The 72,089-nt window shown below is 34.9% G+C and overlaps 2 protein-coding genes across 2 annotated transcripts; both read right to left on the bottom strand.

Annotated features, from left to right (window-relative positions):
* Positions 1-45,343: 45,343 nt before the first annotated feature.
* Positions 45,344-46,371, bottom strand: LOC146746026 (uncharacterized). Its single transcript, XM_085498902.1, has 2 exons — positions 46,307-46,371; positions 45,344-45,696 (listed from the first exon to the last, which is right to left on the bottom strand). Exons 1-2 carry the CDS (start codon positions 46,368-46,370, stop codon positions 45,344-45,346), a joined length of 417 nt encoding a protein of 138 aa, XP_085355028.1. The 5' UTR covers position 46,371.
* A 9,494-nt stretch (positions 46,372-55,865) lies between these two features.
* LOC146746027 (uncharacterized) lies at positions 55,866-59,998 on the bottom strand. The gene is made up of 3 exons (XM_085499308.1): positions 59,779-59,998; positions 58,573-58,848; positions 55,866-58,426 (listed from the first exon to the last, which is right to left on the bottom strand). The coding sequence occupies exons 1-3, from the start codon at positions 59,987-59,989 to the stop codon at positions 56,277-56,279; spliced, it is 2,637 nt and encodes an 878-aa protein (XP_085355434.1). The 5' UTR covers positions 59,990-59,998; the 3' UTR covers positions 55,866-56,276.
* Between the last annotated feature and the right edge of the window lie 12,091 nt (positions 59,999-72,089).

Consider the following 72,089-nt stretch of genomic DNA (forward strand, 5'->3'; position numbering starts at 1 on the left):
ATGTAATGAACATGGAAATATAGATAGCATGTAATGAACTTTGAAATATGGATAACATGTAATGAACTTGGAAATAACAATATAATGTAATGAACTTGGAAATATAGATAGCATGTAATGAACTTGGAAATATAAATAGCATATAATTAAATTTGGAAATATAAATATTATGAATTGAACTTGGAAATATAAATAGCCTGTAATGAACTTGGAAATATAAATAGCATGTAATGGACATGAAAATATAGATAGCATGTAATGAACTTGGAAATATAGATAGCATGTAACGAACTTGAAAATATAAATAGCATGTAATGAACTTGAAAATATAAATAGCATGAATTAAACTTGAAAATATAAATAGCATGAATTGAACTTGGAAATATAAATAGCATGTTATGAACTTGGAAATACAAATAGCATGTAATGAACTTGGAAATATAAATAGCATGTAATGAACTTGAAAATATAAATAGCATGTAATGAACTTGGGAATATAAATAGCATGTAATGAACTTGAAAATATAAATATCATGAATTGAACTTGGAAATATAAATAGCATGTTATGAACTTGGAAATATAAATAGCATGTAATGAACTCGAAAATATAAATAGCATGAATTGAACCTGGAAATATAAATAGCATGTAATGTACTTGGAAATATAAATAGCATATAACAAACTTGGAAATATAAATAGCATGTAATAAACTTGGAAATATAAATAGCATGTAATGAACTTGGAACTATAATTAGCATGGGAAACCAACCTTTAATTTAGACAGATGCTCCATTCCATTTGCAATGTCAACCATAAAATATAACAGACTGCTTTGATTAATATCCTTTAATCCAGACTCGTTACGTTTAGAATGAAGATAGCATTTCAGATCTGACGACTGTAACTCCATTATTATATATTTTGGAACTGTGTATAAACAAGATATTAATAAACAATTACTGTGATTCACCTTATTTTATTTCCCTGACGATATGATGTGTCGCCCACTCACCTTTGTCTGTGCAGCATCCAAGTAATTTTACAATATTAGTATGATTTGATATATACTGCATTATTCCAATTTCTTTGGAGACCTCTTTCTCAATTTGATTGTTCGAAGGATCTACAACACAGAACATATTACATGAACTTTAAAACCTGCAAATCACACTGTATTTTATAATTCACATGACATAATAGTCAAACACGATAATTGCAATATACGATGGTTAAATAAGACCCATATAGATATGTCGTCATACAAATAGAGACACATATAGCATAAACTATCGAACATGTATTCATGAGAGACATAATATTACTCACCAATATTTTTCTTAATCACAACATCTGACTGACCACCTGTTCCACTCCAAGCAACACATTTTGCCAATTCATAGAATTGACCAGCAGATACTATACATTTCATGTTTATATCATGTCTCGGAAATTCTAATATTTTTTGTCCTGCTTTCATGTAAATATTTTCTTTTCCGTCGTGGTTAAGGGAGGCGTACACATTGTCATCGTTAGTAGGCTAATACAAACGTAAACAATAAAATTTAATACAATCCATGTCGGTGATACAACACATTGATCTATGTCTGGTTTGCTGGTAAAATTATCTATAGTAAGATTGAATAAATAAATAAATAAACGAAAAATAATATTAATTGTACCTTTTTTGATAATTCTGGCCTAACATTCTCGTAAGTAGCTGAAACATGGAAGTTTTTTGAGGTTGGTAATTGAACTGCGCAAACATATTCGGAACATATATTTCAACACTGTGTCCAACCATTCAATTAATCAGACAGGTAAATCAAAACCATAAATCAAGTTGCGATTTGTTTCTGACATATATAGGGCAATCTAAATTCGTTCATACATTAAAAATGATTGACTACGATAGGCAGTAATATTGAAAAAGAAAGATTGACCGTTAGTTTCACATTGATAGTATCACAATGCAATATCACAGCCTCGTCAACCATTAAGTGTTCTATGAACTTTGAACAAAAACACGTGTGTTCACTGCATGCACCTCGTGGGACAACTAGTTTAACAAAATCAGCAGCAATATCCTCTGTATATATCCCACACTACTTATAGATCGTTTGACAATATTAATGCAGATATTAATGAAGATAGTCATGTAATCTCTTGATTTTTAATTTACCTGTTGATGTTCTCTCTGGCAATTCATGGTCCTGTCGTTCTTCTAATGTCGTGTCTGACAAATAGTACAGTGACGATGTTAACACAACAGTACATGCACAGTCATTCTTTTCAACCACATTTGCGCAACCAAAATGTAATGTATGTTCAAATCCAGACGAAGACAACTTTCAGTGATAGTTTGCTAAATGTTTTTTTTTATCTATAACATATCTAAAACATGTGTGTGGAACATATGATTAAAGACAAAGTGCGTTTATTGTCAAACGTATTCTCTACATTTCGATATAATATAATTCTAATACATCGCTGTGTTATTGCTTAGTTTAATAAATACAGGAATGAATATTTGAATATATTTATTTTTTATTGTAATGTGTTACCTTTGTTTTGTTTACCCCTTCTTCTCATGAATATTACACCCGCTGCAGTGGCCAATGAAATTACGGCAACTATTCCAACCAAAGGGCCAATGTAAACACCAGGATTGGTTGGAACTTTTTCAGGTGAGTACTCATTGCTGATTGGTGCTGCTATTGGAAGAATGACAGAAACGATATTAATTTACTTGAGGTTATTGCAAACCATAGAAAACAATGCTTTTATATTGCTGGTTATCTAGCAGTAGCAGTATGAAAGAATGAAAGAGTGCGGGTCATGACATGTGTCTCTGTACGCTGTATTGATTACGTACATCATAGTATTGTACACTCTGTATATAATGTTATTTATTTCCAACATTTTTTTTCAGATACAAACTATCGAATATTGGCAATACCATTCGCAATCCTAGCATACTCATGCATTGGTCGAAAAAATATATTCATACATGACTTTCAAAAAAAGTGTTTTAATACATAACAATACAATTTGGGAAAACTACTTTTACACATTTCTCGTAATAACCATATTCAGGGGAAATATATATTCCATATACAGTAGAATGAGGGGTATTACTGCAAAGATGAGGAAACTGGTGATAGTAAAATCAAAGTAATTTATTTTGTTATATAGTTTGTTTGTCTTACAATTGAATTGTGGATTGTACATTTTGACAATGTATGCTTGCCTGTCACGAATATATACTTGCTAAAAAGGTTGGAAATTAAATATTTTCAACTTTCCTTACCTGATGTTATAAACGTGATCGTTTTGCTTGGTTCACTTAAGGCTATCACATTTTCAGCTGTTACATATATTTCATATTCAGTAGTTGAATTCAATCCATCGATGTGATAAGGTGGCATCTCAACTTTATTTGATCTGATGAAAACATTGACATATATATGTCTGTATGACACATAAAACCATTGTGATGATCCACCATTATATCCTATATCCCATGTAATATTGACAGAGTCCCATGATATACCAGTGGTTCTTACATTGGTGGGTGAATGTGGTTCTCCTGTAAACAAATATAGATAAACTTATATACAGCAGAACACAAGCTCCATGTAGTGCTGATCTGCATTTGTGTATGACATTTTTCATATGCCAGTTGACAATCAAAGAAAGCTTAGAAAGAACTCCCGTGTTACTTTCACATTTTAATTTTACCCTAAAAACTATCAGGTTTGTGCAGTGTCCTATGACATCTATGTACCAAGTTTCATTGAAATGTGATGATTACAACTTGAAATATCAAAAGCTGAAAAATAATTTATTATGCAAATTAGGTAATTAATATGTACTGATATTACCCTAAAAACTATCAGGTTTGTGCAGTGTTCTATGACATCTATGTACTAAGTTTTATTGAATTGTGATGATTAGTACTTGAGATATCAGCGGAAAAGCTGAAAATTGATTAATCATTATATAAATTAGGTAATTAATATTGCACAGATTTTTACCCAAAACTTACCAAATCTCCGCATTAGTTTGGAGCATCTATGTACCAAGTTTCATCAAAATCTAATGAGTGGTTCTTTAAATATCAGTGGAACAGTCATAGAACAGCTAAAAATCAGCTAATTATCATGCAAATTAGGTAATTAATATGCATGGATTTTTACCAACACCTAATCAAATCTGCGCATTGGCCCAGAGCATCTATGCACCACGTTTCATCAAAAATCAATGTATGGTTCTTGAGATATCAGTGGAACAGACGGACACACATATACACACACACATAATAGCTGCCATTCAGTGATCTTGGATCGAATCGTCAAGATGTACGAGTGGCTGTGCTGGAACAGGGAACTATGGTTACCGTAATAATATTATACTTACTTCTACCAGCCAGTGTAATATTATAGTTATCACTACCAATAATATTACTAGCATGACATGTATATACACCATGGTCTAATTCAGGTATCACGTTTAGTATATACAGTGTGCTTTGTATTGTTCTATTAACTGTATATGGTTCATGTTTTATCACAACTCTGCTCGTATCACTCATAAGTTCCACTTTACTACCGTAAGTCCATGTATACCACTTTATATCTGGTATTGGATATCCCATAGATTCACACACAATGGTAGCATTCTGACCTTGATCTGCTGAACTTTCATCCAAAGTGTCATTGAAAATTGCAGCAGAGTCTGTGGAATATGAATAAATATGAAAACTAAACATATGCACATTTTTGCATGACATGACTCCCAATAATTAATGTAAATTGACTGTTATCTTATTATGCTGCAATATGCATATATACCGTAGCTGTATTACATTTCATCACAATGGGCAAAGCAAGATATTTGGTAGGGAATAGTCAACAATTAATAACCAAATAAACAAAAGTTAAGTCAAACAGGAAAACAAAATTTTTAATTTATCAAATACTTGCATTGCATTTTTGGTGCACATGAACTTCTATTGAGGTATTTGTTCTATCCTTGTCACTACTGTCAATTTAGAAATGAGAAGTCAAAATAAAAATTGGTCATCTAAAAAAAACCGACATGCACATAACTTATTTCATACTATTCACTTATACTTACATTGCACAATAACATTAACAAATACAGTTTGTGGATTATTCTGGACATCATGGTTGCTTTCACATTTTAATTTTTTTCCAAAATCTCCCCTATTTGGTATCATTGATAATTCACTGACTGTGTCTTTTCTACCATCACTATCCCATAATATTCTACTGTTGACATTGCTGGTAATTATATCATCATCTATGTACCACAGTATACTGGCAGCAGGATGGGCTTTAGTAGTTCTACAGGTGATGGCAAATGGTTTTCCAGATGTCATGGTAACATCACTGTTGTTAGGGTGACCATCAAAATATAAACTGTCTGGAGATACTGTAAAGTATAATAAGAACATGTTATTCCATGGTATATGAAGTCCTCACATTCAACACATGTATTTATTAGTATAGTTATATTTGCTATACATAGATGTCTATGCAAGTAGATACAGCTATATCATGAATGGCAATCCACAATAACATTATATCTAAACCAATCTGTGTGTAACCCGATCACTTTTCTATTCTTGGTAGCAAAACATCTAGGCGTTTTCATCGCCTGGCAACCACAACTGATGAAAACAAAGGTCAACAAATGTACTTTTGGCTAGTTGTTGAACTCTCCTGCCTGAACCTGATTAACCCTACATGTGTAATATACATGTATATATAAAATGTCCCATAGTTGAGTTTGTGCTGTTTTCTCTACTTAAGCTGTTTTCCTTATTCAGTGTTTTACAGTAGCTCACACAGAGCAAATAGAAATACATGGTACAGTGGTGAGCATTATAGAACATTCTGTGATGTACCTCCACCCACAAAAATAGACTTCCTGTTGTACAATAAAGAAAACTAAAAATTGCCTATTCTATTGTTTAAAGGGGAGCCGATACTATAAATAATGGTCAAGATGGCCACCGTATTAGTATGCTAATCCGAACCAAGCAGCTAACATTGTGGCGGGAGCTCCGTGAAATATGCCATTTACGATGTTTGGAGATCAAGCTGTGGTTCCAAATATCCACGGGGGCATGAATATGTACGCTAGAGATTACACTCGTCTGGTTGGGCTTTTGATGTATAAATGTTGTTATTTTCGGTCGAAATGTGCCACGACCAGTTAAAATCACGAGTTTAAAATGGTGGCTAATGTATGCAAAATTCCTGTCAATCACAGTTTGAGTAAACGAAAATGTAAATCTCCTAGATGTTTATTCAATATACAAAGCTTGTTGGTTTACAAACAGCATTATCGTTACGTAGTTTGTGTATGTCTAACCACCTCCATGGTCTAACCATCGGTAACACTGGGACATGACGATGTAAGACAGTAACCAATGTCAATAACATTGGGTTACAGGCTTTCGGATATCCATTGCAATAAATTAAATGTAGAAGTAGAAATCATACGCGTGGTTTAAATTTCGCGGTGAGTCCAAAAGCGCGAAAATAAAACCACGCAAAAATTTCCTGTTGGAATGTAAAACACAAGACCCAAGTCAAAACAACACTCACTCCTGACCCACAATCTTACGAATTTTACCGTAGTCATTGACACCTATTCAAGAGTACAACGTTTATGGTGGTTAGCGTGAATGGGTAAAGCTTCGATTCGGCAATAAGCTGTTATCATCGTAAAACTAGTCTTCAAATGGTCAGTTTATCATCGAAAACAGCTAATGTTTTGATTTAAAAAAAAAAAAAAAACGTGCCGTCTTCCCACCAAAACCAGAGGTAAAAGATCGAGCTGGAACATTAGCAAATCTCCTCCGTGTTGGTAATTTGAACACGTTGGCATCATCGAGTATTTTGACTGGCTGATTAGCGATTTGACCTATAAAGTGTCGAGCATTTGCATGCGACCGGAATCGATGAAACTAAATTGAAATTTATTTGCATTTCAGAACAATTCAATGAGTTTACTTTTTGTACTTTATTAATAATCACCGCCAAGTAATAATAATAATTGTGAAACGTAGCATGATCGGATTGCGCTACCGTGATTATTTGCTAATAAGCAATGCAGTGTTTTTTTTTAGGAATGCCAGAACGATGTTGGTTACTACTATGTGGACATTTTTCTTTTGATCGTACAGCAAAGACTTGTGTTTTCTAAGGGATGAAACTTTTTGCATAACTTTCTAGACAGTCTGGAAAAAGGAAGGGGTACAGTGAATAAGTGTCAGACTGCAATGAGCTGCAAATGGTAGTTGTGTAATACTGGTAGGCGTGTAGGAAATAACTGTTCTGTTAGAGGTTCCAAGTTTCGGATATCAACAAGACATTGGCCTGACTGCTTCGTATGGTGTTGCCCTTTGTTTTATTTTTCGCGAAATACTTCGACAGCTCAAAACCGCGAAATCAGATGCTTCCACAACACACACCACAGAATACAAGAAGTAAATACGCCATGCTTGAAAAGCATGAACAACGAGGTCTTGGCATAAGAAAATAAATCAGTTTTTGTTTCTGTATTTGACTGTCGGACGAAACGGCACCCAGACAACACGTCACAGGCAGGTCCAATTCATATCTTTTACAATAGATCGTTTTCGTTCATGCGTCGCATATATGTCCAGAAAATGTAATCGAGTGTATGTGTGTATTTATATTCTATTTTTGGATTCTTATTTATAATAAATACAACGCTGCAGATTAGTCGTTAACATTGAGTCTACGGTAAAATTGTTTTGACAGAACGCTCTTCTCCCTCTCATCGCTCATTTGATTTTGACTGTAAAGTCAACCGATGTTCACTCACCAGATCACAAGAACTCAAATCTCACACGAGATACAAGCCGGTACCACCCGTGCACATTTTGATTTTCCACACGAGTGGCCTGTGATGTCGCGGCGACTTTTCTTTACTAATGATTTTGATATTTTATCACGGGAATTTCCGTGTAATAACCTGTACTTATAATATACAGTAAACTTTTTCATTGTCGCCTCTACCAATTAGTCAATATTATATGGAAATTTCAGGGCTATAGTAAATACACGTTCTGTTTACCGATTTGTGACGGAAATATGAAAATAGTATGTATACAGAATTTGCACAGGAAGTTTTGTTCTCAGGTTTACTGATCAGTACCGCCAATAGACCGACGCAACGGAAACAGGCAAATAAACTTGAGTCGGCGTATTTTCTTCGCGACCGTTTAGCAACACTCTGGCCATGTGTATCCGGTGGACTGCCGCCTTTTCTTGTTGGCCATCATCAACTTGAATTAGTTCCGCGTCATATTTTTCCGACGATGTATAAATTACCGAGCGCGCGATGTTTCAAATCATGGCACATGAAGACTGTTCTCAGAAATTCAATTGCTATGTTCTATTTAAACAAGCAAATTGTAATCCGTTCTTAGGATGTTTATATAGGTTGTTGTTTTGTGGGATTAGCGGTACAGGGGAAAAGTTAAGCATTCATTTACTCAGTGGACAGAGGCGGAGTTAATTACCATGAGCACTTGGTGCAATCCAAGGGATTGAGCGCGGTTCCCCTTTAAATATGATTCATAAAAGTTGGTTTTCAAAAACATAAAAATGCAATATAATTATATATTACTGATACAGCATATAACTGGTGCAACATTTGCATTTGGCATAATTCATGTAGTTAATAAAAGGATTGGTACATACTGAGAAACCAGACATCAACTCAATGTGCAGACCAGCAAAACATTTATGATGGTGTAATGGAAGATAATGAGCACAGTATTTATCATATTATATCTAATTTTTCAAGTATATTCTAATAAGCATACTCCTCAGCAAAACTAGTACATCCCTATAACATGCCATCAACAATATGTTATGCACCAAAATAGTACCTGTTTATTTATATTTATTCAATTCAATTATTCAATCTCCAATACTTTGCAGCACAATAAAACAACCATAAACATGGTGGTAGCTTTAATGGAAGATGTGATTATATTACAGGGGAAACAGATTACAAGGCGGCAGCATATATTTGGTTATATTTAGTACACTAAACAGATTACAAAATTGAATGAAATTAAAAATAAAATATTCATTTGTTACATCATAGGAAAATCCTCAATTCACTTTGCAGTAATAACATCACCTGAAAGCTTAGATATGGGTGAATAATGTCTTACATATGCCGTACCAATGTTTATCTAAGAGTAATAACTAATAAGTATCGTTATTGTGCTTCTTTGACTATTACAATTGTTTAAAAGACTGTTTTTTAACACTTTCAATTATGCGAATGACTTGTAATTTGCAAAGGACAGTCGTAACACTGTAGACAAGATCATATGCAGATTTTCTTTATGACTAAATGAATGCATGCTTTAACAAATATGTCACTATGTACACTAGTCTAATAACACATATACATACATCTAATACTGTATAATCTTATGAGAGTACTTTAGTATTACTGAGTTAAATGTAATCATAATATATTTGCTTACCCCACACATCAAGTAAAAGTTCTTTAATAACAGGTTGTCTTTTAGCAATAGTTGCATCATTTGTAGCTTTACATGTCAACGTTGTATTCTGATGATCTAGATAAGTTGGTGTGAATGTCGTGGTACTTGTTGTATCTTTCAGATCACTATCTTGTATATTATCTGATATTGTCTCAATGTCATCTGGATTATCATTATCAACAGTCCACTGTATGTCAGATGCAGGACGTGCTCCCATAGCAACACAAGTTAATGAAGTCATGTGACCAGAATTAACTATGACAACACCAGATGACTCTTCTGAAATGGCAACACTGTTAGGAGATACTGAAATAGAAATAACAAAAATAACGAATATTTAATTGATAGTTTTACTATGATATAACCACAATGGTGTAAATTCTATAGCAAATGTTGTACTAAATAATCTGCTGTCTCCACTATATTATATCATTGTTTACTTGTACATCTAGTTTAATATTTGAGGTAACTGGTTGTATATTTACTGAATTACTTCCTTCACATGTAATAGTTTTACTATGATATGACCACAATGATGTAAATTCTATAGTAGATGTTGTATCAAATAATCTATTATCTACACTATATTATATCATTGTTTACTTACCTTGTACATCTAGTTTAATATTTGTGATAACTGGTTGTATATTTGCTGAATTACTTCCTTCACATGTAATAGTTTTACTATGATATGACCACAATGGTGTAAATTATATAGTAGATGTTGTATCAAATAATCTATTATCTACACTATATTATATCATTGTTTACTTACCTTGTACATCTAGTTTAATATTTGTGATAACTGGTTGTATATTTGCTGAATTACTTCCTTCACATGAAATAGTTTTACCATGATATGACTACAATGGTGTAAATTCTATAGTAGATGTTGTATCAAATAATCTATTATCTACACTATATTATATCATTGTTTACTTACCTTGTACATCTAGTTTAATATTTGTGATAACTGGTTGTATATTTGCTGAATTACTTCCTTCACATGTAATAGTTTTACCATGATATGACTACAATGGTGTAAATTCTATAGTAGATGTTGTATCAAATAATCTATTATCTACACTATATTATATCATTGTTTACTTACCTTGTACATCTAGTTTAATATTTGTGATAACTGGTTGTATATTTGCTGAATTACTTCCTTCACATGTAATAGTTTTACCATGATATGACTACAATGGTGTAAATTCTATAGTAGATGTTGTATCAAATAATCTGTTATCTACACTATATTATATCATTGTTTACTTACCTTGTACATCTAGTTTAATATTTGTGATAACTGGTTGTATATTTGCTGAATTACTTCCTTCACATGTAATAGTTTTACCATGATATGACTACAATGGTGTAAATTCTATAGTAGATGTTGTATCAAATAATCTATTATCTACACTATATTATATCATTGTTTACTTACCTTGTACATCTAGTTTAATATTTGTGATAACTAGTTGTATATTTGTTGAATTACTTCCTTCACATGTAATAGTTCTACCATGATATGACTACAATGGTATAAATTCTATAGTAGATGTTGTATCAAATAATATATTATCTACACAATATTATATCATTGTTTACTTACCTGGTACATCTAGTTTAATATTTGTGATAACTGGTTGTATATTAGCTGAATTGTTTCCTTCACATGTAATAGTTTTACTATGATATGACTACAATGGTGTAAATTCTATAGTAGATGTTGTATCAAATAATCTATTATCTACACTATATTATATCATTGTTTACTTACCTTGTACATTGTTTAATATTTGTGATAACTAGTTGTATATTTGTTGAATTACTTCCTTCACATGTAATAGTTTTACCATGATATGACTACAATGGTGTAAATTCTATAGTAGATGTTGTATCAAATAATCTATTATCTACACAATATTATATCATTGTTTACTTACCTGGTACATCTAGTTTAATATTTGTGATAACTGGTTGTATATTTGCTGAATTGTTTCCTTCACATGTAATAGTTTTACTATGATATGACCACTATGATGTAAATTCTATAGTAGATGTTGTATCAAATAATCTATTATCTACACTATATTATATCATTGTTTACTTACCTTGTACATCTAGTTTAATATTTGTGATAACTGGTTGTATATTTGCTGAATTACTTCCTTCACATGTAATAGTTTTACCATGATATGACTACAATGGTGTAAATTCTATAGTAGATGTTGTATCAAATAATCTATTATCTACACTATATTATATCATTGTTTACTTACCTTGTACATCTAGTTTAATATTTGTGATAACTGGTTGTATATTTGCTGAATTACTTCCTTCACATGTAATAGTTTTACCATGATATGACTACAATGGTGTAAATTCTATAGTAGATGTTGTATCAAATAATCTATTATCTATACTATATTATATCATTGTTTACTTACCTTGTACATCTAGTTTAATATTTGTGATAACTGGTTGTATATTTGCTGAATTACTTCCTTCACATGTAATAGTTTTACCATGATATGACTACAATGGTGTAAATTCTATAGTAGATGTTGTATCAAATAATCTATTATCTACACTATATTATATCATTGTTTACTTGCCTTGTACATCTAGTTTAATATTTGTGATAACTGGTTGTATATTTGTTGAATTACTTCCTTCACATGTAATAGTTTTACCATGATATGACTACAATGGTGTAAATTCTATAGTAGATGTTGTATCAAATAATCTATTATCTACACAATATTATATCATTGTTTACTTACTTGGTACATCTAGTTTAATATTTGTGATAACTGGTTGTATATTTGCTGAATTGTTTCCTTCACATGCAATAGTTTTACTATGATATGACCACAATGGTGTAAATTCTATAGTAGATGTTGTATCAAATAATCTATTATCTACACTATATTATATTATTGTTTACTTACATTGTACATCTAGTTTAATATTTGTGATAACTGGTTGTATATTTGCTGAATTACTTCCTTCACATGACCACAATGGTGTAAATTCTATAGTAGATGTTGTATCAAATAATCTATTACCTACTCTATATTATATCATTGTTTACTTACCTTGTACATCTAGTTCAATGTGTGTGATAACTGATTGTATATTTGCTGAATTACTTCCTTCACATGTAATAGTTTTACTATGATATGACCACAATGGTGTAAATTCTATAGTAGATGTTGTATCAAATAATCTATTATCTACACTATATTATATCAATGTTTACTTACCTTGTACATCTAGTTTAATATTTGTGATAACTGATTGTATATTTGCTGAATTCCTTCCTTCACATGTAATAGTTTTACTATGATATGACCACAATGGTGTAAATTCTATAGTAGATGTTGTATCAAATAATCTACTGTCTCCACTGTTTGGACTGTCAGAGTTCAATGACTGTACAACAGGTATATTCTGAGTGTCCCAGTCTATATTGGAAGCTGCGGGTTTGGATCCAATGGTTTCACACGTCAGTATATGTGATAAACCATCTGTAACTATGACGTCATCACCTGATGTATATCCACCAGTATTAACATCATCTGATATTATAATTGTATTGACAGCAACTGTAGAAAAAATAATATAATTGAAAGATATGATGTAAATAAATTTTCGTGAATGAGAGTAATGCAAATTGCAAGAATATTTTCATTAAATTTGTTAGAAAACAATTCATGATTTTTTGTGTTCATAATTTATTTTAAATAAGCAGTTAACCATCACCAAGTGAACTTTATTAAGCATCCAGCCTATTATTGTATTACATTATAAGATATGTTTTTACACTGCCTTATGGTTGCCGCACTGCACCACGCATGTGCAACATTTGTGTTGATAAAAATTTATTTTCCAACAATCCGATGTGTTCTCCTAATGAAAATCACACAAGTTTGCACTTGCACTATATACCCCGGTAACTACTGGTGGTGACGCTTTCAAAACATTACAATCACCCAAAAAATTAGCTAGTAGCAACTTGGTAATGTCTCAGTTTGTACTTGTTGGTCTGCACAACAGTTAAAGTCACCATCTTTGTTCATATGAGTCCCATATCTCATGCATGTGTGGCTAACAATATATGTTGCTGGAATACAACGGATGACGAAAACAAAATTCTTGGAATTTGGTGTCAAGAAATTTCATTGTGATGGGTTCTCTAAAGCTGTGTTGATGAGTTAAACCCCCTGCCTATATCAATTTCTATATGTTAAACCAATATGTGTTATTGTATTACTGCTGCTACAAGAAAACTGAGATATTAAATATTTGTTATGGTAATTAGTGTTCCTACAATGCTCTTGCCATACTACAACTATGGTGCATTATTTTGTTGTTGCCATGGTAAGTATAATTGTTATCATCTTGTTGAAATTTCATGGAGGTAAACCAATGGACCCTACACACCAAGTATCAAAGTAATTGAGCTGGTACTTTACAAGAAAAAGTCAAAAATAGTTTGTTTGTTTTTTTACCAAAAATTACATTATTCGTTCAAATTAGAAAATTGAAGATGTCTTCACAAAATGAACAAATCTGACAGAGGTTCACCCATGGTACCTACATACAAAGTATCAATGCAATTAAGCTAGTATTTTTCAAGAAGTTGGAATAGTATTTTTACCAAAAATGACAAAAATATTTGCTAAAAATAGAGATTTGAAGATATAGTCACAAATTTAACAAATCTGACAGAGGTCCATTCAAGATATCTACATACAAAGTATCAAAGCAATTGTGCTGGTAGTATTCAAAATTTAATTGTTGATTGACAGAAACAACAATTATCACTGGAGACAAAATGACTTTCTGGTGAAATATGGTCAGGAACATGAACAACAGTGGTAACCCAAAAATTTAATTATCAAACATTTTAGGCACTTATTTAATTGTATTCCTAGTATGATGCCTGTTCATTGTGATACGGCCTATTGCATACATAGATATCCCATCCTCATACTCAATGTGCTATTTTCTGATTTGATTGGTCGATGAACGTAAATCAGAATTGTGACATTATCAACAAAGATGTCAAAACATTGCTCATTTAATGACTTGCCAATAGTTATTTTAAATAATTTTTTGAACATGGTAAATTTTAATGTTTCGGTTGTATACCAGTTATTTCAGAAAATCGTCAAGATGTGTTTGTTGTAGTTGTTGACCATCAAGTAATGAAACCTGGTTGTTTGATAAATGATACAGATCTTGCCTTTGACTGTTTTCCCACATACCCTAATCATTTTACACCTTATTCTGCACCCCCCAAAAAAATGATGTAATAGTCCGCTCTAGCCAGCATGGTGATTGAAAAATGTAATTTGCATAACTTTATGAAAGTGGATACTATGTTGAACAAAAAAAATCAGTTTTCTGAGGTGATCCCACCTATCTCTTACTTTCCCCGAATTTACATGTGGCTCTCGGCTTACAAGGGGGGAATACGGTAAATATAAACAAGTGTTCATATAACACTTAGACTTTGGCAATTTAAAACTTCATTCTGATTAATATATCAAAGTTTGAAGATGATTTGATAATAATTGCTAAAAACTAGAGACATGCAGTCATTTCCCCCTTCATTAACATTTCTGGGAAAGCCAAAAACAAAGGAGAACATTGGTAACGCACCCACAATACACACAGTCTTCATAAATTGTTGTAAGATGTTGTAAAAAATGGTGCAGTAAGGTGCTTTTTTTTATTTTTTCAATATTTGGGCAGAACCCAGAAAAAATTTTTTTGTACTAACCCAGATGTTGGCCAGAAAAAAAATGTTTTGGCCCTAGTTTAAACTTGTTTTAATCAGCTACCAATACAGAATCCAATTACAATATGGTTGAGGTATGGTTTACAAATACTGGACATTATGTAACATTTTCATCATGCTATTAGGATGGAGCATATCAATAATCTACTCACCATTCACGTCAAGTTTAACCCTCGTCACTACAGCATTTCCAATAGCATCATTATTAGCTTCACATTTGACGTATTGTAGATGGTAACTCCACTGTGGTGTAAATGTCAATATACTGAATACATCAAATAATTCACTATCTTCTGAATTAGGAGTTGGTGATGTCATCGTAGTTGACTGTAATGTATTACCAATATACCACTCTATAGTTGGGGCAGGTTTTGCCGTAGCTGTACAAGTCAGGGTAGAAGACTTTCCAGCATTTACAGTAAAGTCGTCATTATGGTTATACCCATCTATTACTGGCGATGATGGTGGAACTGATTAAAAAAATATTTAAACATTTTAATGTACATGTATGAACCAATTAAATTTGTAGAATCAAATAAAAAATATTGTGAAGGTTTCCACAAGCTAATTACAGCTCATACAATTTCAAAACGTTTTTCAACAGAATTTTTGGATCTGTTTTAGCAAGAATACTTCACTATTAAAATTATTCTTTGGCATCAAATTCAAGATTATCATGAAATCAAATTATTGGCATTACCAAATCCAATCTGCATAATCTACACAGGCAAGTGTTATCAGCAATTTGGAAACTTTAACAATATTATACACTTACATAAGGACTGTAGTTAGACTTGCATACAGTATGTAGTTTATTTTTTTGTTTTTTCAATAAAATGAATTATGGAAATGTATAAATGGCGAAAGCCGAGTTACAACTAAAGTCGGGTTACTGCAAAATAAATGTCACATTTGTACTGCAGTGTGTATGTGTGGTAAATATATAGGCCTCACATTTAATATCTTTATCCTGGTCACTATTCAATACTGGTATGTGCTAAATGTACTTGTAGTGTCATATAAACCATTACTTACTTAATACATCCAAGATCACATCTGTACTGTAGTGTGTATGTGTAGAAAATACATAGGCTTCACATTTAAGATCTTTATCTTGGTCACTATTCCATACTGGTATGTACTGTAATGTACTTTTGGTGTCAAATAAACCATTACTTACCTAATACATCCAATGTCACATCTGTACTGTAGTGTGCATGTGTGGTAAATACATAGGCTTCACATTTAATATCTTTATCTTGGTCATTATTCCATACTGGTATGTACTGTAATGTACTTGTAGTGTCGTATACACCATTACTTACCTAATACATCCAATGTCACATATGTACTGTAGTGTGTATGTGTGGTAAATACATAGGCTTCACATTTAATATCTTTATCTTGGTCATTATTCCATACTGGTATGTACTGTAATGTACTTGTAGTGTCGTATAAACCATTACTTACCTAATACATCCAATGTCACATATGTACTGTAGTGTGTATGTGTGGTAAATACATAGGCTTCACATTTAATATCTTTATCTTGGTCATTATTCCATACTGGTATGTACTGTAATGTACTTGTAGTGTCGTATAAACCATTACTTACCTAATACATCCAATGTCACATACGTACTGTAGTGTGTATGTGTGGTAAATACATAGGCTTCACATTTAATATCTTTATCTTGGTCACTATTCCATACTGGTATATACTGTAATGTACTTGTAGTGTCATATAAACCATTACTCTGTGTGTCACTTGTTGTTATACCAGTAGGTATCTGTGTACTACCAATAAACCATTCTATAGTCGCTGCTGGGTTAGTTCCTGAAGTAGTGCAGATAAACGTGGTCACGACATTTCTAGTCACCATTGCTGTGTCACCATGGTTAAAGTTGGTGAGCACTGGTCGACTGAATATCGGTACTGACAAAATAAAAAAGAAATTACTTAATTGCATGTCGGCCCGTGCTGATAGAAATATGACTACATGTTGACAGTATAACTTATGTAAATGCTATGCGATCTTGTTTATTTAGAAAATTGTGTTCTTCACATATATTCGCCTACGCATTCTTATTATTACGATCCGTAGTGTACAATACTGTTTAGCCATTCGTTCGTAACTTGCTTACTAATTAAATGTATAAATGCGAATAAGTACATATATACAATAAGTGCATGTATAATAAAACCACGGACACTGTTTTATTTAAATTAAAGTTATTATGCTTGTAGTACACATTCAAATCAGGATTCAGTGTTAATTTCAAAGACAAGTTTTTCTTCCTATGACAAGATAATGAAGTATGTGTCATGCAAATGGTTAAAAGGGATCCATTATAAGCAAATTGTAAACACCTTTATTTAAAGCCATCATTAAACCATTAAACAGTCACAACTAACGGCGGATTGGTTGTAACTGAAGAACAAATACAAATAATAAAATTCGAGACTGATCATGTGGCTTGATTTACCACGCTTAAACAATGTTTCAAAATACATATGTGCTTACAACCAATAAGTTTATAAAAGTACAATACAATACAACACGTACACCTTGTCATGGTGGCCCATTGTCAAGTGTCATCAGCGACAGACCCATGATGACATACAATTTGACATTCCCAACACGGTCCTTCAAGATAAACGTTTTTTCGAGGCAACTATTCCCAAAGAACACGTTGTACTGCGTAGTTGTATATATTTAATAGCTTACGTTGTAATTTGTGTGGCAATATGGCATGGATGTGGACGGGCGCAATAATTGGCTATACCATATTGAGCCAACTATTTAAATGAATATCTCCAAGACCTATAATAGTAGGAATGTGCAAACTTCTATTCCAATCAATGTAACTTGAATTGTTGAAAAATACTAATATAGTGTAGCAGTACGCTTGAGAAGAAAGAACACGAATGGGTGGTTATAATAGCGAATTGACGTGCACATACCAAAAAACATGCTTATGAGTAAGTGTGCTAATGAATATGCCCAAGATTTTCAACCTGAACGAATATTATATTATAGCATTATCAATACCAGTTGATTATATTACGTCATTGCAGCAGATTATTCGCGATAATGTATCCCATCATTGAGCATCAAGGCCCTGTGCCATGGATTTGAAGAGAACGTTGTTTTCGAAAATGAATAAAGGAGAAACTATTGACAAGGAAGAGAAATTGTTGGACGATCACCACAATGCTATTCCACACCACACACCAGTCACCCATTCACTCGCAATGTAAATGAATTAAATACAATAATATTTGATGGATTAAAACTAGTTTCTTTCTTAGTTTCGTAGTTGCCATACAAGATTGTGATCTTGAAAATCCAGAAAGACATTTCAAATTATTCAGATTCACGGGCCAGTGAAACCGTTTCGTTCACTGTGGATATTTTGCGAAATTGTCCGCTTTTAATGGCAGCAAATTCACTTCCCGACAACCCATAATGGACTCAAGCACACTTTGTGCTCTATATATGTACTCGGCTCACGCACAAAGTGAGCTTTCGCCCATTATGAGTTGGCGGGTCGTTCATTATTGTTTATATAATGGCGGGTGTTTAAATGATTCTTACAAATGTAGGCAATAATTGATATTGCTGATTCACACGCCGCGTCGCATTTATGCATTCGAGTGACGTCTGTATAGAACGTGGTACTGATCGACCAATGAGAACGCGTCGTCATATCATATGGTATTAGAAATGCAATTATTATATTAATCGGTTGATTTGTGCAAGCCGGTCTAACATACTTAATAAACGGTTTTCTAACATTGTGCCTATATTGTATTTTCGGTTAAAATAGAAGCCTAGGATTTTTTCCAGAATTAGAAAACAACCATGCTAAACTGTTTATTGGCTTCTACAGTGATCTACAGTTTATGTCACAAAACTGATTAATATCATTAATGATATTTCTCAAATATACTCCCAGGTAGAGCACCGTTTTTTTAATTTATACCGTTATCGTGTTTTATTCAAAATAATGCCGTAGTGGACATAGTAGACGACGATGTGGTTAAAAACACTTTTAAGATATACATAAAGTTTATAATAAAGAATTATTCACCTATTATTCTGAGATTTCCACATGTGTTTGACATACTGTTGGAGTCTGCAGTTCCAATCCCACAAAAATAACATCCTTCGTCGTTGATATCTACATTGGGTATCTTTAAATCATAGTGGTTTGTTCCAGTAGTATCCACACTCCAGTCAACGTGTTTTGTAGAATCGTGACCAAGGCCTTCATATGGATCTACATCGTTATATAAACCAAATATACCATCAGCGTCATCCACTTTAGACCACTTCCCCACGTTACCAGCAAAGTCTGTGATGACGCAATCCAGAGTAGCATCTTCTCCTAGTAAAATATCAACATCTGTCGGTCCAACAACATCAAAACTACAACCTGGAAAAAAATAAAAGAACACTAACAATCTCGTCATCACTTATGTCAAACGTATATGTGGTTACTGCCAATGACAACATTGTTTTATCCAAGCAATAAATATTAACATGTACATTATGACAGCGTGCAAATTTGTTTTTACAGTGAAGTTAAGAAAATTTAATCCACCCTGTTGAAACATGCGTTTTATTTTTTATCAAATAAATCTAGCATACATCTACCACAACTGATATCTAATATGATGTTAGCGATCTCATTAGTTGTTATATGCACACTTAACAAATGACGTCATTTTTAGTTTTGATATATTGTGATAAATATTTATGTTTTTCAGTTGGCATATACATATCAGGTATAATATACCATACAAATCAATGAATACATTAGCTTTATTATTTCCATTGTTGTATGTGTAAGGATACTGGGACGACAAACATCATTACATGTTTAACCTTTTGTAGATAAAACCCGCCCACATTTATTGTGTCTGACAGAACGAGTGACTTTGCTTCTTCACTGAAAGCGTCGATAATTTTACATCTTCGAAAGGGCAAAATGAAAACAAATACTATCATGTATGGATTTAGCTATGTTTAGTATTAGGTATAGTTATGGAAGGTCAGCTACCTTAAATGTGACCTGCCTTACTTCCTCGTACATTTCGCATCACACAATTGTATTTCTTAACTAATCCGAATTGTTTGAAAGTTCGTAATTATACGATTTGTATATACTCACACATTGTAACTCCAATAATCAAAACACAATAACCATTTACCAATACACGGTTTGTAGTCAACATACTGCCGATATGGACTTCCTTTTGTCTGACCTTTCAAAGTCACGTGATAAAATCAAAGGTCACCTGTTTACAACTATATCACTACGTGTATTTATATATCGATATATGATGTATTGTGTAATCGTTATAATTCGTTGTCACGCTTCGAAACAAATTTTTGGCTTTTTGTAAAATACTTTGCTGAGAAAATACAAAATAATAAAAAAAGTGTTTAGTGTATAATAACATTATAAGATAACTGACCATTCAATAAGCTTCTTGTTCGACGAATTTAACGAACAAATTATGCAATGTTACCGTGTTATTGTATTCTGTTTGACCTCTTAACCTCTTCAGCTTAGCTTAACAACGTAGGTACACAAATAAAACTTTAATCAAGATATTAATAATCAGGCAAAAATAAAATAGGAATAATGAAAACTCAAACAATTGCCGTCTTTCCCAATCAATTAAAGTGACTATGAAATGCTTGCTACCTATGTCCAAAATAACATATTGATATGTGAATACTACCATAGTTATCTGTGCATAAAATAAATATTTTAAAAAGGAGTTTACTACTTACTAGTTTACTACCAGTTGATTTATTTCACATTGAGGCTCCTCGTTATCCCTTGTTTGCATAGTATTCCCTGGTGACGTCACAAGGGGAGCATTGCTGCACAACGTATTCATGGTAGTCGGACTGTGACATGGTTCGTGGTTCAAATTTATTGTCTATTGAGTTTTAAATAGTCTAAGTAGAATTTCCCCTGTTTTTTACATTAAATTTGCGACATGCCATCATGATGGCTTACAAGGATATATTTTGAATTTGTTCTGTTTGATACACACAATCATATATGACAAGAGAAATAGAAGAAAAGGCGTGTACAATTAAGTTTTTAATTAGTGTTGATTCAGAAGTAATTGTCTGGTTATGATCACTCAGTGACCTCGGTACCTCTATACATATACTATTACATGCTTTTAATAGACCCGAAACAAATCTACCAAAACGTCGACTTAAATCAATTTACCAATGGCATAATCACAATTACAGTTGTTTAGTGGTGATAATATGTATCACTATCGGTATCGGTATCATATTTGGATGCATTCAATGATCTTTTTCTTATTATCGTTGCTTCTAACAAAACACGACTACCGGTTGTATGGGCGCACACTGCAAACTGGGTACAAATTTATGTGCGGCATTTGTTTGAGTTTATTTCGTTATTGGAACATTGAAAAACGCATTCACGGTAGACGGAAATTCCTTCGATTCGTTCGAGAGGTTTCTTGTAATCTGATTTCAATCTCATCCGCCAGCGAACACAAATTGGTTAGCGGCGATCGTATGTTAGTTATCACTTATTGGAATACTGACTTTGCATAGGTGTGCAGTATAATTATCAATACCAGTGGATTTCATGACATCATTCCTTCTAATTATTCGCGTTAATGTTTCCCATTATTGAGCATCAAGGCCCCGTACCAGAATAAAGAATTAAGAAGCTATTTAAAAAGAAGAGTAATTGTTAGATAGTATTTGATACTAAAATCAAATGATTCATTGTCAATAACAACAGAATTCAATAAGGAAATTTTGTGACGAAAATCGTCTGCTCTGTGCACTAAAGTGCGTTCGGTAGCGTTGTTCCATCTAGTACGCGCGCTTCTAGAATGTACGACTGATGCCAAATCCCAGGCCATTTGGAGCATTTGTTCTGCTAATAACATCTACCTTGTTGGTTTGAAAACACTAATAGGATGGGGTAAAGATTCGACTATGTACATGCACCTGGGGTACGCATCCCGCCTCCCACGTACTCTTGTACAAACGATCAATTCGCACCGAGGCGGCGTACCATTCGTTTCCCTCAGGCGACCATTACAATACTACTAACACTAACAAATTTACGCGTAGATAACTTATTTGTTAACTTCCGTGCTCGAAGTGCACGATGAGTGATATTGCAGTTAGTGTGTGTGTACGGGTTGGTGTGGGTTTCTGTCTGATATCTCAAAAAACATATGCAATAATTAGTTATCCGATCGGGCCGAGTGTGACATATTTCTGTTTGCACTTTTAAACCCACCATTGCAATTGGAAAATGTTTATTTTCATTCGCGAAACCACTGACTTGCTTTTGCGATTTGTGAGCATGGAGGGCGCTGTTCTTGCAAGTATATAAGATGGCAGAAGATCATAAGAGATCACGAGACAGTAACACTTTCACCTGAGAACTGGGAATCCAGGTACATAAATATAGGTTTCACAAGTTGTTTTTTTTAAATCAAAGCAGCAGCCACTATGCTAACTTATATATATATATATATTTTACAAATAGATGACTGTAAATTCGAACGAGGGTTGCACGAGTATTTTCATGTCGTACGATGATGCGTTCTGTCGTACGAGTCCGTTGTACCACCCTAAAACTATTGGAAGACCTGTCTTGCCCCCCTTTGCAACGTTGTACGATTTTTTATTCATCCCCAATATAAGCTCGAGAACTCGGCGGCGGCTGGTGGATCTTGGCCCCCTTCCTGCAGCATTTCAGCATCCTCAGTCTGGGCTTCACCAAATTAATCACCCTCATCACCAGCTATGACAGAAGCAGTAGCTTTCTCCTCGGCCACGGGTATAGGCTGGGGCCCTTCCTCCTCATCAGGCTGATTTTTCCTCTTTTTCCTTGACTTCTTTGGGGCCATGCCGATGCTTGTATTTTGGTTGTGTCTTGTTCACTGTAGCAGCGTCTCGTCAGGCATCATCGGTTGTAATGAAGAAAGTCGCATCGCGTGTCGTATTTATAGGCCAACACCTCGCGCGACAGGTGGTGCGGTGTGTCGCACAATGGGTCGTAGCCTTGTACGATCGGTTGTAGTAGTCGTACAACGGGTCGCTAGGTCGCGCGACATATGGCGCTACAAAACGCATATGTCGTGCGACTTGCTCGCATCATCGTTCAACCGTTGCAGCCGTTGTACGACTGTTGCACCCGGAAACATGAAAATAATCGCACGATTACGTCTCACAACTATTGTATCCTGGTGCAGTGGTCGTTCATCTCTCGTACAATTTTATATATTGCTTGCGACTCAAAGACAACACTTCTACAACAGGACGGAAAAAATATTTTCGAAAAAAAAAATATCGCACGAGTGAGGCGCCAATTGTGAAAGGGGTTTTAATGACACCAATCAATTATCCAACTACAGCATATTGTAAAATAATGACTACATATACATATAAAGAAATAACATTTCATTATTGCCGTAATTAGTTAAAAAAACATGTGTAGATAATAATTGCGATGAGAATTGATAAAAAGTAAATTATAACAAATTATTTGGAAAAATAAGTAGTAACACTGCAAAATTAAAACACGACACAATATAGGATTTCACTGTTTTATATACAATTAATAATAACAATGATTGATTTGTATTGTGTGACATTTTTCCGAAATGAATTTACGCATAGTTATTAAGTATTTATTTGTGCAGTATATATTACCGTCAATCTAATATTTACACAACTAATTACCGGTTAAGAAACGGGCACTTTGAAACAAGCATATATGTAGTTTTTTCTTTAATTATATATCAACCAATTATATTTTGATTATTTATATGCAATTCAGAGAAACAATTATTCATGCTTGTCATGACAGACATTAGTCGCATTTCAGTGGAGCAAAGTTGTTGTTTCTAAGTTAATGTCCAATTAAAGGAAACCGAAAACCTGACTAAATGAATACGATTCATCAATGTTATTTACACATTGTATTGCCTATGAGGTGAATAAGCAAAAAACATGTTAACTTTTCAGGTGATATATTTGCTAAAATATTATTGTATTCATATCTATAGTATTATTATGAGATGCACGACTAATAGCGTATCGACAAGTGGATTTTTCAGTTCATTCAAAGTTGTGTTCTACAATAAGCATATGCTTTGCATATGAACCGGTTACCGCACAACTACTCCAATGAATATAACCACACAGACCAGCACAACTTTACACATTGTCTCAGGGGCATGGGTAACAGTTTTCACGTTTCACAAATGAATAGTGCTTTGTTATAAAAAAAATGTAATGCACCAACGGAAAATATTGTATTAATCGGGTTTTTATTTTGGTTGCTGTCATTGTGTAATATGAGGTTATTACAAGGATACTGTATGCACGAAGACAATGCAGTGGAGGTCGATTCTACCGTGTACTGTCTGAGCGCATATTTTGCAGTATCCTCATAATAACCTAATTATTATACATCATGGTAATGCCAAAATTCTGAGGGCAGCCGTGTTTGTTTTTATTATTAGAGGACGGTTACGGGCGTAATCGTTCCATATATGGAATTCGCGTTTTCTAATATGATACGATAAAAATACCCCGTAAAATACCGCAAAAGTACGACACGCTGCACCAATAGCGTTACGGTGACAGATTCATAATAATAATTGGTATTTGGTAAACTACATTGATTTGGTGGCAACAAGTTAATCGTCTAAGTCTTTTCCTATGAAAAGAAAAAAAACGAAATTATTTTAATGAAGATGTATTTATGACTGTACTAATATGACCCATATCATGAAACCTAATTTATGACTTATTAGCCGCAACACATATATGATACACGTAGTTCTATAATATTACAATTGCTATCAATCATTTTAACATGCTTATATTGCATATTTGTAATAAACAAAATATTAATTACTTCTCCAATGAAGGTGGTTCTTAGTATGATGCAGTAATTGGTGATTGACGATTTAGAACAATCATGAATTGCTAAAGATATTTAAAGAAATTGTTTTTTGTTTTCAAATTGCCATATTACCTTGACCCCAACTGGCATCTGATATGTTGAATCTAGTTCTCGTGTATCTGGAGAGAGTGACATGTAGTTATTATCTTCTCCATGCGCCTGAAATAATAAAGACTGAGTAATATGATTGAATGTTTTTTTTCCAACACGAATATTCGACATACATATTGTTTGAATGACAAAAGTTCCCTTATCTTATCGATATTATCAACAAATAACAATTATTTGGTAAAACTTTTTTGATTGAATATTAAAATAAAATAATATAGATCAAAACATTTAATTATGAATTATATGAAATGTTTTTATGGCAACAACAAACATTATTTAAACACGTCATTTACTTATACAACATACGCGTAAGTGTAAGCGAGACATCGTATCTATGTACTCATTAAAGTTACAAAAAATATTCCAATGTTATGGTTTGCCGAAATAATGGTTGTACTTTTAAAATAAGTATCACATTACAGACTTGTATTGGAGGTACTCATTCGATACCAGTAGATAATTATAGTAGCATAATTCATTATAGTCGATTAGCATAGATCACAACTACGATCAATGACTATTATTTACCCTAATTGGCATTGGCATTTCATAGGTGTCTTCCATTTTTCCTGTCACAGGGGAAACTGTTGTATAGAATCGATCATCTTCAGAATGCTTGAAATAAAATTAAAGAAAATTGTATTAAATAAATATAACACAGATGGAAATCATAGCTAAACTTTACCAAATTGGGACCTTCGAAGTTATCAACTTACCTGTTTTGTTCCGTCTTTGTTTGCACGTTTATATAAAACAAGTAAAACAACAATGACAACTCCAGAACATATCAGCATGGTAACCAGTATTCCACTAATAATACCAATATTACTTGTTTTACAGACAGGTTCTGAATGAAATAAACACACGATAATATAAACATGCAATTCCCCTTATTTGTCTCCAATTTTGCTATCTGTGCGACATTAAATGCGAAAGAAATATGTTAGAATACAAGCATAATCAATTCACATGTAGTGTAGTGTAGTGTAGTGTAGTGTAGTGTAGTGTAGTGTAGTGTAGTGTAGTGTAGTGTAGTGTAGTGTAGTGTAGTGTAGTGTAGTGTAGTGTAGTGTAGTGTAGTGTAGTGTAGTGTAGTGCAGTGTAGTGTAGTGTAGTGTAGTGTGGTGTGGTGTGGTGTGGTGTGGTGTGGTGTGTTGTCTTGTGTTGTCGTGTGATGTGATGTGATGTGATGAGACGTGATGTGATGTAGTGCAATGTAGTGTATTGTAGTATAGTGTTGATGACAATCTAATGTATTGTAAATTGAGTTGTAATATTTGGCATAAGACAATGTTTAATATATACCTTGAGATAAACTGTTTGGTTCAAACCTACGATTTTCACATTTACCATTAATTTCACAATATGTCACAATGTACGTAACGCTTGTATCATCTACTTTATACATTAATATATCTCTATCAATGCATTCTTGTACAATAACCAGCATTCCATCTGCGTCTTTCGTTTCAATCTTCACACATTGGTATTTAATATTTTCATGTCGTGACCAGGCTAGTGTATTAGTCCCAGCGTCAGTTGTAACAGTTGGTTTAACTATATAATTGAATGGGGGGATAGAATATGTAAATATAAGTATTTGTGACTATACATTGAAAGTAGAGTTTGCGTCTGAAAACTTACGGAAAATTACGAATAAAGGCGATTGGATGTAAATATGCGTAACTTAACTTACAATACGTATAAAACGGTTGTATACTTGAAAACTCTCCCATTCCGTTGTTGTTTTTTGCCTTTGCTCTTATTTCGTATGCTGTAGATGGTTCTAGCTGCAGTAAATAGATAGTCATGTTGCGTGTTCCCATTCCATCTGACGGCCACGGCACAAACACAGTATCCAGTGGTGAACGATATTCGACAAAGTACAGAACGTTTTCTGGATCTCCACCATGACTTCCGGGTAGTATTTGGAGTGTCAACGAATCATAGTAACGATCTATAATGTTTATACCAACAGGTGCTGCCGGTGTGTCTAATATATATGAAATATACAATATCAAATAATATAATGTAAGTAATGTATATTATATCTGAGTTGTATTTATATATTCTCGGATAAATCTATGCTGTGCTCACCTGACTGTAGCAGCTCAACGTGGAGTATAACCGATCCTACGTCATTAGTTGCTCTTACATTATATATACCAAAATGATTGTGATTTACTAAAGTGATCGTGATCATCTTTCATCCATGCACCAAATGTTACTGGTAGAGGATATGCATCCACAGATAGGACCATGGACACCGAGTCACCAACTTTGCAATAATATACATTGTCACTAACAGCAGTTGGTAAATCTGTCATATATTACAAATAATAATAGTAAACCGTGTGCAAAATGAATGGTATTGGATTTTGTTATTTTAGTATTTTGAACATAATCATAATTATGGTTTATCTATCAATAGGTATCATTATTTTAGGATTAATATGTCCATAACATTAGTAAATGTGGCACGACTTCAATATATAATTTAAATAAGTCTTTCGTTGTACTATAAATACTCACATTGTACAATCATATTGACAATTACTGTTTGTGGATTATTCTGGATATCATGATTACTTTCACATTTTAATTTCTTTCCAAAGTCAATTTTATTTGGAATCATTGATAATTCACTGACTGTGTCTTTTCTACCATCACTATCCCATAATATTCTACTGTTAACATTGCTGGTAATTTTATCATCATCTATATACCACTGTATGCTGGCAGAAGGATGGGCTTTGGTAGTTCTACAGCAGATGTCAAATGATTCTCCCGCTGTCATGGTAACATTAATGCTGTCAGGGTAACCAACAAAATATAAACTGTTTGGAGATACTGTAAAATGTATAAAGAGTAAAGTATAAAGAGAACAAGTCTTGTACAACGATATCAAGGCATGTGAAAGAACATATGAGGTGATGGCCAGAATGGTAGTTCTAATCTAGTTCTTGGCTCCTGGGCCATACTCAATTGTTATAGAAAGTGTTGTGAACAGTGATGCACACACAATATTACTGAAATAATAACAATAATAATGTGATAACATTAGTAGACATGCTAATATTTGATATATAATAAATGTTAAATTTTAAAGCTTTTTTTGTCGATGTAGTTGATAGATCATTCAAATTCAAAGTATAAATGTCAAACTTTACTTTGTTTACGTTAATTTAATTTGTGGAGTGACAGGTTTCATAGGTTTCTGATCTTGTGTGATATGAGTGAGATATTGGTGAGCCATAATGATACAATAAATGTGTATGGTGGCTATTTTGCAAATCATATTCAAAAATACATGTGTTGAACTAGCAAATTGTAAGTATACCAAGTTGTTGGGAATTCAGAAAAGGAAATCAACCTTACAAACCTTTTTATTGTAATTTCAAAATTGCTAACAGTGTCGCCCAAAATGTTTATACAATACGCAATATGTGGAATGATAAATGAGTAAAGTATTTGCATGTAAAGTAACTGATTTTAGTAAATAATGATGTAAGTAAGTGATAATCACTACAGATGTACTGTTTTTTTATCGACATTACTTATGTAGGGTTTCCAATCTATTGTCAAGTGTGACCGCTAGATACACAGCAAACGACACGAGTACTATTGACAGGTCATTTTTGCAAATGATATTCATCTTTTAGTAGCGCGCCCTCTAGAATTTTGCTTTTTAAATCATGGAATTCATGATATCAATATTAATGGTTACTTTATTTGATTTACACCAGATGGCGACTTTCATTAATTCAATATTAATGACAGTACTATTGACAGGTCATTTATGCAAATGTTATTCATCTTTCAGTGGCGCGCCTTTTAGAATTTTGCTTTTCACCATTCAGCAATGATGAAATTCAAATATCAATATTAATGGTTACTTTATTTGATTTACACCAGATGGCGACTTTCATCAATTCAATTTTAATGACATCGATACAATTAGAACGGAATAAAATAAATTCGTTAATATAAATCATCAACATGAGTGGGCCTAAATTGGAAGCCAGTGGTACATCACATGGGATGATTTCATCATCAGAGTCGCAGCTTTTTGTACTGATATATTGTTGCCGACTTTTCGATAGGTTTGGTACCAGCTCAAGGTTGATCCTCTTATCTCATAGCGCTTTACTATAGACAGCAGAATATCATTGTTAATGGTGTCAAAAGCTTTTCTTAAGTCAATAAAAACACTAAATTCGACAAGTCCAACGTCGATTCTTTTGATGAATTTACAGATCAAGTAGAGCAATTAACAATTCGCGAAAGAACTGTAAAGTCATCGCTGATACTTGAGGTTTGTGATATTATTTCCCTACCAATTTTTCAGAAATTTGGCAAATAATTTTTGAAGTAGTGTTGTCCATGCTGTGTATGTGTAGGGCATATTCTTGCTGCCTTACAAATGCTGCGTTGGAACATGGTGAAGACCGTGTTTAGTACATTACTATTGCAGAAGCAGACGATATTGCAGGCGATATGAAAGATAACACCAATCATAATTCTCGTTGTATATAATAACCTATGGTTTCACGAATTCAATGTGTGGTGTTGTATGTGCAAGATTGACCAGTTTGCGTCCCAGTCCTTATTTGTCTTTGTATATATAATACTGTGCTATTTTAGAGTTTTTTTAGTCAAATTATCCCTGTTTTTTCCACACAAGTGGTGATTGAATTCTCGATTATTATTCGGTGTTTGGGGGTTAATATTAGAGCCTGGTAGAATCATCACACTAACCTGACCTCGTATTCTTTTAGCTAAGAATATGTTACTATGTATATGTCTAGTTTTACATACTTCGCATATACTTTGAGAGTACATCTTTAATGTCAGTCAATTCAATACAGTCATATATATATATATTTATAAATCCTTACCCCACACATCAAGAATAAGTTCTTTAATAACAGGTTGTCATTTAGCAATAGTTGCATCATTTGTAGCTTTACATGTCAACGTTGTATTCTGATGGTCTAGATAAGTTGGTGTGAATGTCATGGTACTTGTTGTATCTTTCAGATCACTATCTTGTATATTATCTGATATTGCCTCAATGTCATCTGGATTATCATTATCAACAGTCCACTGTATATCAGATGCAGGACGTGCTCCCATAGCAACACAGGTTAATGTACTCAAGTGACCAGAAGTAACTATGACAACACCAGATGACTCTTCCGAAACGGTAACACTGTTAGGAGATACTGAAATAGAAATTACCAAAAGACATCAATATTTAATGTAATAGTTTTACTATGATATGATCACAATATTGTAAATCCATTAGTAGATGTTGTATCAAATTATTTATTATCTACACTATATTATATCATTGTTTACTTACCTTGTATATCTAGTTTAATATTTGTGATAACTGGTTGTATATTTGCTGAATTACTTCCTTCACATGTAATAGTTTTACTATGATATGACCACAATGGTGTAAATTCTATAGTAGATGATGTATCAAATAATCTATTACATACACTATATTATATCATTGTTTACTTACCTTGTATATCTAGTTTAATATTTGTGATAACTGGTTGTATATTTGCTGAATTACTTCCTTCACATGTAATAGTTTCACTATGATATGACCACAATATTGTAAATCCAATAGTAGATGCTGTATCAAATTATTTATTATCTACACTATATTATATCATTGATTACTTACCTTGTACATCTAGTTTAATATTTGTGATAACTAGTTGTATATTTGCTGAATTACTTCCTTCACATGTAATAGTTTTACTATGATATGACCACAATGGTGTAAATTGTTTAGTTGATGTTGTATCAAATAATCTATTATCTACACTATATTATATCATTGATTACTTACCTTGTACATCTAGTTTAATATTAGTGATAACTGGTTGTATATTTGCTGAATTACTTCCTTCACATGTAATAGTTTTACTATGATATGATCACAATGGTATAAATTCTATAGTAGATGTATCAAATAATCTATTATCTACATTATATTATATCATTGTTTACTTACCTTGTACATGTAGTTTACTATTTGTGATAACTGGTTGTATATTTGCTGAATTACGTCCTTCTAATGTAATAGTTTTACTATGATATGATCACAATGGTACAAATGCTATAGTAGATGTATCAAATAATCTATTATCTACACTATATTATATCATTGATTACTTACCTTGTACATCTAGTTTAATATTTGTGATAACTGGCTGTATATTTGCTGAATTACGTCCTTCTCATGTAATAGTTTTACTATGATATGAACACAATGGTGTAAATTCTATAGTTGATGTTGTATCAAATAATCTATTATCTACACACTATATTATATCATTGATTACTTACCTTGTACATCTAGTTTAATATTTGTGATAACTGGTTGTATATTTGCTGAATTACTTCCTTCACATGTAATAGTTTTACTATGATATGACCACAATGGTGTAAATTCTATAGTAGATGTTGTATCAAATAATTTACTGTCTCCACTGTTTGGACTGTCAGAGTTCAATGACTGTACAACAGGTATATTCTGAGTGTCCCAGTCTATATTGGAAGCTGCAGGTTTGGATCCAATGGTTTCACACGTCAGTATATGTGATATACCATCTGTAACTATGACGTCATCACCTGATGTATATCCACCTGTATTGCTATCATCTGATATTATAGTTGTATTGACACCAACTATAGAAAAAAATAATTGAAAGATAAAATATAACTGAATTTTATGAATGTGAGCAAAGTGAGTACAATTATTTTTGATACAAAATTATCATGATTTGTGTCAATTATATATTTATGTGAGTACAGGTCGAGTGAAGCACAACAAACAAATCTTGAGACGAATTCAAAGAACGATTTTCCAGTGCGTACCACTTTACAAACTTTTAACATATTCAAGAATTGATAGTGGAGCACGATTTGTTGAAAATTTCAGTAAGAGGAAACGTGTTAATGGTGACGACAGACAGACAGACAAGTTATCCCCATAACTTGCAACCTTCATAACGTAAGTTAATATATAAATACAAAAACACATTACGTTCCGGGTGCGACCACAAAAACGGCTTGTGGAACTGCATTGTAATGTTTCAGATTTGTGATTGTAGAGTGCGAACGATAATATAAATCTCTTACATCTCAGTGCTAACACTTAGACGTGTGTAGTATTTCTAAAATTCAGCAGAATTGAGAACACCGTAGTCGACATATTTTTCAATAGTAGTGAAATTGTAACTATAACGTATGAATGAATGATCGATCATGTTACCCATTGATTTACTTGATAACTGTTCCGAACAAAAAAAGATGTAAGAGAGTTAAAAAGAGCGTGAGGCCTTGGATTGATTGAAACTCAGTTTGACGCATGCGTTAACCAAACATTGGTTTCACCGATACGGTATCGGTGACTATTCGTCGAGTTATAGTTTTAGTTATTATCATGGCAATGTTAAATCTTCAACGACAAGGCGACAAAGATTCAATGTGTGACACCGTGCCAAAGCTATGCACGGACAATGCGTCATATGGTGAGTCAGCTGTGTCTGTGTACAGCTAATATTAGTGCACACTTGACGTGCGTTATCGACGTACTATAGTGAATTCGATCCAAATCTATTCGAGTGAGTAAGACCGGAAAGCCAAAAGGCCGTTTTTACTACCTTTTAAATGTATTTTGACAAAACTCCAATCGAGAGTCCTATTTGCAACTGAAAAATAATCACAGCTGTAATGAGTTTAGGCATATAGTGTAGGGGAAGAAACAACAATTTGCCCGCCATGATATAAAATTACCACTTTAGTCTCCCCAATATTTGAAGATGTTCATGATATAATGCAGCTAATTACCAGCATGATAATGAGTCTCCCTGAAAGATTTCATGCAAACACACGACTCAAAAATATTATTGAAAATCCCCCAGTACTATCCTGGGCACAGATAATGTGTAGCGACTCTATAATCTTCATAAGGGGTAAACTAAAAACTATATAAATAACTCTTTTCAATAGGATGATTTATTTGTTGACTTTGATGTACTTTGTAAGTCTGAATTATTGCCATGTAACATTGATTGAAGTTAGGACACTCGGAATTTTTCAAACTACATCACTGACATCACTTTCACCTACATCACCTACAAATATATGCAGAATACAAATCAAAATGTATTTAATTGAAGTATACACTGACAAGCATACACTTGCGTAGCTTGAAATTATATTGGCGGGACAGGTCATAAGAAAGATCGTTAATGCTACGACCGATCGGCCGCCGATCTTGGATATGTAAACGCGTACTAGTGATTGGTGATATGCGACGCTTTGCTATGTGACCAATGGACTCAATTCGCATGGTTATGAGCGAACGTTTCGTACTGAGGCGCAGGCTGACTAAGTTGTTGTTTTTTAACCCAAACAGTGCTCAATCACAAAACAAATTACAAAAACCGGACATAATTTAACATTATTATACTTTGCATACTTTGAGGTATCTTCGTAATAATCTCATGTTATTAATTTGTTATTTAGACGCGGCAAATAAATAATCTACTCACCATTCACGTCAAGTTTAACCCTCGTCACTACAGCATTTCCAATAGCATCATTATCGGCTTCACATTTGATGTATTGATGATGGTAATTCCACTGTGGTGTAAATGTGAATGTACTGGATACATCAAATAATTCGCTGTCCTCTGAATTAGGAGTAGGTGATGTCATTGTAGTTGACTGTAGTGTATTACCAATATACCACTCTATAGTAGGTGCAGGTTTTGCCGTAGCTGTACAAGTCAGTCTAGAAGACCTTCCAGCATTTACAGTAAAGTCGTCATCATTGTTATATCCATCTATTACTGGGGATGATGGTGGAACTGAATAAAAACAACAACTATATAAAAAAACCTGAGCAGAAATAATGCCAGGGTTGCTACAAGTTAATTACAGCTCATACAAATTTAACAGAAATTTGGACTTGTTTCAGTAGCAAAGCTGGTTCAGTTAAATATGCATGGTATGCAAGTTTAATGAATAACCCTATAGTTAATACCGAATAATCCAACTTCTGCAATGACCATTGTGACATTTAGTGTGGAGTATCACTGCTGGCAATGTATGGGAAATATAACTTTATTCATGTTAAACGTCATTGGATAGTCTGTCATCAACCAATGTAAAACGCGTAATTTCTGTTTGATTTTTAAAATAATTTCTCTAGGTCAGGTCTGATGAGTTGAAAAATTAGCATTAAAATTGAATAGCAATTATGGACATTTTACCTATATCAACTAATTATTCGCAAGCTTAAATGGCGTATACAATAAAATTTTGATTCGTGGCTTTAACGAGACTGGGCTCGATACTGTGTTGTCAATACTAGTGCAGTGGCATAGTTACATAGGCTTCACATTTAAAAACTTTATCTTGGTCACTATTCAATACTGGTATGTACTGTAATGTACTTGTAGTGTCATATAAACCATTACTTACCTAATACATCCAATATCACATATTTACGGTGTAATTGTGGTAAATTCATAGACTTCACATTTACTATATTTAACTTGGCCACTATTCCATACTTGTATGTACTGTAATGTACTTGTAGTGTCATATAAACCATTACTTACCTAATACATTCAATGTCACATATGTACTGTAGTGTGTGTGTGTGGTAAATACATAGGCTTCACATTTAATATCTTTATCTTGGTCACTATTCCATACTGGTATGTACTGTAATGTACTTGTAGTGTAATATAAACCATTATTATGTGTGTCACTTGTTGTTATAACATTAGTTATCTGTGTACTGCCAATATACCAGTCTATTGTCGCTGCTGGGTTAGTTCCTGAAGTCGTGCAGATAAACGTGGTCACGAAATTCCTAGTCACCATTGATGTGTCACCATGGTTAAAGTTGGTGAGCACCGGTCGACTTGATAGCGGTACTGAAAAAATACAGAAATAATAAAATACTTTATTGCATGTTGGCTCGTGCTGATAGGAATATGGCAACATTTTGAGAATATGATTTATGTAAATGCTATGCGAGCTTATTTATTACTGATTTAGAAATTGTTGACAAATATTCGCCCACGCATTGCAATTATTATGATTCGTAGTGTACAATACTGTTAATCCATTCGTGCTTAACTTGCTTACTAGTTTAAGGTATACATGCCAATCAGTGCATATAATAAAAACGTGTCTTCATTTACCACAGACGCTGTTTTATTCATTGTAGCTGCCTAAATCCAGAGGTATTATCTTTTAGTTTTTTTTATTGCTAATGTTTTCGGTATACCATTATTGTCACTTTCACTTATATTGTAATAGCACGAGGTCTGATTTAGCTGGGCATTTGACAATATAGCACCATCTATAGACGGGTTCTGACCATGTCATTATTGGAGTTGAGAAACCGGAAGTACCAAAATATGGAAAGCTCTGAAGTCCGCGTAGAAAACTTGGATATATCGCCATTATTTACTTCATCGTAGTAGCTGATGCGCTGGGTTGATCTTTAAATTTCGGTAAGAACGACTTTATAACTAAACTAAGTTTAGTTCCCTCTTTTTGAGCTTGTTTGTTATGTGTTCGGGTGATGCTATCCATTAAAGTCGTCAGAAATACTTTATTTAGTGGTGATGCAATCGTTCATACTGTACTTTCTATGACATTGTTCATCTCGTGTTATTTAGCGGGGCGTGTTTCTGCCTGCTTTCACAGTTTGTGATGAAATATTGTCCAAGTTGTTTTACTTTGTTTGAGCCTGTAATTTATGCGACCAATTGTTGTGTATTTAGACGTTACTAAGCTAGTGTGGCACTCGTGTAATCTTGTGTGCCGTAGTTGTTTACAAACAAATTTATTGTACTTTGTCTATTCGATTTACAGCCAATCGTTCTATCTGCATTTATGTGCTGAAATATACGTTTTCCGAGTTGTATGAAGAACGCATTGGCAAGGATGAAATCCAGCTGTAGACAGTGTTTATAAACATTTCTATGAGTCATTGATAATACGGGACTGAATGTAAATTTCGAGAAACTTGTTTATAGCCAATACATTAGTTATTACAATAGTAATACACATGCTAATCAGGATTCAATGTCAATTTAAAAGACACGTTTTTTTTCCCAGCCATTATTACACAGCCAAATGGTGGATTGGTTGTAACTATAGAACTTCATTGCGGAGACGACGGGTGGAAATAATGAAATACAATTAATTTTACTCTTCGTGCGCAGGCTAAAGAACCAAGCCTAGAGAGCATTCATCTATCTCAGTGCTAGTATAACGAACATGGCTAAGTTGTTTTAAAAGACTACTCATGTGAGGTATACGTGAGTCCTTCAAGGTATACGTTTTCATTTTTAAAGCTGTCGAGGCAACATTTTCCAAACAGCATGTTGTACTGCGTGGTTACATGTTACGTTGGCAAGCATGAGGGCGAGCGCAAGATTTAAGATCATATTGAGCCAATTAGTTAAATGAACATCTCTCTCTATTTCCACATAATATAGAGAATATGCAGTCTTTTATTTTAATTAAAGTCGCAGTACGCTTGGGGAAAAACATAGCAAAACTATTGAATCCTTGCCCGCAAGGGAATAGTTGATGGAACTGGTTATGTTGAGACCAATAATTGGCTAAATTCTTCAAATAGTGAAATTTGCTAACATACTTTTCATTTCTTACTACCAAATATCACTCGTAGCTATACATTTAGGGGTGGGGTGTTGATTTTGTGATGTTCTGCTTTCATTGATTTTTGTAGTTTCTCTAGAATAGTGGTTGATCATTATGAAGGGAATGGCCTTGGAAGAAAATACCTTTGGAAGTGTCTTCATCGAGTTAAAAGCTCTGCAGGTATTACTGGTGCTGTTGGTGGGATCTCCTGTTGTTTGATTCCACAGTATTCTCCTTATTAGTGACATCATTCACAAAACTGCCCTAATCACCACTTTTATTAAGAGTGTTAGGTATCAGAGACAGTTATACCCTGTGATTTGATCAGTTCAGTCTTGCTCACTGAATAATGCAGAGCCTCTAACACTTTAAAAGGACGAATATTTTCAAACTGAACATGACCGTTGTAAGATAGTTTCCTTTTCAGTTTAATGGGTACTTTTTCTGATTCACTTAATTTGTTTGGTAAATTCACAATTGCGCTGTTTACATTAGCAGCTACGTTGACAATATTACCATGGATACTTAATTGCCGTCACGTGGTAGCTCTCTTATTTGCATCAATGGAATTCTTGGAGAAATAAATCTTTCTTCACGTTGGTATAAACTTAATTTAGGATTGTTGTCAGGAAATTTAATTATATTAGCATATGAACATGATGGGATAGCTCCCCTTTTCAGGGAATTAACACAATCACTACATATCCATTGTTTATCACTTACTAATTTAAAATCAGCTATACATAATTTAGCAAGTTTCTAATTATATTTATCATGATTACATTCAATAACAGAATGTCTATACCATGTTTGATAACAGCAATTGCATACATATTCTGGTCCTTCAGATACATCTCTGAAATTCATTACAGCAAGTTTCAGAATTATTGGGGCAGCCAATTGTATTGGGGCAGCAAACTCGCTAGCGAATTGGTTATCTGCTTGGGTTTTGGCTAAACAGTTGGCTTTCGAATCCCGCTGGCGCCGTCTTGTGATCACGCCCACTTACGGCGAATTAATAGAAACAGTAGTGGACGATCGTCATACTTGAGGAGATAATCTGCAACAGTTTTACAGTTGGGTGGCGATTTCACTTTCAAATATCCTAGGGAAAGTGTTCCATTTCTTTCGTATCCACGTAAAAATAACGAATGAATTATTTTAGCGGTCGGCTTAAATTTAACCCTAACGGATTTCTTGTATGTGAAAGTTTGTTATTTTCTCCCTGATTTGTAGGGAAATATTTCTCAACTTGACTATTTACATTTTGTAGTATCAAGCAGTGTTCAAGATGACTACCCCCATATAATATCGCTGAAATATTCGCATTTATCATTTAATCACTTGTTTGCTCAAACCGGGAGCTCAAATTACTCAGAGGAATCCAGACATGTACAAGGCTGCGTAAAAAGCATTCTGTGTCCCTACTGCAATATAGACTCGCCCAGAGTGGTCGCGATCACAAGTCGGCGCCAGCGAGATGCAAAAGCCAATCATTTAGTCAAAACCCAAGCAGTTAGCCAATTCGCTAGCAAGTTTGCAAATTGGCTGCCCCAGTATTTCCGAGACTTTCTGTAATGAGTTAACTAAATCAACTGCATTTTCACATTTCAATCTCTTAGCATTAAACTTTTCCTCAAGTTGTTGTATATTTTTTCTTTTTAATCTCTTTGCATTTCTCTACTTTTCCAATTGTTCTACATGATCTCTTTGCATTACGCTTTTTCTCAAGTTGTTGTATATTATTCCTCTTTAATCTCATTGCATTTTTCTCCTTCTCAAATTGTTGTATATTTTTCCTCTTTAATCTCATTGCATTTTTCTCCTTTTCCAATTGTTCTATATTTTCCCTACTTAATCTCCTTGAATATCTTTCCTTCTCCAGTTGTGGGATATCTTTTTTTCTTGACTCTGATTGACGATAACATTGGTTTTGACGTTTCTGTCTCATATATTGTTTGGTATATTCCCTCTTACGATCAATAACATCAGCTTTCACATGCCTCTTTTTTATTTTCTCAAGCTCAATTTGCCTGTGTAATTCTCTACTTAAGGATGCGGTAGAGTTATCATGCTCTAAAAAGTAAAAACTGTTTTCATGAGGAAAAGTGTTTTGAAGCATAGCAAATTATATATTTTCTTGAAGCCCTTGTTCCTGGAAAAAAATGATCTGAGACATGTACCACGAATTAGTCACGTGATTACTAAGTAAACATAGAGGTGTTATTTTGAATAAAAATGAATTTTGTATAAAAACCGTATGGGTTTTGTAAAAAAAAGAAAGCTGAAAAATCAAGGCAGCATCAGCCCCGCCAATGCCTCGAGAGTGTTAGAACATAGATTGCATATTTTTTTACAATGACATCAATTTACATTGTTCCTGTTATTTCACCCATAAACAAGGAATTTAAAAGCCTTTTATTTTTTATTGCAAAAAGTTCTCAAAAAATGCTTCAAGGGTTTTATTCTGCGCCAATATGTTATCATTGTGTGTGAATTTCATGAAAGTAGGTCAACTTCTGACGACGCACAATTCACTTGAATGACCTCTATGGCGTCAGATTTCTTCTGCCTGGAAACGCCAAAAAACAAAAAAATTGTCACGTTGCGCTAATTTTGGACATTTAAAGCATCAGATGGACTGATTTTTACAACCAAACACATAACATGGAGTCACTTAGTAGCCTTGCAGTAATAAAATCCAAAACTATAAAGTGCTGGGCCCGTATTCGTCCTCCAAAAAGAAGCGAAGTTGTTACAGTACACGGCGGCCCCGCATAACGTTGAACAGTTAGAGAGATAAATGACGTCATCTCATTATATATTCAAATCATGTTTACATGCGAAGCGTGGTCTGTATAACAAACACTTGCCTAGTAACCGGAGAAAGGGGTTGACATGCCTAAACACCAACCCCTAGTGCTAGTTAACTCAACACCATTCGACGTTTTGTCTTGTTCTAGCAGACACGCGACTTCCACCGCAACTTCGGAAACGGCGTCCTTGTACGGAACTTTGTCGATGGATGGCCTGGCGGCAATCCCACATAAGACACTATTTTTTTTCAAACCTCGCCGACCTCTCCCAACTGCTCGTCCGACCATGGAGCAAAATGGAGATCCATGGTCCGACCAATACAGATTTTCGGTTTATATTAAATTGTCTGCCCGACTTTTTGGAAGATGGAAATTGATCATGTTTGCTGACGAAATTTTACCCTCTTGGTTTGAATACTCAAACTTGAAGTGTGAACCCCATTGTACTGTCGGCAATGCGTTTCTGTTATAGGTAAAGTTTCGCTTTCTCTGAACTGCGTTTTGAGTTTTTCCTTGGGGCCTCTTTTTTGTGATTGATCAATAATCAGGAGCCGGAGTTGATATGATCGCGTCTTCAGTGTGCACTGTTTCCGTCGTGAAGGGATTGTGCAAATTACGCAATAAGTCAATGTTATTGTTTGCGTCCAGACTTTTATCTCAAAAACAAATTGTACAGTATACCGTTATACAAGTAGTTTTTCTTATTTTTGTTTAAAAAAAGGGTATTCTAGATGTGTTTCAGTTTTAATTTTGATAAAATTATGAGCCCAATAACTTTACAAAAGTAATAACAAAAAAAGCAAAATTCACGAAAATAACTCTACCGCATCCTTAACATATCATATTGAAGATTATTATTTTGAACCTGATCGTCCAAATCAGTAGATAAATCTTGCCCACTAAGTATGTGACATGGTTTTTGACTGTAATTGGTGGATTCATAAAAATTACTATTTATTTCTATCAACTGATAAAATAACATGCAGGCCTGTTCTTTTAAAACATTTTCGATATCAATAAGTGTTACGCTATCATCATTGAATTTATACCAGTTATTATCAGATGCTTTAATACATGTATAGTAATGTAATGGATTAGACTGATGTACTACTACACCATATAACGTGTATGAAGTATTACCATAGTAACTGTAGCTTAACCACAGTGTCATGAATATTTCACTGAACAACGAGGACCAGTACTGAGTACAACTACAAACAATAAAATACTATCTTATAATATTTAACCACAGTGGACTTGAATATTTCACTGAACAACGAGGACCAGTACTGAGTACAACTACAAACAATAAAATACTATCTTATAATATTTAACCACAGTGGACTTGAATATTTCACTGAACAACGAGGACCAGTACTGAGTACAACTACAAACAATAAAATACTATCTTATAATATTTAACCACAGTAGACTTGAATATTTCACTGAACAACGAGGACCAGTACTGAGTACAACTACAAACAATAAAATACTATCTTATAATGTTTAACCACAGTGGACTTGAATATTTCACTGAACAACGAGGACCAGTACTGAGTACAACTACAAACAATAAAATACTATCTTATAATATTTAACCACAGTGGACTTGAATATTTCACTGAACAACGAGGACCAGTACTGAGTACAACTGCAAACAGTAGAATACTGTCTTATAATGTTTAACCACAGTGGACTTGAATATTTCACTGAACAACGAGGACCAGTACTGAGTACAACTGCAAACAGTAAAATACTATCTTATAATATTTAACCACAGTGGACTTGAATATTTCACTGAACAACGAGGACCAGTATTGAGTACAACTGCAAACAGTAGAATACTGTCTTATAATGTTTAGCCACAGTGGACTTGAATATTTCACTGAACAATAAGGACCAGTATTGAGTACAACTGCAAACAGTAGAATACTGTCTTATAATGTTTAACCACAGTGGTCTTGAATATTTCACTGAGCAATGAGAACCAGTACGGAGTACAACTGCTTATAGTAGAATATTATCTTATAATATTTAACCACAGTGGTCTTGAATACTTCACTGAACAATAAGGACCAGTACTGAGTACAACTGCAAACAGTAGAATACTTAAACAATGATGAACGACCCGCCAACCCATAATGGGCGAAAGCTCACTTTGTGCGACATATATGAACGAGGCGTGAGCCGAGTACATATATGGAGCACAAAGTGTGCTTGAGTCGATTATGGGTTGTCGGTGAGTTCATTATTGTTATTATTTTGTAGAGTTGTCATTACCAGTGGATTTGCTGCCTCTAAAAAGCGGAAAAATTTGGATAAAAATCTACAGTGAACGGAATAGTTTCAAAGTCACTGGCCCGTGAATCTGAATAATTTAAAATGTCTTTTTGGAAATAGTTTCCACAATCTCATATGGCAAACTAAGAAAAAAACTAGTTTTAATCCATCAAATATTATTGTATTGAACTCATTTACACTGCGAGTGAATGATGTGTGGTGTGGAGTAGCATTACAGTGATCGCCCGAGTGAACGTCACACCGTCACTGGTACGCCGTATCGGTGTCCACCGCGGCTTGAACTACATTACGCTAGATCGCCGCTGTGGTCCAGCTGGATCGACTGTGCGTAGGGGTGCGTACCCGGGGTACATGTTCGTAGTTGCATCGTTACCCCATCCCACTAATGTTTTCAAACAATCGAGGTAGATATTATTGGCAACTGTCCTTTCTGTGTAATAGTTATTTTAAATTCCACGGGAGGGTGGGGATTTGACGAATACTTTTAAGCCAAACGCAGCGTAGCGGGCGAACAAACATGACCGGAAAGCTAGTGGGTGTTAGCCATCCTAGAAGGAGAACCAACAGTGTTAATCTCACTGTATAAAATAAACAGATACACACCTGAGAACACGGATATTTTCATTTATTTATACTATAGAACTATAAACCATATAGTTTATGGTTTATAATTCCATGTTTATACAAACTGTGCCCGGACAGTTACATTTACTAGGAGTCGACGCCGAGGAAATATAAGTCTCGTTTCGAAAATTTTGTAGTACACAAACAGAACAAATTCATCTCTCTGTACTCGTAGGCATACATTGTACCCCCATTTCGTTTGCATTTGCTTGAATAAATTATCCTCGGTTAACCTCACTTTATCAACACGATAAGGCGAACTAATCAGGAGACCACCAGGACAGTGGCATCAGTCGCGGAATCTAGAAGCGTGCATACAAGATGGAACGCTTCGCCCGAACGCGCGTTAGCGTACAGAACAGACGACGATACCTTCAAAATATTGTCTGATTTCGATATTGAAACCCGCTGTTATTGGTTATGGATCGTTTTATTTGATGCCGACTTTGGTATTAAATACTTGTTATCTAACAATTTCTCTTCTTTTTCAATAGTTTCTTCTTTATTCGTTTTCGAAATCAACATTGTATTCATCATATCCATGGGACAGGGCCTTGATGCTCAATAATGTAATACATTATCGCGAATAATCTGCTGCAATGACGTCATAAAATTCACTGGTATTGATAATGCTATAATATAATATCTTATAATGTTTAACCACAGGGGTCTTGAATATTTCACTGAACAATAAGGAACAGTACTGAGTACAACTGCAAACAGTAGAATACTATCTTATAATGTTTAACCACAGTGGTCTTGAATATCAACCTTGACCAGATTAATGACTTCTCACAAAGATCAATTGTTAACTAATGTATAAATAGAAGGCATTTTCTAATAATGAACTCCAGGTGGCTCTGATTATAATAACATGGAAAAACATACTCAAGTCACACAATGGAAATGAAATGACACATAGTTGTACAAAATTAACCCAATGCAGCTATTTGAGGAGATTACTGCTCACAGTATAAACTGACAAATGTGTTTGAAAATAAACTTTGAACAGATCTAATTACCATACAGTGACTTCACACAAAGGTCAAATATTAACTAGAGTAAAAACAAAGGCATTTTTCTATAATAAACATAAGATGGCACTGGTTCCAATAAGGATTTCATAACAACTATTACACCATAGATGTTCTCGTTAAATCCTGATACAGATTAGGAGGATTGAATTTCAAAACATTAAAATTACTTTTCTTCAACTAAAAAAAGCTTTCACAACAATTACTTTTTAACTGAAAAAATAATTACTACATATCTAATTATTTATGCATGTCAAGTGCACTAATATTGAACTTGGTTATCCTTACGCCTTTGTTTATAACATATATAACTTTGAAACTGATCGGGTAAAAACTACTTGAGTTGTCGCACCCACAAGAGATAACCAATCAGTAGCCATCTCTCATTAATTCTGCAAGCAAAATGCACCAACATCGAACTTGGCCATCGTTGCATGTTTGTTTATACCCTATATCAATTTCTGATCGATCATGTAAAAATTACTCGAGTTAACGCGCACACAAGCGAAAACCAATCAGTAGCCATCTCTCATTAATTATGCAAGAAAAATACACCAACATCGAACTCGGCCATTTTTGCATGTTTGTTTATATCATATATAAATTTCAAACCGATTGAGAAAATATACTTGAGTTATCACACCCACAAGTCACGCCAACAACAACAACAACGCCAAAATCTTCCCCTTACTATACCTTCCCCTTCGTTTACACTACACTACGGGCAAGGCAAAAATCGACTGGGTGCTTATTGAATTGACGTGCACAACTAAAGACATGCGAACAAAAATAACACTTATGAGAAAATCTGCCAATGAATATTGCCATTTATGCATTCGAGTGGTGACCCCAATCACAATCAGATCGACCAATTAGAACGCGCCGTCATATCGCATGATATTATTGTTGTAATAAATATATTAAACAGTGTGTCACGTGCACGATAGTAATTGGGTGAGAGGTAGTTTTGATTTATGCAAGCCGGTTTAACATACTTTCTCAGTTTAAAAGACCAACATTGCGCCCACCTTATATTTTTGGTTAAAATAGAAGTCTGGGATTGTTTTTCATAATTAGAAAAACAACGCCAAACTATTAATTAGTCTACAGTGATCTACAGTATATGTCGTGAAACTGATCCAAAACCTGTGATATACTCGCCTCTGGGCGGATATACCTTAAATATACTCCCTGGTAGTCCACAGCTTCTATTTTCTTTCAACGATTACCTGTTATATTATGTTGTTTCGTAGTGAACTAAGTAGACGATGATGTGGTTCGCAGTGTACGCCGATCATTGACGAGATACATGTAGTTTAAAATAAAGAATTATTCACCTATTATTCTGAGATTTCCACATGTGTTTGACATACTGATGGAGTCTGCAGTTCCAATCCCACAAAAATAACATCCTTGATCGTTGATATCTACATTGGGTATCTTTAAATCATAGTGGTTTGTTCCAGTAGTATCCACACTCCAGTCATTGTGTTTTGTAGAATCATGACCAAGGCCTTCATATGGATCTACACCGTTATATAAACCAAATATGTTATCAGCGTCATTAACTTTAGACCACTTTCCTACTCTACCATTAAAGTCTGTGATGACACAATTCAGAGTAGCATCTTCTCCTAGTAGAATATTAACATCTGTTGGTCCAACAACATCAAAACTATGACCTAGAAAGGAAAGAAGTGTCCATTGACAATATCTTCATAACTTCGTCAAACTTATATTTGGTTCAACCAATTTAAGTTTACAAAGAAGTAAAGCCAATTTATTTGTCAGGACTTGACTACGCCAATGGCAATAATGTTACTATGCGCACAAAACAACTTTAACTTACAACATGTGACAGTGTGTAAGCTTGTTTTACAATGATGTCAGTAAAAATGTATATATAACCGAAGTCTATGAGATGTAATATTACATACAATGAATGAATTAGCTTTATTGTTGCCATTATTGCATATGTAAACAAGACGTGACCCCATAACCATTTTATAGTTAACCGTTTGTAGATAACGTTCGCCCACATTTATTATGTAGGACAACACGAATGGCTTGTTCTCAACTGAAATTGATAATTGACATCTTTGGGGAACAGGAGACACTATTATGAATCGATGTAGCTGTGTTTAGCGTTACATATAAACAGCTACCTTAAAGGTGACTTGTTTACTTCCTTGTACAATTTCGTGCGATAAACTTGTATTTCTTAAACAATTTGAATCGTATAAACAGTTCATATTTATACGATTTACAGGTACATGTGTATATTATACTTACAGACTGTAACTCCAATAATCAAAACACAATAACATTTTACCAATACTCGGTTTCCAGTCAACATAATGCCGATATGGACTTCCCTTTGTCTGACCCTTCAAAATCACGTGATCTAATCAAAGGTCAACGGGAGACACTATTATGAATCTAGGTCACCAGTTGACACACTGGTTAATATATAACTATTCATAAAACGAGAGTTGCTGTATTGCATATTTTCGTTGTAATTCTTTTCAGGTAATTCAATGTCACCGTTTGAAACAAATGTTCGGCAAAACAAATGAAACAAATTAACTTTTTGTATGGCGAATTCAACGAACTCTGTAAGCGAATTAATGAACATATAGCATATAGACGGTATACAATTACTTATTAAAATTTCGACCGCTATAGTTGGCGATCCGAGGCCGGAACCCCGTGTATTGGCTATGTGGCTAAATAAACAGCCAATGACCTTAACATACATAGATATGTCTACAGCAAAGCAACGAAGTTTCAAAATACAATTATGTTTAGCTGAGTCAAATAATTGTGCGAAGTTTCCGTTTTCCGTTTGACCATTGACCTCATCAGCATATCAACGTAAATACACACAGACAAGCTTTAATGAGCCTAACTGAAATTGTATATTCGTATTCAAACTAAAATAAGGACAATGCAAACTCTAAAATTTGCTGCCTATCCCAACCACATTTTCCATCGTTAGAAGCTAATCAGCGACGGCATTAAAGTGCACGTGTAATGCTTGCTACCCAGATGTCCAAAACCAGTTCTTGGTATGTGAATATTATCATATTTATAGTTATATATCTGAGAATAAAATAAATATTTTAATAAAAAGATTGAGTCTCCAAGTTGCTGTCTACTGCTGGTCATTTATTGTATTTTAATTGGTGACGTCACAATGGAACATTGCTGCAAAGTATACTTGGTAGTCGGACTACGTTTCTGAAAAAAGCTCATGGTTGATTTATTTCGTGTATTAAATCTGCGACCTGTCACCATGGCTTACAATGGTACATTTTGAGAGTGTTCAGTAGAAATTCTCTGGTTACGATCTCTCAGTAACCGTGCATTCAATAGACAAACGTTAACTTAAATCAATTTACCCATGACATAACTACACAATTACATATGTTTGGTAGTAATAATAATATTTGGTATCGGTAATTGGTACCATATTTGGATGCATTGGTGAATGTATGTTTTTCACTGATTAATCGTTTGGCCCTGTATCATCATACTCGATGCGTAATATCACCGGTTTCTTTTGTAGATCGCTATATTGATGCAACGAAAAACGACTAACCGTTTTCTGAGTGCAAACGTTGCACTCGAATTTGTGTTTTGGGGTTGCTTTGATATACCCATTCACAGAGGACGGAAATCCAGGGCGATTTTTCAATTTCACCCGCCAACGAACGTCAATTTGTAAGCGGTGATCGTTTGTTAGTGATTACTTATTGGGATACTGTCACCAAGTTGCATTGCTGTTGTTATGAAGATGCTATGGGACGACGCTCTCAGTGGTGTCGTCCACATGCCGTCATAACAACGCATGCAAAGTATTAAGACTATTGGTTGAACGATTAACACTGTCGATTATAAAAATGGGAGTTTCTAGCATAATATGGTGGAAGAAGACCGGGGGCTTATGGCGACGATTGAAGTTGTAATAAATAAATGGCTGTACTATATACTACTGATGTCCTAGAGTACCACTCACTGCCTTGCGAGTTACCAATTCCCCATTACAACCTTCCCATATATTCAACCTGACGAGCCATCCACCTATAACAACCCTGATAGACGAAACCCGCATTGTTTACATTGGTGGAGAATCCACTCAACACGCGACGCCAAGACACAAGATTATATTCAATCTATGGTACGTATTATTTTATTAATTTTGATATATACTTGGTTTATGGCCTCTGATTTGCCTCATATTATTCAAACAAGATCTAGAGCTAAAGTAAACAAAATGACTTATACTCCAATCCAAGAATTTATGTCTAACATTGAAGATGGTGAACCCAATTTACCCAATTTTGTACTTTCAATCAGTGGTCGGAAGAGAAAACGTTCCGCGCATTCCTACTATTTTTAGGCGTGTTAGCATTTGATTGGCATAGGAATCTTTCACAACAAATTAAAACTACATTCACGGAACTAGAAACCGAGTTTAAAACACATTTTCGCAATAAATCTACCGAGTGGTTTGTATCTAAATCTCTGGATAATATAAAACAACAGATATGTCAAAGTGCTGCAGAATATGCGCGTGTTTTAACTTTAGAGGTCGAGAAATCTAATGGTGACACCAACAATTTACTTATCACGTTTCTTAAAGGTTTGCAAAACGAGTACGCTCCATATATCATTCTAAAAAATCCCAAAACAATGGAGGAGGCTTTTGGATATATGTTATGAATATGAACTTATCGCACATACTAATTCCTGGCGTACCCAGTGCTAGCGCTAATAATTTGACCACCCACGCACGTTCGACGAAACTGGATAAATTACAATTACAAATGGGAGAAAATGCAAAACATTTATCAGAGCTTCAGATGAGTAAAGACGAAGACATTACTGGCAGTATAAACCACATACACTCTCAGAGTACATCACACTCACGCATACCGCAACATTATCGACAGCAGTCTGACATGACAAAATCCGTTCCGTATCACTACAGGGTGACGGATATGCCCAAGGAAGGAGTAATGGTACATTTTTCAACCAACGTAAATCTTTGTACTGTTCAAATTGCCAAATGGTCGGTCACGCTACAGAGAAATGCGTACATGGATCTAGCAAATATTGTGATTATTGCAACAGACCTGGTCACGACAATTCAGAATGTTGGTCCCGGCCCTCGCACTATAAACGACGACAACCACAAACTTACCACGACCGAAATTTCTCGTCCAGCTTGCTATAATTGTTGTTCGGAAAACTATAAAGCATTTCAATGTAATCAGAGGTCTTTAAACTACCACAATCAGTCACGGTAAGTGGTGGTGTGTCTGTTTCATGATCACAATAAACTTAACCCATCACAGTTCCCATTAAATTCCATTGCTCTTCCTGGATCGCACGATATACATTTCGATAATTTGATTAATGTACAAATTAAGAGCTATAATATTCAATGTTTATTAGATAGTGATGCCATGATAAGTTGTGCAAATAATAATATTTTCAAGAAAATCCCATCTCTCCGCCACATTCCGCGCTCTAAACCAACGGTTTCTAGAATCACTACAGCTTCGTGTGATCCACTAAAGTAGAAGGTGTTTCAGAAACTTCTGTCATTATTGGCTCTCAAAAAGTAAAATTACATCTCTACATTATCCCAGAATTATGGCAAGATATCATTTTAGCCCAGGATTGTTTGGCCATACATAAAGTTAAAGTTGATTATGGTTCCAATAAATTTAGTTTTCAAACGCCTACAACATTTTCCGCTGCTCGTAGTTTCGCTATTCCACCTAAAACTGAATGTATTCAAGCGACAAATACTAAGGGATACTATTCTGCGAAATAAAGCAGCATTCGTTGGCAGAGATGGTCAAATTGGGTTTTGTAATATCTTTTCTCATGAAATTCAACTAAAACCTGACGTGCGCCCAGTGAACCGACAACCGTATCGACTTAACCTAAATCAAAGAGAATCCCTTAACGAACAAATTACCGAAACCAGGGCATAATTGAGGAAACAGTCAGCCAATGGAATGCTCCTATCGTTCTAGTTAATAAACCAAATGGCAAAATATGTTTTACTTGTGATTTTAGAGGTCTCAACTCTCAAACCTTCCCGTTTAATTTTCCCCTCCCCAAAGCACAAGATTGTCTAGAATATATGGGCGTTAATAAACCTACTCTATTTACAACTCTGGATGTACAGTCGTCTTTTTCACCAATTAGAATTATCTCCGAATTCCAGGGACTGTACAACATTTAAAACAGCAAACAATCCTTATCGATACAAGCGTGTGCCCATGGGATCTTGTAATTCTAGTGCCCAGTTCCAAAGAACATTATTCGCTATTTTCAACAATGTATTATGGAAATACCTCATGATATATATTGACGATATATTTATATTTTCCCCTACATTTGAATCGCATATACAACATATAGATTTTGTTCTGCAGACGTTCATTAAAAGTGGTCTAAAACTGAAACCAGGTAAATGCCAATTTGCTAAAATTCAGATTAAATTCTTGGGGCACGTACTGTCAGCGGAAGGTATCTCGCCGGATTCAGAGAAAATATCGGCTATTGCGAATTATCCTCGTCCCACTACAGTACGCGAAGTCAGAGCTTTCACTGGTCTAGCAAATTATTACAGAAAATGCATTAGACATTTTTCAGCAATTGCTAGTCCGTTATATAACTTAACTAAATCTAACACTAAATTTGTATGGACAGACAAATGTGAACAGGCATTTGTCGAGTTGAAAGATAAATTGTGTAACTATCCTGTTTTAGGGTTCCCAGATTTTAACAAAGAATTCGAAATTTATTGCGATGCCAGAACTAAAGCAGTGGCTTTCACCCTAGAACAGGTTCAAGATTCTAAACAAAGATTAATTTTCGCCTCAGGTCACAAATTATCAAAACAACAAGCACGTTGGTCAATTGGGGATTTGGAGCTATACTCATTATATTATGTTCTAAATTCTATGTTCTATTATTGTTCAAAATTTTATTCCCACATTAGTACACAGACTGAGAGTCTTGAGGCTTTTGATTTCACACGTACAAACGCAGACACACCAGCAAACAACGGGAATGTTGCTTCACAGCCACCTGCTACTTTCATATCTCGTCTCACAACGAATAATAACAATGCGGTATCCCCGAAGGATGCACTCAACACTCTGGTTTCACAAGCAGGTGAGACATCATTAACAACCTCGCCATTGTCTTGTTATGATGCAGACAATAGTGATGAGCAAGACTTTGGTGATCGAGTTAACAAAAGGAAATTACACAAAAGACGTAAAGTGAAGCGTTTCTATGCTAACTCCATTAATTTGGACTTTCTTAGGGAAACAATTAAATCAGACGATGAGGTGAAAGAACATGAGGTATATGATGTGAATTTAACAGCACAAGTTTTCTCTTTAGGTATAAACGAATCTAACGATTCCAACAGTGATTCTACTTCCAGTGCCGATAATTCTAACCTTATTTCTTCATCCCCTGACAGTGAAAATACTTCCAGTAATAATTCACACACGAATTCAGATGATGATATTTGGCTAAAAGAATCATGTTACAGGCCCAATATCATATGATAGTGGACAGTGCTCTCTATTGACTAGCGTCCCCCATCGGTTAAACGACGGATTCTAAGCAAATAATTAAACAACTGGTAATCCTTAAGGTCCTACAAAATCAAACTTTGAAACGTATGCACGATTCGCCTACCGCCGCTAATCATGCAGGTTTTGAACGTACATACGCACTGCTTAGAGATATTTTGGCAAAACAAACGTACAATTACGTGAAGACATGTGAACGCTGTCATACTAGAAAACGAGCAAACATTTATTGTAAATCAAATTTCCTGTCACAGTCCTTTGTCTACCCAATGCATAGAGTTTGTATGGCTTTGATAGGCCCCCTGCCTAAAACAAAATATTTATTTATGTTCTTATTTTTACCGACGCCCTAACACGATACCCGGTATGCTACACTCTAAAAGATGCTAGATCCGAAAGCATAGCATACAAACTAGTTGAGTTTTTTAGTATGTTTGGGGTGGTCAGGGAAATACATAGTGATTGCTGTAATAATCTTCTTTCTCAGGTAATTCTATATGTTTGCCGTATATTCAATGTCAACAAACGCATTTCAGCAAGTAGACATCCTAGAGCACAAGGTCTAACTGAACGAGCAATTCAAACGCTCATTCATACTATCTCTATGCAATCAGCAAAATAGCTCCCATTTGCATTATTTTCTCAGCACATTTCGATAAACGCTACGACTGGTGTTAGTCCCGCTTTCATGTTATTCGGTTTCCCGCCAACTTTTCCCGTAGACATAGAATGTACGCCATCTACGACAGGATATATAAATGTTAGCACTCACTATAATAATTTAGCCATACATAGAAAACATGCCTGAAAAGTTGCACTCAACAATACTCGTATGTTCCAACAAGAAATGATTAATCGCTATAACCGTCACAAACATCCTATCAATTTTGAAGTTAACGAATTGGTATATGTACATTTTCCATCACGTGGTAAGTTCATACATCAATTTAGTGGTCCCTACAGAATTTTTGAGACATACCCTACAAATACAGCCAAACGTATTGACCCTGAAAGTGGAAAGAAACTTCGTCATGTTGTTTAGTATGACCGCCTAAAACTGGCATTTATTAGACCCACTTGCTATGACAACCAGGTTAATGATATCCCTTAAGCTGAACATAAAGACATAATAGCGGATAACCAAACAGAACAGACTAATAGCCAAGATTCACAAGACATTAGCCTTGAATCGTCACAATCGTCAACTTCTAGTGATGAATCTGAATATATAGTTGAAAAAAATCATAAAATGTCGTTGGAATAAAGGAGTTAGGGAATATCTTTGTAAATGGCAAGGATATCCCAGTAATCGTAATTCATATGTGCCGTACATCGATCTCAACTACGTGGCACAACAATTCGTAGATACAAACACTATCCCCACCGTAGGGAAGAATTCACGGCCTAAACGTAATTTTATTAGATCTATACTGAAAGAGAATAACATGCCACTGTTTAACTCTTATCTATTTTAACATTATAATAATTCTTTTTCTTTTTATTTTGTATTCTTTTTTGTTAATCCACTTTTGTTCAGTAACACACATATTTTAGGTGCCGTTTTCCTACGAATTTTATCATATAGGTAACGTAAAGCTTCAAAATAACAATTTGAATTTGTCTTATTGTCACCCTCCTATTGACCCATAGCGGAGTCTATATTTTAACACCCCATACATACTTTGTTAACGCATTGCACAGATTTTGTCATGTGGGTGGTATTACTGAAAACACGCATTCATCATGTTTTGACATCAAGACCCTATAACGTATCGTGATAAAAGAGGTCCAAAGACAATACGATATTCCTTAGTCCCATATCTATTGTTATAATTTCACGCATCTATACATTTGTTTTAAGTGATAATAGTAGTAAAAGATACATTGCAACAATTACGAAATGAGCATCATCACGTGATTCCTGACAGAAGACACAAAATATGCATATGGTCGGTGATTGGTCCCTTTAAACAAATATGCTACGCCCTATTGGCTAAGCCAGCATTCCCTCGACGAAAGATTACTGTCCCGTTTATAGCTCTGTGCATATTTAACTGTGGTGAGTATATCGAGTCAGTTAAACCCCGACATCAGCGTATTCAACTGCTCTCCTAAATATTTGACAAGATAATTGAGGTAAGGAATTTAAAATGTATATATATATATATATATAAGTATAATAAACAATAACTTAGGCTTAATGAGTTTGACAAGAAGTAAAATAAAATTACTATTATTTACAAACATAGTTGCAAATGAGTAATATTTTATGTTTTCCCCTTGTTGCAGATCCTGTATACAAGTCTAATTATTGTGGTGATCCTGAATATAATATGACCATCTTGTCCAGACGCGGTCCAGACACATCTGGAAGACTCGCGGTCCAGACGAATCTAAAAAGACTCTTGTGTCAGACTCGTCCATCATTTTAACATTATAATCATCCTATTTATTTAATCACCGAAATTGTTTTTATATTTTCTTCTATCTGTATTTAATTTTTATATATTTCTTGTTGTTTGTATTTGATTTAATACAATTCCTAATGTCTGTACTTACTTTTATGTAGTTCCTACTGTATGTATATATTTTAACTATACGTTCCAACGGTCCAAAAATGGAGTCATTTTCATCTTTCGTTGGACAGGACAGTGCCACCAAGTTGCATTGCTGTTGTCATGACGATGCTATAAGGCGACGCCCTCAGTGGTGGAGTCCACATGTCGTCATAACAACGCATGCAAAGTATTAAGACTATTGGTTGAACGATTAACACTGTCGATTATAAAAATGGGAGGTTTTAGCGTAACAGGAGGTAACAGGACCGGGGGCTTATGGCGACAATTGAAGTTGTAATAAATATATGGCTGTACTATACTACTGATGTCCTTACGACTGAATGGTGCGCATACGTGTCGAGCGATCCTAGAGTACCACTCACTGTCTTGCGAGTTACCTATTCCCCGTTACAACCACTTCCCGTATATTCAACCTGACGAGCCATCCACCTATAACAACCCTGATAGACGAAACCCGCATTGTTTGCAATACTGACTGTGCAATGTAATTCCACCAGAAGACCAATTGTTCCATAATATTTTGTACCCGCTTAATACTATAGGATGACATAAGACAATTATATTAAATTGATCTCCAAACAAATCTCTAATTCACAAACTAAAAAATAAGTTGCACACGGACGTTTGATGGCGCAGTTTCATATCATGTCTAATATCTCATGAACCATATGCTAGTTTTTGATGAAACTTGATACATAAATATCCTGAGCTAATGCGTAGATTTGATTAGGTTTTGGTTTAAGGATGTATGCTACAAAATAAAAAACCCATGGAAAATCGTTTAAAATACTACAGGTGTACAGGACATGTTACTCTAAACTCATAGAAAAGAAAAAAACATGGGGTTAATGTACTAATTTTTAAGATACACAACTCACAATTATGCTGAGTCAGCATTTTTAAGTAGCTTTAATAAATAACTTAAGTTGTCATTTATACTCGGTCTTAATCCACATTTTTACTGAAATTGGTTTTATCCTATCAGCACATAATATGAGTTCATATTTAAATTCAATTCTAATGAATTTAAGAAATTACCTATTTAAAGAAAACAATAGTTTCCTTCATTTGGTTTTGTATTTTAGATAAAAAAATTCATAGAAACTGTCCTACAAAAAATTTCATCCATGGAAATCTCTTGAAATTGTGTATATGTCGAGTGCTTATGAAGTTATTCCATATTATACATTGAAAATGGTATGTTAATGCACTACTTTTTGAGAAATAATTAGTTTAATTGTCAGTTTCAATAATCTTGGTGGCCATGTTGGATCATTTGCGTGACCTTTGACCTTTGCCAGTCCCCTTGTCAATATACATACCGGGGTACATCAAATATGGTCATGTACATCCAACATCAGTAGATTATATTGTTTTATATATGAAGTACAGTTTATATATATTGGCTGGGTGCTTGGGAGAATATTCTTACCTTTCATTGGAAATATAGAAATTCAAAGTCAAGCCACTATTAATGCACTGAAGTATTATTTTCTTCTGAGGGATACTGATGAAAGCATTGTATTCTCAGTTAGGGCACAGGTGTGTATGGTGGTGGGGAGGGGTGTGGTGTGCTGTAACATACATACAAGGCAGAGTATGACTAGTGTTACCATACATGAAGTGACAAAAAGATCAGTATTGTTTAATTGTAAGTAATATTTATTTTGTGTTCTGTTTTTTTAAATATTCATATATCGATAAATAAATAAAAGTGGTCCATAAATACTAATATAATTAAATATTTCACATATTTTAAAATCATATAACACTTGCTTTATCATTTTATTAATATACAATTGTATGTATTTAATTTTTTTTAAATCTGGATATAAATACACATATTTAGATACAATAACCTTCAATGGACAAAAAAAGTGTTTTCTTTTCAGAAAATATGCCAACATTGCATGAATAATCCCATTTTCACCCTATGAGACATTTACATACCAAATATCAGTCTAGTGTTCTCAAAGAAGTCATGTAATGAATGGATGGATTAGTGAACTAAAAAAATATCACAAGAGTCATTAATCATTGTTTTAAATATAGTTACTTCTTTTCAAAAAACTGCGATAGTGACAAGAATGTTTTTTTATGTTTGGTTACCCGTGGATGACCAAAATAATCTTCACTAAGCAACTTCACCAATCCATCTATCCCTCCTCTGCTATAAGCCAAGTTCAAGTGACAAAAAGCCAGACCAGAAGCAGCTATTTTCTCAGCCATACACTTTGTAATTACCTTCTTACTTATTAGTTGACTAAGAGAAGACAGATTTTTCTTTTTACACAATAGAAATTCAAGAGCTTCTATAATAAAATCAACAGAGAAGCTATGTTTACTAATATGGCTGATGTCAACATTACATTTACCAATCAATTGTTGAAGCATATGTACATCATGTTTTGCATTGTGAGCACTGTATTCAGTGTGTAAATAATCATTAACCAGGTTTTCTTCAGAGTAAGATGATCGAGGTGGTAAAATTTCACGAAATACAGAGAGCGTATCAGAAAAGCAGCAATGTTTATGTTTCAGTTTGTCTAAAAGACCATATCTTTGCACAGAACTAACCAGAATCCTAGCATCAAAATTCTTACAGTTATGTGCAACTAACACAGAATTTAATGGAATCCATTCTATAAAACTCTCAAGAGCATCTTTCTGTGATAATGTTGGTACTAAATTAAAGTTATGAAACAGTTTACCACATGTATATGTCAACCCAGTTACATTGGATGCTGCTGGATGTATTGGCTGACAGGGGTCAACATACTCATCAAATATTTTACCATCATAAGATGCAGCAATCTGACAAATTGAGGAATCAATACCAAATGATGTTGTTTCAAGATCAAATACAACAACAGGAGAATCTTGAAGTATTTTTACTGGAAAACTTACAGGAGCATTAACTGGTTCAGGAATACATGTAATATCAATGTCATTTCTAATTGCAATGTTTGTGTTGTATGTGTCACCTTCTCTTAACTCAGTAGCATTACATTTTTTGTTTCGCTCCTCTTTTAATTGTATACGTCTAAGTTTGTATTTTTTGTTTTCTGTCTGCATCTTTCTTTTTCTTGCTTTATTGTCTAGTTTTATTCCCCTCACCTGTGAAACAATTCCAGGAGATAGTCCATTTTCTTTGTTAACACTACAAACATATGTGTATCCACTATTTTTCTGTGAAACTGCTGCTGCAATGCGGATATTTAAACTTTCTGATTTACTGTAATGTCTGTTTTTTGGTGCTTTAGAAGCAACAGTGTTATGAAAACTTTCATTGGCTTGTGTTGAACTCATAAGAGAAAGTTTATTTGCACATGCAGCATAAATTTCAAAAATAGATTTTAAATCTTTACGCAATTCTACCCCAGAAAGATCTTTACCATATGGAAGACGTTTGTGGCAGTAAGTATCTGGCTGACGTTGGTAACCACACCATTTACGATCACATGATTCATGAGATCCAAATGCATGGGGAACAATGGCAAGCAAGTTTTTATTGATTAAAGCTGGCCTACCTTTGTTCTGAGTAACAGCATAGGAAAAACATGTTTGAAAATACTTGATAACACGTGGTGTTAATATTTTGTGAGTTTTTGAAAGTTCATATAATTTATTTCCTAGACCTTTTTTGGTGTGGTTCATATCTGGTCTCTTTTCAATATCTTGGTTAATTTCTGTTCTTAGTTTATGAATGGTTGTTGTATCATCATCCATAGTTAAAGATACTGTTTTAGCACTAGTTTTGTTAATAGTTTTTACCACTTCAACAGCAATATCTCCTTCCATAGCTTTGGAACTCCCTGTCCAGTTTTTACGACAGTCATGTTTTCTTGTGTTCATATCCCCATTTTCACAAATTTTGCATCCCTTTGAACGCACAGCATATCCCATAATTTTACCAGTTGCTTCCCCTATAGCAGCACCATGACCTGACAGACTGTTATATTCTTTGCCAGAGCCACGGCGCTGCCATGCACCATCAAAGGAAATATCAACTTGATTTTCATGTGAACTAAGTTTTTGTTCTTCAGTAAGAGCTTTAACACACAGTCGTTTTGCAACATTCTCAATACCAACACCTGCTTCTCTTTCTCTTTTCTTTAATGTCTTGTGGTGTATACCCGGTATATTCAGTGAGGCAAGGAAGTTATTCACATGAGTCTCTCCCATTCCACTGTGTACCATTCCTATGTTATGAAATAAGAAACAACTTAGATTAACATTTTATAAGATTAGTTTTTGCTGCCCTACATTACTAAAAGTATGATCACCAATATATGACCATAAGAGGTTAATAATTGAGATGAATCCTTAGTTTGCCTGTAAATCTTACCGGTGGCTAATTTGGTATTTACATCAAATATAGGTAATCCTTGGTTTGATTTGGCATTCCTATGTGTCGAACCTGTATACACATGGTTTACAGCACCACATCTCTGGCAAGGTATATACAGTACACTACCAAGACCATATCGTCTCTCCTCCTGGCAATCCACCAGAACAAGGTGTTCACAACACACAGCACAGGCTTTTAATCCCTCAGCTAGAACAGACAGCTGTACTATTCTGCGTCCAACATTCCAATTTATAGCACTTTCTGAAGTAACTTCTGTAAAGATAAATCAGATTATCATTACAGTCATCATGTAAATAAATTTCATGCAATTTGCACTACTATACTGGCTAACAGATATTGACAACAGTAAGATGTTAACATACTATCTGTGCTATTCGTAAGAAATGTATGAATATTTACAGAAATAAAAAGAAACCATTATTCCAAAATCATCATTTCCAAAGGAGCCATAGGCAAAACAGAAACTCTCTCACATTCAGATAATGTGAAAAATAACAATAATTTTTAGGTCATGGCTTATTTTCAGAAAAAACATTTATTGGGAGAAAATGTCCAAAAATATATATTACAATGTATTTAGAACAAAAATATTTGACACAATAACAAATAGAAAAAATAAAATTCAAGTATCTACTATAATATGCAAGTATTTTAATTTTAATTTCCTTAACACAGCCGCAAGTTCATCATGTTACATGTTAATTTTTTTCTGAAGAGTAAACAGATGAAATTTCAATGCTCTAAATTTATAACACTGGGAAAATAAATATGGATTTCAAAACAGCAAAATATAGAAAATATTTGAACATGCTGTTTATTCATAGTTAAAATTGTATCCCCTTGGTTATATGGAAGTGTGAGGACAATCATGCCCTCAAATTGGGGGTTTTGTGCGTATAGTTAAAATTACCAGTTCGCGTTGAAGGCACCTCGTCATAATTAATGAAAGCTGCAGACGACGCGACAGACAAACTTCGTTGTCAAATATTTTTTTTATCACAATTTCTGTATTTAGTGAAACAGGAATTAGGAAAAAATAAACACTGTTTCCCCCAAAATAAGCATAATCTGATGTTCATAAAAACAAATAAAATGTGAAAATATATTGATTCGAGTTGTGGATAACAGTTGCAGACGACTCAACCAAAGTTTACGTCGTAAACTGACACCGTACGTACGTACCTGAATTTGATTCTAAAACTACTTCAGCAACTTTCTTATGTTGGCGGTTCGCCTGGATAACTGCCAATCTTCTTCTCTTCTCTTTCTCGGTCAAAAATCCTTTAAATTTGCGTGCATTCGGCGATCGCGAAGCGTACTTGTTTGTTGTGGCAGCCATCTTGAAAGTCTGCTTCAAATGCGCAGAACGTATGCGCAGTGCATTTCCGCGCATACAACCTTAAGCTATGAATATTGATTACTTAATAATAATTGCATGATAATTAGCTAATGCTTAGCTGTTCCATGGCTTTTCCACATATATCCAAAGAACTACTAATTGGATTGTGATGAAACTTAGTACATATATGTTCTAGGACAATCCACAGACCTGTTTAGTTGAGTAAAATAGATGCATATCGATTACCAAATTGTCTAAATTGTGCTCTTCCGCTGATATTTCGATTACGAGTCATTACATAACAATGAAACTTGCTATATAGATGCCCTGGGATTATGTGCAGATCTTATCGATTTTTAGTTAAAATCCGTGAACACTAGTTACCCAAATTGCACTATTCATATTTTTCTGTTTTTCTATCGATATCTCAATTTCTAACCACATTTCAATTAAATTTGGTACATAGATGGTTTGTGACATTGTGTAGCACTTATTAAATTTACATTAAATTCTGCATATGAATCATCTGATTTTCATAATAATTAGACTGATTCTTATTTCAGTATTTTTTTTGTACACAATACTCTAAGACAATACAACAATCTTATTAATTTGGTGTTTGTAAACATGCTTATTAATTACCTAATTTGCACAATAATTTATTTTTTGCCTTCCACCAAGTGTTCGATAACTTGCTCAAATGCGTTTTTAACGACTTGACTATGGAAGTCGGGGTGCAATATTCACTAACAATATTTATGTACGAGGATTTAAATTCGTATTTATGAATTACATGTTTATATTCGTAAAACAACAATTATAATCATAACACCTTGTATTTGTATTAGTGCAAACTTCTATTTCTTGGTCGTTTTCTTAACCGGGTCACCGTATGCAAGTTCGAAACAACTTCGGGGTAATATAAAGTATGGCTGCGTTTGTCAAGAGAAATGATCAAATTTCACTTATTTCCCAGTTCTATTTAAAATTGCATGTTCTGGTTGTACATGCTATGTAAAGAAAGTTCACACAAAAATGCCCTACATATTGTTAAACTACAGCATTCTACTACCATGCCCTGAGCTATGTACAGTGAAATGAAGGTGCGAGTTGTCAAGTGAAAGTATATTGTAATTTGCAGGTACAGATTTCTGTGGGACGATGCATCGATTTCACGGCGGTCGAGCTTGTTCACTTGAATATTATTATAGTAATAGCGATGGAAACACGGGAAAATTAAAAAAAAATAGTACTAATCGATTTATTTTGATTTTCAGCCCCAAAGTGACTGTGCACTTATTCCCAATTAGAATTGTATGCATCTATGAATCATACAACATCTTTTTTTTTGCAAAGTTCGCGTTCTCTAAATGACGTCAAATAATTATCAAACCACAGCATGTCGCAGAATAATGACTGGACCGTATACAGAAATAACATTTTATTATCTCAGAAATTGTCTAATGAAAATATGTGTAGATTGTACACTCTATGAACATTATTAGAGATAGTAAATTATAATTATATTGTAAAATATTTTGTAATGCTTCAACATTGATACCCAATACAATATAGGATTAATAATAGCAATGATTTGTACTGCGTGACATTTTGCTGATTCCGAAATGAGTTTACGCATAGTTACTAAGTATTTATTTGTGCAATACATATCAATGTCAATGTATGTCGATTTTAACAAAATAAAAATATGAAAAATGTCATAGTTGCGTTCAAAAAAAAAACTAGAAGCGCCAAATATTGCAATGACAGACAATATGTTCTCACAAATAACAAACAACGGTTTAAACAAATGGCAACTTTGAAAAAAAAAACATTTAAGTAGTTTTGTTTTCAATGATATATCACCTTTAGGGGATATATCAAATTTAGGGAAACATTTAATCATGTTTGTCACAATAACAGTAGTCGCGTCTCAATGGGACAAAGTTGTTGTTTCTAAAACCTAATTCATCCGTGTTCTTATTTACACAACGCATAGCTCATAATAGTAAAGTGAAATGAAAAATTATGTTAACTTTTCAAATAAAATAGTTACTAAAATAATCTTGTATCTGTATCATTAGTATTTACACCACAAGTATCGTATTGCATTGACAAGTCTAATACAAAGTTGTGTTCAACAATGATGGATTATGGTTTACATATGAATCAGATACCGCACAGCTGTTGGTCATGTATTCACCTGGCATCCACATATTTAACAGCAAATATTCACTCACACTAAAAAATTAAGAAACTACTCCAATAAATGATCCCGCACAGTACAACATAACTTTACACATGGTTTCAAGGGTGTATATAACAGCCAGATAACTTTCGTTAAGTATCCAAACATACTGTCTCTATAACATGATTCTAGTCTTGCATATATCATGTTAACAATTGTTTCGGCAAATAAATACATTTCTGGAAAAAATGTGAATCCCCTGGCATACAATGTACATGAGTTGTCATTGCCTTTTGAATGATGTCAATCATAAAGAAAATTTTCTTTGCTTTCCATACATAGCAAATATGATGTATTGCTAAAAATGACTGGACTGTTTCAAGTTGAGATAGCGAATTCACATTTTAAAAATGAATTGTTCTCCGTTATACAAAAAATGAAGTAATACACCAATGAAAAATATTCTACTAATGGAGTTGTTATTTTGGTTATGATAATTTTTGTAAAAATTGCTATGTGGTAAACTACATTGATTAGGTGGCACCAAGTTAATCTAAATTTAAGTCTTCCCATATAAAAAAAAGAAAAAAATTATGTTATTTTATTCAGAATGTACTACCACAACTTATCATAATTGACACCTAATTAGCAGCTCATTAGCCGCAACATATGATACACATAGATATGTAATATTACAATCGCTATCAATCGTTTTAACATGCTTACATTGCCTGTTTGTAATTACTCGTCGAATGAGGAAGTACTTAGTATGTTGTCCTTTGATGATTTAGATGATGCAGTAATTCGTGATTGATGATTTAGTACATTCATGAACTGCTAAATGCATTTAGAGAAAGTGTTTTTTCTTCAAATTGTCATATTACCTTAACCCCTACTGTACTTGGCATCTGATATGTTGAATCAAGTTCTCGTGTATCTGAAGAGAGTGTCATGTAATTATTATCTTCTTCATGCGCCTGAAATACTAAAAAACATGGGTAATATGATTGGACACTATTTCCCTTTAAACATGAATATCCGAGTACAATATTGTTTGAATGATTTTTGTATACAAATAACAAAAGCGTGTTTTACTATGATATGACCACAATATTGCAAATCTCATAGTAGATGTTGTATCAAATTATCTATTATCTACACTATATTATATCATTGTTTACTTACCTTGTACATCTAGTTTAATATTTGTGGTAATTGGTTGTATATTCGCTGAATTACTTCCTTTACATGTAATAGTTTTACTATGATATGACCACAATGGTGTAAATTCTATAGTAGATGTTGTATCAAATAATCTATTATCTACACTATATTATATCATTGTTTACTTACCTTGTACATCTAGTTTAATACTTGTGGTAATTGGTTGTATATTCGCTGAATTACTTCCTTTACATGTAATAGTTTTACTATGATATGACCACAATGGTGTAAATTCTATAGTAGATGTTGTATCAAATAATATATTATCTACACTATATTATATCATTGTTTACTTACCTTGTACATCTAGTTTAATATTTGTGATAACTGGTTGTATATTTGCTGAATTATTTCCTTCACATGTAATAGTTTTACTATGATATGACCACAATGGTGTAAATTCTATAGTAGATGTTGTATCAAATAATCTATTGTCTCCACTGTTTAGACTGTCAGAGTTTGGTGACTGTACAACTGGTATATTCTGAGTATTCCATTCTATATTAGAAGCTGCAGGTTTAGATCCAATGGTTTCACATGTAAGTATATGTGATAGACTATCTGTAACTGTGACGTCATCACTTGATTTATATCTACCACTATTGCTATCATCTGAGATTCTAGTTGTATTGACAGCAACTGTAGAGAAAATAATATAATTCAAAGATATGATATATTCCATTTTTCGAACTTATTTTATTCACTCGATACATGCCGTGATATGTGATTATAATATAACAGGGTTTCTCAACTGTGGTTTAGGGATGTATTATTGATATTTTTTGTGCGCGTATATAGCTTCCTTATAAAACGAACAACTGCATCAGTCGGAACAGCATTGGAAATGTTATTACACATGACATTTGTCAATGGTAACAAGTTTTTTTTTTTATAATTAGCACTGTTTTCGTGAGTGCGTGTTTTCGTGATTGTGTGTTTTCGTGATTGCAGTTGGTGATGTTATGACAATATTGAAATAATCATGAGTCTTAATTTATACTGCCTACCATCGCCCACCGGGCAAACTATTGAAACTAATACTATAAACAGCTGTGTTTATGTCAAAGTCGTTTAGCATGTTTTTATACAATGATGTAATCACTAAAACCATTTTGGGTTTTTTAAGCACTCGTAACTGGTTTGGACAAGGTATTTTGTATTTTGAGGTATGATTTTCGGCAGCTAGAAAAATGTGTGCACATTTTGTTTTCTCCCTTGTCTTATATATAGTGCAAGCTGATCAGACGGAAACAAGTATTAGTAATTTTCGTGGTTTCGGAGCCTGATGATTAAATTTAATAACATATACTTGCTTTACATTGCTAAACTGTTTTAATTCCATAATTTCTATTGTTTTGAGCTAGGGCAAGGTTCTGTACCGGGACATAGTCGCTCGGCCCCGTAGAGGTCCACGCATTGAGACGAATAGATCGTCAAGTCCCTGTGGCTAATAAGACCGGGATCAAATAATTAGTGCCAGTGTAACCGATTGAAATAATTAGACCTTAATGATTTCATACGATTAAGAGTAGGGTACGATAGATAGTACATGTGAGTATATGTATACCAGCTGGTGTTCATTGATACTTGAGAACCCACTATCAGTTGGTGAGAGTGACAGTTAATTAGTGTTATGGTTAGTGTGTGTGAACTTCAGTTAAAACTGCAGGGAAAGTAAGAATTAGGTCAAAGCCAATTATGTGGTAATGAGTATAATTAGCAAAGATTTAATGTTTGAAGATTAGCCGTAGTATATCGTAGATAATTTGTGATTTTTATTAGGAGCTTTTGAGCGTTGCTTAATTTCTTCAAGAATTACTGTGTTTACTGATTAAGTTTCCTATACAGAGTACTATAGCTTTCTTGGTAGCTATGGGGGTAACCATATAGACCAAATTGAAGATGAAGATGAAATCACTTATTACAAGCAAGTTAATGGCTACTTAGTACTAATTAGGGCAGAAATTAATTAGAATAGCTTAATAAGGAGTTGAGGTGATTAATATTAATTAGTCGCAAAATTAATAAGTTAACTAATTAGACATATGATAATAGTGTATTGACGTAGGTTTCTTTATTTTTTAGTTTTATTGTTATTGATAATCACGCACAATTATCCAGATTTTCAAAGTTATAAGCACATTCCAGGCAATTTTCCCACTTTTTCAGAAACAATGGGCTGAGATGCGTTTCACTCCATATAGGGATTGGGGAATTTTAGAATCATTAATACCTGTCGAAAAGTACACCGTCATTATCAGATGATGGACTCCTTGACCTATGGGGTGCGTCCAAGGGTGGAGTTACCCCCAGTAAAGATACTAGCTTAGCTTGCAAGTTTGAATTAGTCAGCAGATAGTTCCCAGAGTGTCGACAGTGTTTTGGGACAGCTCTGTGGGGAGCAGTTGCATTCCTGCTTAAACCAGGAGTCAGCTGGGATGTGGTTCTCATATTCAGAGAGCTTATGAGAAGAGGAACTCAGAGAACTGTGTTTTCGGGAGATCGGACCGGAATCAACGTTTCCAGCTGTATTTCAAGATTTCCTATGCAACGGGAGTGGGTGAATCTCACCCTGAACTTTTGGTGACTCTGTGGTGACATCAGTTCTCATCCATCAAAAGAACCGCTGACTGGTGACATCTGATAGCAGCTGTAACTAAGCTAATATAGGGTACAGTAATTCTACCTCTCAACTTTCTACTTTCAAACTGTCTGCTGAATAACACTTGTACTGTGAGTTGGGATTGATAGTCAAGTTGTGTCCCACTGTACAGAGAACTATTTCTGAATTATGACGATTGATTATGACTATTGTTCAGAATTTCTACGAATGAACTTTTGATAACATTGTTGTTGAACAGTGCCCTCAACGCTGTGCCTGAATAATCTGCGGACACACCCAGGCCACGCCCGTTGTTGTTGAACAGTGCCCTCTACGCGGTACCTGGCTAATCACCGGACACACCCAGGCCACGCCCTATTTCGTCGTGCAGCGCCCCCAACGGTGGATTTTGTCAAGCCTCAGGAACTGCACACAGAAGCTGACTGTGAGTGAATCGTGACCTGATGTGAACATCGATGCTGAACTGTTGACATATTCATGTGTTTGTTACTTATGTACACTTGTGTTTTTTGATTGGTTGATGGTTATTGTTCATTTATTGTTGATAACATTGGCTTTGTTAGGGACAAATTAGCTGATTTTATTATTCATTGAGGGACCGATTAGCACATTTAAACTCAAACTCTAATTAGCTAAGGTTAGGTTTTCTTTCTTTCCTTGATATATTTTCAGGATATCCTATCTCACATATTTATATGCATATGCTAATTATTGTACCTTTGTTTATTTTACTGAAGTAGATTACATTAAAGATTGTGGAGTTAAAGTGCCTGTGTGTGCCGCCTGGTTTTGTTGCCCCTGCTTCCGGTCTTGGTGACTATATCGATGAACCACATGTATCTTTCCTGTGCCGAGCCCCAAAATTTATCTTTCCCGTACACATTTGTCCCACTGAATCAATGATCTGTGAGGCTTTGTGAACGGTGTGTTACATCTTGGCGCCCAACGCGGGGCTAAGGTTAGTGTTGACATAGTGGTTTATTGATTTTTTTCGGCAAGTCACGGACGGTAGTTCGGGGTTCAGAAACAGGTGGTCTTTTATCTTTGAGCGGTGGCCAATGCTGACGATCCACTGGTGCTTACAGCTGAGAGAACAGTGCTGTGCTGGTGATAGCAGAAGCTCAAGTCAAGCATCCTTGTGACGCCGGACTAGGCAGGTGAGTTGTATATTAGTGTCTGTTGTCCAATAAAGGATTGTTAAATCCAAAGTTGATTCAGAGACGAATAGTGAATGTCCTGTGTGTACTGAGAATATTTGGTGTATAAGTCGGGATAGTACGGAAGCTAGGCATAATGGCGAACCTGAAAGATGAGTTGGCGTCGCCGCCCGTGTATACGCCACTGACAAGGCGCGGTATCTCGGATGAAGGGGCGATCCCCAAATGGTCTGGTAGAGGACGTGGTAAGCTGCTTGGGACGTTGTTGGATGCGTCCACACCCAAGTCTGGCACAGAATTTGAAGCTAGGGAGGCCGATACTGAGAAGGCCGATAAACTGGCTCTTCAGCAGTGGGAGTTTGTTGAAAAAGAACGGCTGCGCCTTTTGGAATGTGAACGCCAGCTGAAGGAGGATCGCTTGAAGCTTGAAGTTGAGATGCAGAAACAAGTTCAAGAAGATAAACAGCGAAAAAGGCTTCGGTCACCGTCTCCAAAGCGAAGAGAGTTTTCTCTGCAGCAAGAAGAAAGTATTTCTGAGGTAAGTCTCGGCCCGAATTATTCAGCAGGCAGTAAGGATCGTTCTTCACACTCTGACAAAGAGGTACCAGTGACCCCATTATCTGTCTTTCAAGCACCCAGATTGTCAACTTTTTCTGGTGATGCTGAACGAAAAGGTGATGTGGATTTTGAAGTTTGGCTATATGATTTAGAATGTTTGAGGGAAGACAGGTCATCCAGCCCAAGTTTTATACTGCGCACAGCGACAGGATCTTTGAGGGGTTCCACAAGAAAGCTTGTAATGTCCATGCATAAAGATGCTAGTTTAGTGCAGATAATAGAGAAGTTAGAAGGGGTGTATGGGGTAGTTGAGAGTGGAGCCATGTTATTGAGTCGCTTTTATGCTAGTAGACAGGGAGAGAATGAAAGCATTGCTGCTTATGGAGTACGATTAGAAGTAGAGCTAAACAAAGTTCGTAGGCGGGGTGGGATAACTGCAGCTATGGTTGACGAAACTCTCAGAACAGTGTTCTGGAGAAGTCTTCGAAACGATACTGTAGTGTCCATGGTCAGACATAAAGTTGATGGGTGTACAACATTCGATCAGTTAAGGAAGCTGTGCCGGACTGCAGAGCAGGAAGCACTGGAGAGAGATATGGAGATAAAGTCGAAACGTAGTGCTACAGGTAGAACCCAACATGTGAATGCAGCAGAAGCAGAATCGATTGATGGCTCAGAAGATATGGCGGCCAGGAATCTCAAGTTATTGACAATTGCCACAGAGGGTATCCATAACTTGGCAGATAGATCGAAGCAACAAGAGTTATCCATGGAGCAAATGGGGACCTTGGTTAAGAGTACTCAGGAAGCATTGCAATCCCAGATGGAGAATCTTACCAGACTGGAGAGTCAAGTAAAGAGTCAGCGAGCTGCCCTGGATATGGTAAGCAAACAGGAAGGGAATTCATCGCAGGGTAACTCTTCACAGTATCCACAACCAAAGTGTTATAACTGTCAAAAAGATGGTCACTTGTCACGAAATTGCAAAGCGCCGAAAGTAGAGCATAGGAAGTGCTACAATTGTCATGTGGAAGGACACTTGGCAAAAGACTGCCCACAGAAAAAGCAAAAACCCAAGACTAACCTAATGAAAGGACACCAGAGACAAGCCCAGAAAGCAATACGTGTGCAATGTGATCCCACACCAGATGCAGGACTGATTGGAGGAGCAATGGAGGAAACAGTTTTTATAGAAGGTACCAGGTGTAGTTGCCTTATCGATTCAGGATCGCAGGTGACAACAATTAGTGAGATGTTTTACCGAAAATGTCTATCTCATGTACCACTTAAAAGTGTGGGAGATAGCATAGAGGTGCATGGAGCTGATGATCGTCCCATACATTTTGCAGGGACTATTGAGGTGAGCATGGTCTTCCCCATAAATTTATTTGGTGATGACCATGCTTATATTATTCCGGTATTTGTAGTGCCAAACACACCCTATAATAAAAGAGTGCCTACAATAGTAGGGACTAACTTGCTAGAGTTGTTGCCCAGAGTATTGCTGAAGACTCAAAACAAGAAATGGACTGGTGGACGCTGTATGAGAATCTCCGCCACAGCTAGAACGGTGTTTCAGAAACTGGAAGAACGTGATCGGTTCATTGGGAAACAAGGTGACCTGGGGAATGTCAAAGCACTGATGACTTGACCCATCACTGTGAAACCATCCCACATGATGCTATTATGGGGACGAACTCGACGTGGACCAAGTGGTGATAAATATGTGGTAACAGTAGAGCCTACTAGTAAGATGTCAGGTGACTTCACTACAAGCTCCACACTTAGTGTGCTGGACTGTCGGAAGAAGACAAAGGTGGCTGTATGTGTACAGACTATATCAAGGGTACCAGTTACTATTTGGCCTGGACAGGTAGTTGGACGTGCCTCTGCAGTGACATGGATTGGGAAACCTGGGGAATCACCGGATGAGTTTGATGAAGAACAGAACAAAATTCCAGTTGATAATTCAGCTCTCAAGCCAACAAGTACCAGGAAGATCGTGCTGCAAGAAGGTGTAGAATTTGATATGTCGCAATCTCCCATTGATGAGAAACAGTTACAACAGGTTAAGCAGTTATTGGTACAGAACAAAGCAGTGTTTTCAACTCATGAACATGATTTGGGGTACTGTGATGTTGAGAAGCATCACATACGACTCACGAACAATGAACCCATAAAAGAACGATATCGCAGAATTCCACCATCTATGTATGCTGAGCTACGTGAGATCTTGAAAGGAATGCAAGATAGTAAAGTTATCCGTGAGTCACATAGTCCGTGGGCAGCCCCAATAGTATTGGTTCGCAAGAAGGATGGAACAGTACGTCTCTGTATAGATTACAGAAAGATAAATGCACGCACTATTCATGATTCATATGCACTTCCTCGCATTGATGAAAGTTTAGATGCTTTGGGAGGAGCCAGATTCTTTTCATCCCTCGACTTAAAATCTGGTTATTGGCAGATAGGAATGGCAGAGGAAGATATCGAGAAGACAGCCTTTGTGACACCACTTGGATTCTGGGAGAGTACCGTTATGAGTATGGGCCTCACTGGAAGCCCTGCCACTTTCCAGAGATGCATGGAAAAGTGCTTGAATGATTTGAATCTGAATATATGCTTGGTATATTTAGATGATATCATTGTTTTTGGCAAAACCTTTGAGGAACATTTAGATAGACTAGCAACTGTATTGAAGCGTCTCCATGAAAAAGGCTTGAAAGTTAAACCAAGCAAGTGTCAGCTGCTGCGGCACAGAGTGAATTATTTAGGACATGTTGTAACAGAGCAAGGTATTGAGACCAACCCGGAGAAAACTAGAGCATTACGTGAATGGAAAGTACCAACCAGTGGGAAGCAAGTGAAACAAGTATGTAGAGGGGTATGCCAGGATTGCTCGACCTCTAGATGACCTTACTGTGGGATTGCCTACAAAGCACTCTCGTAAGAAAAATATAAAGCCACCAGTGTTCAAATGGGAAAGAAAGCACCAAGAGGCATTTGATACATTAATTGACAGGCTTACCCATGCCCCTGTATTGGCATATGCAGATTATAGTCAGCCATTTGAACTACACACAGATGCAAGTTGTACAGGTTTGGGGGCAGTTTTGTATCAAGGAGAAGGCAAAGAGAAAAGAGTAGTCATGTATGCCAGCCGAGGACTGACAGCTAGTGAGCGAAACTACCCTGCTCATAAGCTGGAATTCCTAGCACTAAAGTGGGCAGTAACCACTAAATTTCATGATTACTTGTATGGCAACAAATTCACTGTTGTAACAGATAACAATCCACTGACCTATGTAGACCGGACTGCACACCTGGACGCTACAGGACATCGGTGGATGGCTGCCCTGGCGTTATATGATTTTCGACTTATCTATCGACCGGGAAAGCAGAATGCAGATGCAGATGGTTTGTCCAGGAAATGCCATGGGCCCATCCCAGAGCGACCTTCTCATGTCCGTGAACTAGCAGCTCAGTTATCTAGAGAGAGAGAGGCAGAGATGGTGTGCCTATCTGAGCCAGAGGTGAAAGCCATGTGTGGTACACATCGCATTATACACAACCCTTGGGTGGAAGCCCTCAGCTGTAGTATTCAGGCTATTCCGGATAATTTAGTGAACCCACCACCTATTCCTGGGAAGCTATCCCTACCTGCAGTTACCATGGCGGAATGGAAGCAGTTGCAGAAAGAAGACCAAGATATTGGTAAACTTTATACCTACAGAGAGCAGAACCAGGCACCGAAAGCATGTGTACGCAAACAAGAGAACATTAGGGTCAGAATTGGACTCCGGGAATGGGTCCGATTATGCTTCAAAGATGGGGTGCTGCACCGTCGAAGGGTGGGGATGAATGGTGAAATCCACTACCAATTGGTTTTGCCAACCAAGTATCGGGGAGCTGCATTGGAAGGATTGCATGATGATGTGGGTCATATGGGTCAAGATCGTACGATGGAATTGGTGAGAGCTCGGTTTTATTGGCCGCTCATGAGCAAAGATGTGGAAGATAAGATTAAGAGTTGTGAGCGATGTACTCGCCGCAAGTTGCAAAGTCATCACCAAGTGACTGCACCTTTAGTGAACATCCAAACAACCCAACCTATGGAGTTATTATGTATGGATTATCTCACTATAGAAGACAATCGTGGAGGAGTTGGTAATATAATAGTGATGACTGATCATTTTACCCGTTATGCAGTAGCAATTCCGACTGCTACACAGAAAGCCAAGCTTACAGCAGAGACTTTATACAGACATTTCTTGACGCATTATGGGTTTCCTGCTCGACTCCACTCAGATCAAGGTGCCAACTTTGAATCAAAGGTCATACGAGAGCTGTGTGAGGTAGCTGGGATACACAAGTCACGGACTACTCCCTACCACCCCCAGGGAA

The sequence above is a fragment of the Saccoglossus kowalevskii genome, chromosome 5, assembly GCF_978046115.1.
Source record: "Saccoglossus kowalevskii chromosome 5, keSacKowa6.1, whole genome shotgun sequence".
Taxonomy (NCBI): domain Eukaryota; kingdom Metazoa; phylum Hemichordata; class Enteropneusta; family Harrimaniidae; genus Saccoglossus; species Saccoglossus kowalevskii.

What these genes read in the sequence shown, in the direction of transcription:
- LOC146746026 (XM_085498902.1), bottom strand. Translation starts at nt 46,370, where the DNA reads ATGTTGACTGGAAACCGAGTATTGGTAAAATGTTATTGTGTTTTGATT. An exon ending in GATTATTGGAGTTACAGTCT is followed by an intron (nt 45,697 to 46,306) that starts GTAAGTATAATA and finishes TTTCCTTTCTAG; the next exon opens with GTCATAGTTTTGATGTTGTT.
- LOC146746027 (XM_085499308.1), bottom strand. Translation starts at nt 59,989, where the DNA reads ATGCGCGGAAATGCACTGCGCATACGTTCTGCGCATTTGAAGCAGACT. An exon ending in AGTTTTAGAATCAAATTCAG is followed by an intron (nt 58,849 to 59,778) that starts GTACGTACGTAC and finishes TTATCTTTACAG; the next exon opens with AAGTTACTTCAGAAAGTGCT. An exon ending in AAATACCAAATTAGCCACCG is followed by an intron (nt 58,427 to 58,572) that starts GTAAGATTTACA and finishes TTCATAACATAG; the next exon opens with GAATGGTACACAGTGGAATG.